Raw genomic sequence first — 72089 nt, 5'->3', positions numbered from 1 at the left:
CCCCTTAAAAATGTATCCCCTACTTGTCATTGTTATTTATTGTAAATACATTAGATTTAGTGGGAGATGAAGATTTGAAGACGGAGGTGGGCCCAGCAGACAATAAAGACAGAAGAAATGTAAATTGGAAGCAAATGTAATAGGATTGCATTGCATACTGCATATTACCTAGGATTGGACTAAGACTCGTGATTGGCAACCACGGGTCGATTAGAAATGGAATCGATCATCCTATATAATATGTGATATTATTGTTGTATGCATGTTTTAGACAAAATTGTGTGAATCCGGCAAGCATACAAAATTTTAAAATGATGAGACAAATTTTCAAAATTAAAATCCCTCATTTTAAATATGATTTAAATTTGATATCAAGATAAATAAAGTAAATTTAAATTTGTTTAAATGTTCCTACCTTCCATCAACGATCAATGTATGAGATGCTACCCGCGGATACGGTCCGGCTCATATTATTGGGGGGGCCCGTTCGTCGGAAAGCTGTACATTGGATCGACACATGTTGTAAGTTGGGTGGAACTCCCATGGGATCGGCTCATATTATTGGGGGATCCACATGGCGACCGTCCATCACAACTTAATATTGATGGGTCATCTTTACATGTCACAATAAACGGCGTCATATTATTGGGCCTTTATTGGACATGAGGTAAAAACATGGAGGTTGCTTTATAAGCAATTGGGCTCTACCTTTTGAAAATTATGGTTGGCTGATATTATTCGGGACCATAGTTTGTCAATTGGACTCCATGTTCTCACTAAGGAAAACAGTTTCCCGTTTTCACTAGAGGGTAGTGAAATCGTTAAAATAGTGGGAGTGAGATTCATAAAATAAATTTCGCCTATTTTATGTCTTAGTAAATTACTTAAACAATCACCGATATTTGTCTGTTTCTTTTCAGTATTTCATAAAGATGAATTCGCGTAATCCACTTTTCTCGATCCTCGAACAAAATAAATTGACTGGCGCAAACTATACGGAATGGTTCCGTAAGTTGAAGATTGTCTTGACTTCGGAGAAGATGCTCTACGTGTTAGAAAAATCTCCTCCGAAGGAAGCACCAGCTGACATAAGTCCGGAAGAGTTAGCCAAACTTGATACATGGTGGGACCATGATATCAAGGCCAAATTCTATATGCAAGCCTCGATGTCTGATGAACTCCAGAGGCGATTTGAGGACACCGTGAATGCTGCTGACATTCACGTACAACTCAAGGAACTTTTTGGGGCTCAATCGAGGGCTGAAAGGTTCGCTACTGTAAAGGAGCTAATGACGTGTCGCATGCGTGAAGGGACTTCGGTCCGTGATCATGGGGTATGAGTGATTTGGCTCATACAGAAGTTGGTAACCCTTGATTTGGTGTTGGAGCATGAACTCAACGTGGACTTACTACTTCTATCTCTTCCTTCTTTGTTTGACGGATTTGTGGTGAATTTCAATATGAACAAGATAGAGGCCTCCCTTGAAGAGATGGTCAATATGCTTGTGACATATGAATCCACTTTAAAGAAGGATAAATCGGCTTTCTTAGTGGGCTCCTCTTCTTCTGCTAAGAAGGGGCCAAGTACAAAGGGTAAGAAACGTTCTGCCCCACCCAAGAAAATCGAACCCGAGAAGAAGTACAAGACAAAGGCTTCAAACATGGAAAAATCCAAGGATGTTTGCCATTACTGCAAGAAGCCCGGTCATTGGAAGCGTAACTGCAAGGAATATCTAGAGCAGTTGCGAACTGCGAAGGGTATGTTCTATATTGAAATAAATGTTTCACTTAATACTACTTCTTGGGTATTGGATACCGGATGTGGATCTCACATTTGCAATGATTTGCAGGTGATGACAAGAAGTCGCAGGCTTAGAATGGGTGAGACCCAGCTGAGGCTCGGAAATGGTTCCAGAGTTGAAGCTAAAGCTGTGGGAGATATTTATTTAATTTTGCAGAACGGTTTTAAGTTACTTTTGAGAGATGTTTTATTTGTTCCGGATTTGATTAAAAACATTATTTCTGTTTCTATGCTTGATAGAGATGGTTATTCTTGCAATTTTGTGAATGGGATTTGCAATATTTACAAGAATGAATGTTTGATTGGAAATGGACAACTTGAAAATGATCTATATAACTTAAAACTAAAATACGTTCCAATAAATTATGTTGATAAACCGGCAACAACAAACAAAAGGAAAATCGATAGCCAAAACCCGGCAAACCTTTGGCACGCTAGGCTAGGTCATATTTCCTCAAGGAGGATGAACAAGCTAGTGGGAGAGGGCATGTTTGATATGTCTGATATTAACTCTCTACCTACTTGTGAATCCTGCCTAAAAGGAAATATGACTAAATCTCCTTTTAAGGGGAAACCTGAGCGTAGTCAAAATCTGTTGGATTTGATCCATACAGATGTTTGTGGTCCATTTAGAGTTGGTACTCAATATGGCCACACCTACTTCATTACCTTTACTGATGATTATTCTAGGTATGGGTATTTATATTTAATGAAATATAAGTCTGAAGCATTTGAAAAGTTCAAAGAATTCATGGCTGAAGTAGAAAACAAGCTAGGTAAAAGTATTAAAGCACTTCGATCGGATCGAGGTGGAGAATACTTGAGTACCGAGTTTTTGGACTATCTGAAAGAGAATGGGATTCTCTCTCAGTGGACTCCTCCTATGACACCACAGCTGAATGGTGTATCGGAGCGTCGTAATCGAACTTTGTTGGACATGGTTCGATCCATGATGAGCTTCACTGAGCTTCCACCTTCGTTTTGGAGCTATGCGCTTGAAACGGCGGTATTGTTGTTGAATAACGTCCACACTAAAGCAGTGGACAAAACACCATACGAGTTATGGAATGGCAAAGCTCCTAAGTATTCGTACTTGAGGATTTGGGGATGTCCTGCTTACGTGAAGCAGACAGTGGGAGATAAGTTGGATAGTCGATCCACCTTATGTTATTTTGTAGGGTATCCGAAGAATTCAATCGGATATTATTTCTATTATCCTGCTGAAACAAAGGTGTTTGTTTCAAGGAATGCCACCTTCTTGGAGAAGGAGTTCTTATTGGATAAGAAAGGCGAGATGATGGAACTCGAAGAAATTCGAGAAGAACCCGAAATACAAAATAACGATCCTACACCTCAGGAACCATTGATAGACACGCCTGTACCTAGAAGATCCGAGAGGACTTCTAGACCTCCTATTCGATATGGTCTTCTTCTTGAAGGGGATCAAGATAAACCCGATGTTGGATGTGATCCAAGAAACTTCAAGGAAGCAATTTCTGATGCGGATTCAAATTTATGGCTTGAAGCTATGCAGTCGGAAATAGATTCGATGCATACAAACCAAGTTTGGTCTTTAGTAGATCCTCCCGATGGAATTGTTCCAATAGGGTGTAAATGGATCTACAAGAGAAAGCTTGGGCCTGATGGTAAGGTATTGACCTACAAGGCGCGATTGGTGGCGAAAGGTTATACTCAAAGACAAGGAGTTGACTATGATGAAACCTTTTCACCAGTTGCAATGTTCAAATCCATAAGAATCCTTATTGCCATAGCTGCTTGGTATGACTATGAGATATGGCAAATGGATGTGAAGACTGCTTTTCTTAATTGAGACATTAAGGAAGAAATCTATATGAAGCAGCCTGAGAGGTACACATCCATGGGAAGCGAGCATAAGGTATGCAAGCTTCAGAGATCAATTTATGGTCTAAAACAAGCATCAAGAAGTTGGAACCAGAAATTTGATGAAACAATAAAGGATTTTGGTTTCATCAAGAACCCGGAGGAACCATGCGTGTACAAGAAAGTAGTTAAGGATGCTGTGACATTCTTAGTACTTTATGTTGATGACATCCTACTCATTGGGAATGACGTAGGGATGTTGCAGTCAACAAAGATATGGTTATCAGGTAGATTCTCGATGAAGGATTTGGGTGATGCATCCTATATTCTAGGGATACAGATCTATAGAGATAGATCTAAGAGAATGATAGGACTCACTCAATCAACCTACATCGACACCATATTGAAATGGTTTTCAATGGATGGGTCCAAGAGAGGACATCTACCCATGTGTCATGGAGTTTCTCTATCCAAGTTCATGTGTCCCAAGACGGATGAAGAGATAGAGAAAATGACACATATACCATATGCGTCAGCCATAGGTAGTATCATGTATGGGATGATATCTACCAGACCGGATGTAGCATTTGCTCTGAGTGTCACGAGCAGATATCCAGCTAATCCTGGTCAAATTCATTGGAAAGCCGTGAAGGACATTCTTAAGTACTTACGAAGGACTAAGAATATGTTCATGGTATATGGAGGAAGAGAACTAAAATTGGAAGGCTATACCGACTCTAGCTTCCAAAGTGACGTGGATGACTCGAAGTCAACCTCTGGATTTGTGTTCATGCTCAATGGCGGTGCTGTCTCTTGGAAGAGTTCCAAGCAGGACACCACAGCGGATTCCACCACTGAGGCAGAATACATTGCAGCATCAGCTGCTGCTAAAGAGGCCGTTTGGATGAGGAATTTTGTCCAAGAGTTGGGCGTCATTCCTGAAGTTGTTGGTCCAGTCCCGGTGTACTGTGACAACACGGGTGCCGTTGCTCAGGCAAAGGAACCAAGGTCTCATCAAAGATCCAAACACGTACTGAGGAAATACCACATCATCCGGGAGATTGTGGAAAGAGGAGACATCACTGTCGAAAGAGTGGCCTCTGCAGACAATATCGCTGATCCACTTACTAAGCCCTTTCCAGGACCATTATTTGACAAACATCGCGAAGCAATGGGTCTACATAGTAGGACTAGTTGGCTTTAGGGCAAGTGGGAGATTGAAAGAGTAGGTGCCCGGTGAGCCAACTTGTGGCTAAGGGCTTTGATGACTCTTTGTATAAATAATCTTTTGTTTAATATAATTTACACTTTTATTAATGGCAATGACTTTATCTTTTTTCATATTGTTATATTGTGATATACTATTGTTGTTTTGATAAAGACCTTGAATATACTATAGTGTATGTAAGATGTGGTAGAACATGGAGATGTCTATCATGAAACACATCTTATAGTCACTGTGTATTCTAAACTGTTCCTAGTCGATTGAGCCGTCCGATAATAAGGATAAGGATCGCTCGAGTTTGAGACTAGCATTTGCGATGCAGAGTACCACGTTTCATTGGTAAGGAACATAGAGATGTTCGAAGCATGCAAATGGATATTCATACTATGAATGATCGAACTACCCTATCCGGACTTTACAAGTGGTTATCACTTATCGAGTGGATAAAGTCCGCGGTTTTGGTTGTACACCATTAGTCCTTACTACTTGAAACATCATTGAGACTCTATATGCTAGTACTGTGCTTTGACTCGTTTACCAACTCTATTGGGGTCATCAGTGTCGGGATTGGGTACAGTTACAACACATATAGGAGTAGATGCTTTGTTGTCAAGGATTCACCACATACTTGCGAGTGTGGATATCCTATGCGATCTGAGGAGATATTAGTGTGACGAATCTCTGGCCAGAGTACATGATGTGTTTTAAGAAATGGTTTCTTAGTAACACATGCGATGTCACTATTTGATCTTCAAGATGTATTGCATAGTTATCGAATCTCGAACGACTCTCGATTTACCAATGGTTGTTGATTTGATCGGGATATATGGATGAAGGGACCTTACTGTACGCTAACCAAAATCTATTGGTTCTTGCAGGCACTATCAGTGATACCTAGGGAATCATGGGGCGATGTTGCTAGGCGCTCTTACCATGATTCGATGGGCAAGTCGGAAATTGTTGTTCCGAGTCACAAGGAGTTGTGAGCCCACGGCTAGTTGTATCCCTGAACCATTGAGGGTCACACAGAGTAATGTATTTTTAATCTCCGTTGAGATAGTTAAATTTAAAGAGTTAAATTTAATGAACAAAGAAGTTGGACTTCTTATTTAAGAGTAGAGGAGTAAGATTTCCTAAAATGACATAGGGATGGGCATTTTTGGAAATCACTGAATTCGGATTCAGAAAAATTTATCTTGACTTTAAAAGGTGCAGAAATGGTTTCTGTGCACATTGGTGAAATCGGTTTATCAATCGGAGTCATGATGAATTTTATATTAATTTCTGAACATGCGGGCTTTGCTTGTCGGGCTTGAACTTATGACTAATGGGCCCTAAGCTGTTAGCGGCCTACATTATAAATAAGTTATTGCAGTACAGAAATTAGACACAACAGGTCACAAAATAATTTTCGAAAAACCCTAATTTTATTAAGTGTGGCCGCCGCCCCCCTCCCCTCTGCTCGAAAAAATCCAGTCTGCGAATTTTGAATTACAGTCTGGTTTAACGGATCAAATTCGTTAATTCTCTTCATAGAAACTTCTGATAGATTTTCTAGTGCAATCTATCAGAGGGATTAATTATCCGTTCGTGGACCTGATTGAAGAACAGTTCGTCCATCAGTTCCAGGGATATACAACAAGAGCAGAGCAATCTGTTGGTGTCCATAATCTCGCTTCGAGATTGGAGGTAAAAATTTATAATTGTTATTTAATTTTTACACACACAATTTAATCGTAAAGTTTTGATACCCATTATGGAATCGTTCCATATAAAATTTTTAAACATCCGCTGCACCGGGTATCAATCTTGATTGATCTGATCGCCGCATTCTCCAACATTTATATGCCCTGTTTAAACACTGAAATCATAGCATAACAAGCAAGGAATCATCAGCTAAAATTTCAGCAACTTCTAAATCCAAGAACAATAGCAAGTCACTTCAAATCATAAGTTCGACGGCATATCGGTATAACTCGGCGATTCCGAACATATCTATACCATTTCTAACATTCCTATCAGACGTATATCAACTCAAACCCAACATATCAGCAGGTATATGGATCAAATCATAGCTGGGAAATCATAAGATCATGATATAACAATCAATCCTCAACCCAACTTCAAGAGTACACAAGATAGAAGCTCAACAACATCAAATCAATACCAGCTTCTGATCCCTGTCATTTTCGAACTATCAAACATTAATGAACAAAGATGAAACTTACATCAAATCGAAGGTTTCATTGCAAGGATTCCAGAACATCTTTCGGAATCGAAAACGGATAACCGTAGCTCAAGATACGTGGATTGAAAGATGAAGAAAAAGCTTGGAAATCTCTGAATTTTGATCTCGGTTTCTTCCTCTGAAACTTTCTGAAAATTCTGATGAATAATGTGTTTCACACGTGAGCAGGTTGAGAAAATCACAAGTGTCCACTTCAAAATCAAGATTTTGCATTTTAGCCCCTCAAGACTTCAGTAATTGCAATTCAATCCCCAGATTCTCAATTTATTCAATTTCAATCCTAAATAATGTAAGAATATTAGAATTTAAATCAAAACTCCAAATATTCCCAAATTAAATATTCTCGGATTAAAATTAAATAATTCCGGGCGTTACAATTCTCCCCCACTAAGACACGATTTCGTCCTCGAAATCTCAAGTAATATCAACAGATCATATAACAAATATTAGATAACAGAAAACTAAAGGAGACTCACATAAATGAAACATCTCTGGAAATCGTTGCATCATATCTGATTCAGTCTCCCAAGTCGCTTCTTCAATACCATGACGACTCCACTGGACTTTCACAAGTGGAATAGTCTTCGTTCGTAGTTGCTTCTCTTTTCGATCAAGAATCTGAATTGGATTTTCAAAATAACTCAAGGTTTTGTCGAGTTCAGCCTCATCAGATTGAAGCACATGAGATTCATCAGCAAGATATTTTTGAAGCATCGATACATGAAAGACATCTATTCCAGATAATGATGGAGGAAGAGCTAATCGATAGGCGAGATTGCCTATTTTCTCCAGAATTTCATAAGGACCGATGTAACGTGGATACAACTTCCCTCGCTTGCCAAATCTGACAGTGCCTCTGAATGGAGAAATCTTCAAAAATACACGATCCCCCTGTTCAAAAGACAAAGGTCGACGTCGAATGTTGGCATATTTCTCTTGTCTATCTTGAGCTGTCTTCATTCTTTTCTGAATAATCTTCACCTGGTAATTCATATCACGTATCATATCAGGGCCAGTGTCAGGTACTTCAGAAATATCATCCCAGTACAAAGGAGATCGACACTTTCTTCCGTATAAAGCTTCAAAAGGAGTCATTCCAATACTCGATTGATAGCTGTTGTTGTACGAGAATTCACAAAGAGATAGTGATTCTTGCCAACTAGTGCCAAAATCAAGCACTACAGCTCTCAACATGTCCTCCAATGTCTGAATAGTACGCCCAGACTGTCCGTCAGTCTGTGGATGATAAGCTGTGCTCAAATGTAACTGAGTACCCAAAGCACTCTGCAAGCTGTGCAAAAAATGTGATGTAAATCGAGGATCACGATCTGATACAATAGATTTCGGCACTCCATGCAATCTGACAACGTCACGGACATAAATCTCTGCCATCTGGTCGTGTCTATACGTCATGCGATACGGAATAAAACACGCTGATTTCGTCAGTCTGTCAATAATCACCCAGATAGCATCGCAACCTATAGAAGATCGAGGTAATTTTGTCACAAAGTCCATGGAAATATGATCCCATTTCCATTCAGGTACGGATAAACTCTGTAACAAACCAGGAGGTCTCTTTCTTACAGCCTTCACCTGTTGGCAATTAAGACATTGAGACACAAAATCGGTGATATCTGTCTTCATTTGCTTCCACCAATAATGAGTCTTCAGATCATTGTACATCTTCCTACCACCAGGATGAATACTGTAACGACTACAATGCGCATCTTTCAGTAGTTGTTGACGCACATCAGAAATATCAGGCACTACTAGGCGATTATGAACGTAAAGAAGATCATCTCGAACCCGGTATTCAGATACATGCCCTGATCGAACTTTCTCAATCGAGTTTTGTACATTCTGATCAGGTTTGTGAGCATCTCGAATTCGCAATAATTCGTATAAAATACTAATCCAGATAGACAACAGTTTTCAATCAAATTCGATACACCAATCGTCGATAAAGATAAAGAACATACCTTTCGACTCAATGCATCAGCTGCTGCATTCGATTTCCCCAGATAGTACTTAATTTCACAATCAAAGTCCTTAAGCAAATCAAGCCACCTCCGCTGTCTCATATTCAATTCTGACTGTGAAAACAGATATTTTAGACTCTTGTGATCAGAATAATTCTCAAACTGTTCCCCGTACAGATAATGTCGCCAAATCTTCAAAGCAAATACAATGGCAGCCAATTCAAGATCATGAATCGGATATCTGGTCTTGTGAGGTTTCAGCTGTCTCGAGGCATAAGTAATCACATGTCCTCGCTGCATTAAAACACAACCTAAACCTCGATGAGATGCATCACAATAAACAGTGAAACAACCAGTACCTGAAGGAATCATCAATACTGGTGCACTGGTCAATCGTTTCTTCAACTCCAGAAAACTGGATTCACAAGCATCAGACCAGACAAATGGAGTATTCTTCTGAGTCAACTGAGTAATCGGCTTCGCAATACTGGAAAAATCTTTAATGAATCGACGATAATACCCAGCCAAACCCATAAAACTACGAATCTCAGGAACAGATGTCGGTCTCGACCAACTAATCACTGCCTCGACTTTTCTTGGATCAACAGAAATACCATTTCCAGATATGATATGTCCAAGAAAGACAACCTGTTTCAGCCAAAACTCACATTTCGACAGTTTAGCATACAGTTTCTCGGCTCTTAAAGTCTTCAATACTGTTCTCAGATGTTCAGAATGATCAATCAAATTCTTTGAATATATCAGAATATCATCAATAAAGATAATCACGAAATCATCGAGATACTTCTGAAATACATGGTTCATCAAAGCCATAAGCACAGCTGGAGCATTCGTCAAACCAAACGGCATAACTATAAACTCATAATGGCCATACCTGGTTCTGAACGCAGTCTTAGGAATATCAGAATCCCTAACTCTCAGCTGATGGTATCCAGATCTCAGATCGATCTTGGAATACACAGAAGAACCCTGCAACTGATCAAATAAATCATCAATATGAGGCAAAGGGTATTTGTTCTTTACCGTAGCCTTGTTCAGTTGCCGGTAGTCGATACACAATCTCATTGAACCATCTTTCTTCCTGACAAACAGTACTGGGGCTCCCCAAGGAGAAACACTGGGTCGAATGTATCCCTAGGCCAGTAAATCTTCCAACTGATCTTTCAACTCTTTCAATTCAACTGGTGCCATTCGATAAGGTGCTTTCGAAATCGGTGCAGTTCCTGGCATCAGTTCGATGTTGAAATCAATCTCACGATACGGAGGTAATCCTGGAATCTCATCAGGGAAAACGTTCGCAAATTCACTAACCACTGGCAAATCAGCCAGATTCGGGCTAGCTTTCAAAACATCCACTGCATAAACAATAAATCCCTCCGCTCCTTTATGCAAAAGTCGAGTTATAGCTAATACAGAAATAAGGCGAATCTTAGCACGTGAACCCTTACCATAGAATTTCCATTCTCCAGCCATCTTAGGTCTGAATCTCACTATCTTTTGGAAACAGTCTACGGTAGCTCTGTACTTGTTTAGCATATCAATCCCAATGATACAGTCGAAATCAGACATACCAAGTACAAAACAAGCTATCTCAATCTCATTACCCTCATATTTTAGCACACAATCCTTAACTGTCTGAATCGATATAAGACCCCTCCCCAAAGGAGAAGAAACAGATACTACAACAGGTAATGTTTCAACAGGCAAAGCATTTAATGAAACAAATCAAGCAGAGATAAACGTATGGGATGCACCTGTATCTATCAATACATATGCAGGATAACCAGAAAGAGAACATTTACCTGCAATCACGTCATCCGATGCTCCCTGTGCCTGCTCCTCCGTCAGTGCAAAGACATGAGCCTGTTGTTTCTGTGGCTGACTGTCTGCCTGACTTCCTCCTGGCCTTGACTGTTGCTGAGGAGATGATGGTTGAAAGGAATGGACAGAAGAGGCTTGTCTCATGGGTTGAGCCACTGATCATGATGACTCTGCACCTCGTGCCTGTCCAGCACCTCTCTGAGGACACACCCTCGCAAAATGGCCAGTCTGATGGCATATATGGCACCTCCCAGATACACCTCGACACTGATCGGTTGGATGTACTCCACCACAATTGTTACATAACACACCAGACTTCGGTTTCGACCACTGGAACTCGAAGAACTGCTTCCAGACTTCTTAAACTGTTTTCCTCGCGCTTGCAGTATCCCATCTTACCACTGCTAGTGCCACCACTTTCAAATCGAGAAGACTGTTGCGGAGTTGGAGCTGAAGGTTGAGACTGTCTTGGAGGCTGAGAAATATACGAAACTCCTCGCTGCTGTATCAAGCCAGCTTCCGCTCCTTTGGCACTGTTCAAGGCATCAGCAAAATTATTCGGTCGCCTTGTGTTTACCAGTGTAAAAACATCAGGATTCAGTCCATTAATGAACTGATCAGTCATAGCCTCGTCACTATCTGCAACATGTGGAGCAAAACGTAGCAATGTAGTGAATTTTGCAATATAGTCTTCAATATTCAAGTTTCCCTGCCTCAGGTTAGCAAATTCGGCACCCTTGTCTTTACGATAAGATACCGGAAAGAAACGTTGATAAAACTCTGTCTTGAAGACATTCCAGGTCAAAACAGTTCCTCTACGCTCCAGAGATTTCTTTGTTGTGAACCACCAGCTTTTAGCAACCTCATGCAACTGATGACCAACAAGTCTGACTCTTCGCTCATTATCGTAGTCCAGTGAATCAAATAACATCTCCATGTCATCAAGTCATCCTTCACATTCAACTGCATTCTTAGTACCTTTCAGGGTTGGCGGCTTGTAGGATTGAAAATGTTTCAACAATGTTTCCATTGGAGTAGCAGTCATATCAGTCATGTCTCGAGATGTACTTCCTTGTTCATTACTCGAGACTGCAACTGTAGGCACTATCGGTGTTACTACTATCGGTGGAGTATGAACTGTCTGTTCTGGTATAGAAATAGGAACCTAAGGTCTCAGAGGAGGTCGTCCTGGTCTTCGAGACATATCTGATTATCAAAATGGTTAGAATACCAAATCATCAAATTAATCTCAGTCCTCCTCTGATCAAGACTCGGTTCTGATTCAATCTTAAATAAATAATCACAATCTTCAAATAAAACATGCTTCCAATCAACTCAGATAATCATGTAGCATGTCATAATTCATCAGGATACATGCCTCTATCAGTTCAGATATTCCAAGAAGCATGCATCTTTAATCATCGTAATTATACTTTCAAATAAAATAAATACAACATCTTGTAATAAATACTTGAAAGTAAATTATGCTAGCATTTAAAACATGTAATTCAATCATGTAATTAATCGTAGCATAATCACATAAATAAGTAAGGCAGAAGACTCCATCTACCCCACTCACTATCTATCTAAGTCCAGAATTGTCTTGCTCTGATACCACCTGTTGTGACGACCCGAGTTCTAATCTCTCATAATCAATTAATCAACAATAATAGACAATAATCAATGTCTAAACAAAAGAATAAAATTTTTTTTTTTTTTTTAAATTGGAGCACCTCGCTCGATCGGTAAAAAGTTACCGATCGAGCGAGCACAAATGCTCAAACTCTCGGGTGCAGATAATAGTGGTCTCGCTCGATCTGCAAGAAATGACCGATCGAGCGAGCCACTTCATTCAAGTGTTCTGTTTCTGCTATAACATCCTCGCTCGATCGGTAGGAAATGCCCGATCGAGCGAGCACAATTCCAGGAGAAAACAGAACAGAAATTTTTGCTGTCAAATCGAGTTCTTTCATGCCATTTCACCTAGCATAAACTCCTAATAATTCCATACATTATCATAAACCAACAAGCATGCTAAACATGATAAAGTTGATAAGATGGAATCATCACAAAGCCTTAAAACATAATCATAAGGGCTCATAAACATGCAAGAAGCAATGTTATATCAACAAGAACAAGATACATCATGTTGTCTCAAGGATTTACATAACATTTCAAATCCTATAAACATCTATAAGACAACAACTAGATCATCTACAAGTTTTGAAACAAGTAGCTAGAACATAATCATGTTTGGAACTCAATACAAACATTGACAGCTCACACAACTCATCTAACTCGGATCATCACGCTATCTTCTCATTCCCTTGTTCTTCAAGTTCTCTTTTGCCCGGTTCCACTCCCTCCTATTGCAATGACACATACAACAAATGTGAGGACCTCGGGTTACTAATCTCATCTTAGGGCAATTAATGATTAATACAACAATTAATCAACAATAGAAAATAATACAAACCAAGAGCTACAAAAAAAAAAATTTTATATCGAAGCCTCGCTCGATCGGTGAAAAACACCCGATCGAGCGAGCAAGAAGACATTGCTCTCGGTCTGTAGCATAAATGGCCTCGCTCGATCTGGCAAAAATCGCCGATCGAGCAAGCATAAACTTTTCCCATTTCTGCCCATACATAACAAGCCTCGCTCGATCCGGCAAAGATCTCCGATCGAGCGAGCATGATTTCCAGAACAAGTTCAGAATACATTTTGCTGTCGAAACTTAGAACAATGGCCAGAATCTTCAATAAAAAATTGATCATAAGCATGTTATAATATCTCAGAACATGCATATATACATATATCCATGCTCAAGCATCAAATCTTAAGATTATTACATCAAATAGATAGCATAGAAGCATGAAACAATAAGCTACACTAAATCTTCACATGTGAGCTTCTAAGTCTCAAGTTTCATATCAAAATCAAGGCTATCAAACTACCATTCTTTCTCTTAAAACCCGAGTCCACACTTGCTACGTCTCGCTCCCGAGCTATCAATGTCATCTCAGACTAGCTCCTGCCTCACCTGTTGTGATGCACACATACAAAACAAAACAACAGCCGGATAAACTCCGGTGAGAAAACAATCTCAGTATAAGCAACATATATAAAGCGTTAAATAAATCATATCAACTCTATCTCAATTCGACTCAACATATAGAGTAACTAACACTTCTGTCAATAAAGAATTGATTCATAAAACATCGTTGCCATCAAGAATCGTATCCGATCTTGACATGGATATCCATTTATCAAAATCATTCCGGATTCGAAAATAAAGTCGACCTTCGACCTTGGCATAGGAAAATAAAGTCGTCCTCCGACCTTGGTATAGAATCAATTCGTATCATCATCATATCAAAATCATATCGATTCAAAATCAAAGATCCACTACCTGAGATGGATCGACAACATCAAAATCAAAACAAAGCAATAAATACGTATGTGATTTTGGCGGAACAACTCAAGAGGAATCGTTATTGAGTTTCAAAATTCCTGACTCTCAATGTCGTCATTATACCTTCGTATATCATCTGTCCTGAATACTTCAAATCTGAACATAATCATCAAAACAAATATATCAAACTTTGTTCAATTTCATCATATCAGAATCGAATCAAAATATCAATACATCTTCAATCAAGTCATTTCCAAACCTTCACTTCTTCCTTCGACAAAGTCCAGGTTCTCGAGTCAATAGACTTCAAAATAATCTGAAATTGAGGAATAAAGATGCTACAACATCAGCAACATCTCAAAGAACATCTCGGTTCAATTATCGGCTATCAAAACATCAATCTACTATGAAACAACTCATTCAACCCGCAAGCAAACTTCCTCGATTCACAATCCAACCTCTTGAGTTGATTGAGCTCGTAACATGTTTGACATGTAAAGAGTATCATCTAACAAAATCAATATATGATCTTCAGATCATTGGCTCAATCGTAGACTATCAAAAACAGTTTCAAAACATCAATCGACGGCATAACGACTGCAAATCGGTAACCGACGAAATATCGACTTCGAATATAAATTCATATCATTATATATCATCAACACCAGCTAATTACCAGCATAATCAGATGCTACACAAGTCGAAATCTATGCTGGTTATCATATGAATTTCATTCAATACTCAAGATTCAATTCGGTTTCGAATATACAACGCTAGAATATCGATAACATGATCAAACAAATCAACTTCTGATTTCTGCCCATATTCGAATTTCAAAACCTATTCAAGACATCATAAACCTTACATCAAATCTAAGGTCTCGTTTCAAGGATTCCAGAACATCTTTCGGAATTGAAATCGGACGAGCGGATCAAAAGTTACGGCGTTTTGAAACAATCGAATTCAAAGAAATGGAAATGGTTTCGAGCCCTGTTCTTCCTAATTCTGAATTGCCACTGAATTACACATATACAATCTGATTAATAGCTTATCAATCAGATATATATATGGACATATTTGCAATATAGTCCCTCAAGTCTTCAGTACTTGCAATTCAGTCCTCGACCTTCTTTTTAATTCAATTTCAATCCAAAATAATTTAAGAATATTAGAATTTAAATCAAAACTCTAAATATTCCCAAATTAAACATACTCGGATTAAAATTAAATAAATTTGGATTAATTAAATAATCCTGACCGTTTGCACTTTAGCCCTTGCAACTTTGATATTTGCAAATCAGTCCCTAATCGGGTTCTATCTTCCAAATTCATCTTCTTCAATTCCCGAAACATGGAATTTAATCTTAAATTCCATAAATATTCAAATCGAATATTTATTCTTTTAATTTAAGAATTCTCGAAATTTAATTCGCAAAATCCGTAAATTCTCAAATTAGATATTTTCGGCTCGGAAATTAAATATATCATTTCCATAATTTCTCAAATAAATATTAGCCCATAATATGGAATTTAATTCTCAAATCTCATAATTAATAATTTAATATTTTTGGGCCTTACAATTCCTCCTCTCTAAGAAATGATTTCGTCATCGAAATCGTAGTCAAGCCAAATATCAAGTCTGATAGACTGAATGATTATCTGAAGTTATTCTCACTTCAATCATTCATCTCGAATCTGTTCAGTTGTACTCTAAGTACTGAAAAAAAATTCTCTCTGAGTTATTTCTATTCTAAATCAAGAATCTGTCGAATATTCGACTAAACTCAGTATCTTTTCATTATTTCTCTTGTCTGATTCAAGGACACAGAAGGAATCTATCAATACTTCATTACTTTTGATACGTGGAACAATTCAGATTCATTATATCAAGCTAAAAAGAATAAATCTTTCCCATCGTCAATTCCATCTGACATCGTATTCAATGAAGTTCAGTATTTGTGTCGACTTGTTTCTTTCTGAATATCATTCAATGTTCTGTATAGAACATATCAAGTCCACGCTATCACTCATTTCATTGCTTCAAGATCAGTATTCAACTTCATATTCTGAATCTGTAGATTAAATTCTGCTTTTTCTCTACTCTGAATTGAATGATGTTTCACGAATAACTTTTCCGCTTAACTAATCAGTTTCAGCTTCAAAATTTATATCTATCATTCAATTACTAATTCTGGTTCTTATTTTCCGTTTTCATTTCATACAGATTCATCGTCAAAATCGTTATGTGTCTCAAATCAAATCTGATCTGATATCGACAAATCATGTCTGATCTGATGTCATATACTTCAGTAGTATCATTTCAACAAAACAAAATCAAATTTCTTTCCATCATAACATAATAGCATTATCTCAAAATTGGCTCAATAGCTATTACAGGAATTATAATCATCAAGTGGAAACACATCAAGTCAAGTAATACCGAATCAAGGATTAAAGTTCTGAGAATATTCTCAATATCTGGAAAATCGACTCAGATAATCCATCAATTGAAGAAAGTATAATGCAATCACATATAATCAACTCTCAGTACATTAATCAATCAATCGATGCCACCTTCTGTCGAGTAAATCTAAAGTCTTAATTCTGACAATAGATTTAATCATTCCTGTACTTTCATCATATTTTTATCTTCTTCTCAAATCTGAATAGATAGTTGTTCGTCACATCTCATACAGTGTATTCTACAAAATCTGATATTCAGAGCTGTTGATAATCGGTATCATGTCAGATAAAATTTCATTCTCGAAATTAAATTCGTCTTTTCTGACTATTCTTCCATTTCACGAATAACATATTGTACCTTTACCTCAAATAGTACTTAAAGTCTTCGGATCATCTGTATTACCATTTAATAGTAAACCCAATGTTTCAATCTGAAACATTATTTCTTAGCTTATTGTTCATCCTGCAACGAATCTAATAACAATTCAGTGACTTGATCATACAGACAGATCGTCGTATACAGTAACATCCATCATACTGTTCATAACTACCACCTGTTTACCTCATCAATACTGTTTCATCACGGTAGTTTTCGCAAACTAGTCTTTCAGCTTATAATCTTGTTTCAATGTTTGGAGTTTCCAAACTAACATTGAACTCATCTGATCAACGATTTTCAACTTCATCGAAAACTCTCTATACGTTTAACTTAAAAAAAACGTACTATTTCTGTTACTTCTATTTGCTTTATCTTACGATAAAACAGTTATCGAATGAATATTGAATTCATTGTTGTGCAATTCTTCAAATTCTGATATCTCTTTTTGGAAATATCAAGCACAATCATCTAATCAATCATAATAGAATTCATTCATTCGGATCTGAGGCTTCAATTCATATCTTAATCTGGCATTCTTTCCTGAATTCTCATCACTTCAATTTACTTTCTGTGTTGCTTTCATCTTCTGAACAATTCTGCCTTACTTCCAATAGAAAAATCATTCTGATTGGTGATATATTCATCTGAATATTCAAACCCGAATACACAGAAATCTAAAATCAATTCATCGGATGCCTATTTCATTCTTTATTCCTATCTCCAAATACCGACAAGTCATATCATCTAACCCAAAAATCATGGATCATATTCAAATTCTTCTATCAGTTACGAGCCACAATCTTAAAATACGCTGAAATATCATCAAAGGATCAATAATTCTCATAATCAAAAGAAATAAATCAAGATTGAGAAAATCCTTCAATCAAGGTCATCCAAAATCAAATTTTCTGGATAACAAACTCTGCAAAGTGAAAACAACTCACTTGCATCACATAACTCAGAATGAGTAAATCACTCAGGCTCTATGAACAAAACAAGGAGAGCCACTCGAAATCAAACATTTCAAGAATTATATGTCCAATTGATGTATTCGATTCAGCATAATCAAAGAAAAGACTCATCTGTAACTGATTGTCATATCATCATCTATCTTCTACACCTCAAGATTAATATCCAATTCATAATCTCAACAAGTCGTTAATTCATAAATTCTTCAATTCTTCAATTCAATATTGAATTCCAGTTCACAAATTAAACTAAAGTTAAAAATCTTACTGGAACGTATCTGTAATCTCTATGCATTGGCATATCTATCAATGCTGATTTAGATCTTGAACATATCTAGTGCATCGAATATACTGATTTCGGAATATGTCTGTAATCAAACATCAAATATCAAACCGAAATCACAGAATCTTAATTCGAGATTCTATATCATATCATCATATTCATATGCACACTATGTTCTTGTTGATCGAATTTTATCACTTCTTATCATCATACTGATTGGTTAAATCACAAAATCCAGTGACTCAATAATCTGAAACTATCACTAATCAGTACTTAGGTATATTCTCATAATCTATCATGCATCGCAACCACATAGTTCCCATATGAACAATATCATGTTCGGTTTCAGTTCATCAAAGCACTAGTTCTATTCTTCAGTTCAATTCACAAAATCTCTTTTCTGATACAGAGGGGATCATATAATAATCTTGCAGCTATTATGTATCTATTGCACCATTAATAAACAGGTCAAAACAAAATAAATCTGTTACCTGAAATTTCATTCTCAGGTGCAATTTCATTCTGATCCTCTGTATACTTCTGCTATTTGTTCTTCATTCAAATCTTCTTAGAATCTATGTTTCTTCTAACAGATTCTAACACACATACCTAAATTTTCTTTACACTGCTTGTTCGGATATCTTTCTCCATAATAAGTGTAATAATTTCTAATATACTCTGCATTCAGAATCAGACTAATCCATCTCGATTCGCTAGAGTTAGAGATTTAGTTTCTTATCATTCACTTCATATCTGTTCTGGAATACAAATTGTAGATAAAGTTGTGAATATCTCACATACTCTTGCATATCTACAATTTCATTCTCCTAACTCAACATTCAGCTTCAATTCTTTTAGACAAGGCTATGTCTTTAAACAAAATGTTTCAGTCGTCAACATTTATCAGACATAATCTGCGGATTCAAGCCATTAAATAATTTACTCAATCTTGAGCTTTTCATCAGTTACAATTCAAAGAATTGTAATAGGCTTGAAAATTCTAATAAGGCATTCCTCCAATTCAAAATATTCGGCTTCAAGAGGGTATATTTTTCTTTCTCATCATTTCTATCTGTTGTGGCAAAGAACTATAAACAAAATGCTGTTCTAAGAACTTACCAACAATCAACATACCTCTGCCTTCTTATCATTTCTTTATCAAAATCCACCAGCTGGTTGCTAGGTTTCGAAGTTGGTATTCAATCAATCTGATCCGATATTCATCTGAATTTTTCCGATATGTGAACAACTGATCAAGTTCTTCAAACCAACTATTACCTACAACATCATCTATTCATTTGTTGATATTCTGTTCTGTTCAATCAGAGATACTTCATTCAGCTGAGCAATACCGTTCTGTTCTGTTCAATATGACCATACCATTCTGTTCAGTCTGGCCATACTATTCTGTCAGTCTGGGGTGCTTACGTCACCCAAAGAACAGTGTTCTATTCAATTATGGGTGCTTACATCACCCGGTAAAAATCATATAACAAAACGGTAAAAATTTCAAAAATTTACAAATCAGTAAATTAGGCAATTGAATTTCAAAGATAGATCATGCTCCCATGCAATTTATCAAATCAGCGAATCATCAAATCAAGTAATGCATAATCATGCTATACTGTAATTGCATGTGACTCAATCTACCCCGCTCAGCTTCTATCTTAGTCCAAGAACTTACGCTCTGATACCACCTGTTGTGAGGACCTCGGGTTACTAATCTCATCTTAGGGCAATTAATGATTAATACAACAATTAATCAACAATAGAAAATAATACAAAACAAGAGCTACAAAAAAAAAATTTATATCGAAGCCTCTCTCGATCGGTGAAAAACACCCGATCGAGCGAGCAAGAAGACATTGCTCTCGGTCTGTAGCATAAATGGCCTCGCTCGATCCGGCAAAAATCGCCGATCGAGCGAGCATAAACTTTTCCCATTTCTGCCCATACATAACAAGCCTCGCTCGATCCGGCAAAGATCTCCGATCGAGCGAGCATGATTTCCAGAACAAGTTCAGAATACATTTTGCTGTCAAAACTTAGAACAATGGCCAGAATATTCAATAAAAAATTGATCATAAGCATGTTATAATATCTCAGAACATGCATATATACATATAGCCATGCTCAAGCATCAAATCTTAAGATTATTACATCAAATAGATAGCATAGAAGCATGAAACAATAAGCTACACTAAATCTTCACATGTGAGCTTCTAAGTCTCAAGTTTCATATCAAAATCAAGGCTATAAAACTACTATTCTTTCTCTTAAAACCCGAGTCCACACTTGTTATGTCTCGCTTCCGAGCTATCAATGTCATCTCAGACTAGCTCCTGCCCCACCTGTTGTAATGCACACATACAAAACAAAACAACAGCCGGATAAACTCCGGTGAGAAAACAATCTCAGTATAAGCAACATATATAAAGCGTTAAATAAATCATATCAACTCTATCTCAATTCGACTCAACATATAGAGTAACTAACGCTTCTGTCAATAAAGAATTGATTCATAAAACATCGTTGCCATCAAGAATCGTATCCGATCTTGACATGGATATCCATTTATCAAAATCATTCCGGATTCGAAAATAAAGTCGACCTCCAACCTTGGCATAGGAAAATAAAGTCGTCCTCCGACCTTGGTATAGAATCAATTCATATCATCATCATATCCAAATCATATCGATTCAAAATCAAATATCCACTACCTGAGATGGATTGACAACATCAAAATCAAAACAGAGCAATAAATACGTATGTGATTTTGGCGGAACAACTCAAGAGAAATCGTTCTTGAGTTTCAAAATTCCTGACTCTCAATGTCGTCATTATACCTTCGTATATCATCTGTCCTGAATACTTCAAATCTGAACATAATCATCAAAACAGATATATCAAACTTCGTTCAATTTCATCATATCAGAATCGCATCAAAATATCAATACATCTTCAATCAAGTCATTTCCAAACCTTCACTTCTTCCTTCGACAAAGTCCAGGTTCTCGAGTCAATAGACTTCAAAATAATCTGAAATTGAGGAATAAAGATGCTACAACATTAGCAACATCTCAAAGAACATCTCGGTTCAATTATCGGCTATCAAAACATCAATCTACTATGAAACAACTCATTCAACCCGCAAGCAAACTTCCTCGGTTCACAATCCGACCTCTTGAGTTGATTGAGCTTGTAACATGTTTGACATGTAAAGAGTATCATCTAACAAAATCAGTATATGATCTTCAGATCATTGGCTCAATCGTAGACTATCAAAAACAGTTTCAAAACATCAATCGACGGCATAACGACTGCAAATCAGTAACCGACAAAATATCGACTTCAAATATAACTTCATATCATTATATATCATCAACTGAGGGTTAGAGACGAAGATATTCCTAAGACTGCATTTAGAACCAGGTATGGCCATTATGAATTCATAGTCATGCCTTTTGGTCTAACGAATGCACCAGCAGTTTTTATGGGATTGATGAATAGGGTATTTCAAAGATATCTAGATGATTTCGTGATCATATTTATCGATGATATCTTGATTTATTCTAAGAATCTATGTGAACATGCTGATCATCTCCGAATTGTATTGAGAACATTACGGGAAGAAAAATTATATGTCAAGTTATCCAAATGTGAGTTTTGGTTGCAGCGAGTCGTGTTTCTTGGCCATATAATTTCAGGAGATGGTATATCAGTGGATCCAAGCAAAGTAGAAGCTGTGATCAGTTGGCAAAGACCGACGTCTGTGCCAGAAATTCGAATTTTTATGGGCTTAGCTGGTTATTATCGTCGATTCATTCGAGATTTTTCATCTATAGCGAAGCCTATTACACAGCTTACACAGAAGAATGCACCATTTGTTTGGTCTGAGGCATGTGAAAGGAGTTTTGTTGAACTGAAGAAGAGATTGACTACTGCGCCAGTGTTGACAATCCCTAAAGGTACTGGTGATTTTGTTGTTTATTGTTATGCTTCTCACCAGGGTTTGGGATGTATTTTAATGCAGAAAGGACATGTTGTTGCTTATGCTTCTCGACAACTGAAACCACATGAGGTTAGGTATCCGATTCATGATCTTGAATTGGCTGCTATCATTTTTGCATTGAAGATTTGGAGACATTATTTATACGGCGAGAAGTTTGAAATCTTTTCTGATCATAAAATTCTGAAGTATCTATTCTCACAATCTGAATTGAACATGAGACAACGACGATGGCTTGATTTATTGAAGGATTTTGATTGTGAAATCAAATACTATCCGGGAAAATCTAATGCAGCAGCAGATGCCCTAAGTAGAAAAGTATGTGCTCTATCTTTATCTACTATAGGTGTATCTAGTTTGATTGAGAATTGTTGTGTTTCTGGGTATGTATTTGAGACAGATAGAAGGCCGATGAGAGTGTATGCAATCAGTGCTGAGCCAGCATTGTTAATGCATATCAAAGAAGCACAGAAAGCTGATCAGAATGTACAAAAATCGATTGAAATGATCAGATCAGGACATCAGTCTGAGTACAAGGTTAGTGATGACGATATCTTGTATGTGAATAACCGAATAGTTTTTCCTAATATTACAGATTTGAGACAGAATATACTGAAAGAAGCCCATTGTAGTCGCTTTAGTGTTCACCCTGGAGGCAGAAAGATGTACAACGACTTGAAGAGTCAGTACTGGTGGAAGCAAATGAAGTCTGATGTGACTGAATTTGTATCTAAATGTTTGAATTGCCAACAGGTGAAAGCTGAAAGAAAGAAACCGGGTGGCTTATTACAGAGTTTATCAATTCCTGAATGGAAATGGGATCACATTTCCATGGACTTTGTAACGAAGTTACCGCGATCATCTCGAGGGTGCGATGCTGTTTGGGTGATCATCGACAGGTTGACGAAATCTGTGTGCTTTATTCCTTATCGAATGACTTATCGTCATGATCAAATGGTGAATCTTTATATTTGAGAAGTGGTAAGACTTCATGGTGTACCAAAGTCGATTGTATCTGACCGAGATCCGAGGTTTACTTCGCACTTTTGGCATAGCCTACAGGAAGCTCTAGGTACGCGTTTACATTTGAGTACTGCTTACCATCCTCAAACCGACGGTCAATCTGAACGAACAATTCAGATGCTTGAGGATATGCTTAGAGCTGTAGTACTTGATTTTGGTGTTACATGGCAAAATTCTATACCACTCGTGGAATTTTCTTATAACAATAGTTATCAGACGAGTATAGAGATGGCACCATTCGAAGCATTATATGGGAAAAAATGTCGATCGTCGCTGTATTGGGATGATATTTCTGAGGTACCTGAGTTAGGACCTGATATGATCAGACAGATGACTGAGAAGGTGAAACTGATACAGCAGAGAATGAGAACAGCACAGCACAGACAGACCAGATATGCAAATGTACGACGACGGCCGTTATCTTTTGATCAGGGGGATAGAGTGTTTTTGAAGATTTCACCGTTCAGAGGCACCGTTCGATTTGGTAAACGAGGGAAATTATCTCCGAGGTATATTGGGCCGTATGAGATTCTCGAGAAGATAGGCAATCTAGCTTATCGACTCGCTCTTCCTATGTCTTTATCTGGAATACATGATGTCTTTCATGTATCGATGTTGAGGAAGTACATATCTGATGCATCTCATGTGATTCACTCCGATGAAGCTGAATTGGATGACACTCTTAGCTATTTCGAGCAACCTATTCAGGTTCTTGATAGAAAGACGAAGCAACTCCGAACAAAGACCATTCTATTGGTGAAGATTCAATGGAGTCGACACGGAGTTGAAGAAGCGACTTGGGAAGTCGAAGAAGATATGAAGCAACGATTTCCTTATTTATTTCATTGATGTGAGTTCTTATTCAGTTTTCAGTTATTTTTATTCTTATGAGCATGCGGACTGATATCTATACTGTTTATAAATTCGAGGACGAACTCATGTCTTAGTGGGGGAGAAATATAAGGCCCGGGATTAATTAGAAATTAATCCGAATTTATTTAATTTTAATCCGAGTATATTTAATTTGGGAATATTTGGAGTTTTGATTTAAATTCTAATATTCTTAAATTATTTAGGATTGAAATTGAATTAAAATAGGGGCTGAGGAACGTCCCGGGCGGCCCGCGGGAAAAATTATTTTTAATTTTTTAAATTAAATTTTAATATGTTAAAATTCTATTTTTGGTCCGATCGAAAATTGTTTTGATTGGTCCACGAGGCGTCGGATCGAATTGTTCGAGTCCGAAAATTTTAAAATTGATTTTTGGATAAATTTGAATTTTTGGAAAATTTTAATATTTTATCCTTTAATTGAATTTTGAAATTAATTAATTTTTGGTACAATTGATGATAAGATATGATCTTATGGATATATTGAGTAAAATATGATTTTATGTATAAAATTGGATTTTATAGATAAAATATGATTTTATTTGATAAAAAGATAAAATATGATTTTATATGTAAAATAAGATTTTATGTATGAGATATGATTTTATCTTTTTAAATTTAAATTGTCATTGCATGTTATCCAATAAATTAATTTTGAATTAAATGTTATTGGATAAGGATGATCGATTGCCATGACCAATTTTGTAGGTGTATGTTAGGAATTTACATTTGTTTTTATTGTTGTTGGTTTTATTAATGGGTCTGGTTTATGGCCCAATATGAATGTCATATGTAATAAAAGTGGGCTTGGTTTATGGCCCGTTCCCACCCCTTAAAATGTATCTCCTACTTGTCATTGTTATTTATTGTAAATACATTAGATTTAGTGGGAGATCAAGATTTGAAGATGGAGGTGGGCCCAACAGACAATAAAGACAGAAGAAATGTAAATTGGAAGCAAATGTAATAGGATTGCATTGCATACTGCATATTACCTAGGATTGGACTAAGACTCGTGATTGGCAACCACGGGTCGATTAGAAATGGAATCGATCATCCTATATAATATGTGATATTATAGTTGTATGCATGTTTTAGACATAATTGTGTGAATCCGACAAGCATACAAAATTTTAAAAAATGATGAGACAAATTTTATAATTAAAAATCCCTCATTTTAAATATGATTTAAAATTTGATATCAAGATAAATAAAGGAAATTTAAATTTGTTTAAATGTTCCTACCTTCCATCAACGATCAATGTATGAGATGCTACCCGCGGATACGGTCCGGCTCATATTATTGGGGGGGCCCGTTCCTCGGAAAGCTGTACATTGGATCGACACATGTTGTAAGTTGGGTGGAACTCCCATGGGATCGGCTCATATTATTGGGGGATCCACATGGCGACCGTCCATCACAACTTAATATTGATGGGTCATCTTGACATGTCACTATAATCGGCGTCATATTATTGGGCCCTTATTGGACATGAGGTAAAAACATGGAGGTTTCTTTGGAAGCAATTGGGCTCTACCTTTTGAAATTATGATTGGCTGATATTATTCGGGACCATAGATTGTCAATTGGACTCCATGTTCTCACTAAGGAAAACAGTTTCCCGTTTTCACTAGAGGGTAGTGAAATCGTTAAAATAGTGGGAGTGAGATTCATAAAATAAATTTCGCCTATTTTATGTCTTAGTAAATTGCTTAAACAATCACTGATATTTGTCTGTTTCTTTTCAGTATTTCATACGATGAATTCGCGTAATCCACTTTTCTCGATCCTCGAACAAAATAAGTTGACTGGCGCAAACTATACGGAATGGTTCCGTAAGTTGAAGATTGTCTTGACTTCGGAAAAGATACTCTACGTGTTAGAGAAATCTCCTCCGAAGGAAGCACCAGCTGACGTAAGTCCGGAGGAGTTAGCCAAGCTTGATACATGGTGGGACCATGATATCAAGACCAAATGCTATATGCAAGCCTCGATGTCTGATGAACTCCAGAGGCGATTTGAGGACACCGTGAATGCTGCTGACATTCACGTTCAACTCAAGGAACTTTTTGGGGCTCAATCGAGGGCTGAAAGGTTCGCTACTGTAAAGGAGCTAATGACGTGTCGCATGCGTGAAGGGACTTCGGTCCGTGATCATGGGGTACGAGTGATTTGGCTCATACAGAAGTTGGTAACCCTTGATTTGGTGTTGGAGCATGAACTCAACGTGGACTTACTACTTCTGTCTCTTCCTTCTTCGTTTGACGGATTTGTGGTAAATTTCAATATGAACAAGATAGAGGCCTCCCTTGAAGAGATGGTCAATATGCTTGTGACATATGAATCCACATTAAAGAAGGATAAACCGGCTTTCTTGGTGGGCTCCTCTTCTTCTGCTAAGAAGGGGCCAAGTACGAAGGGTAAGAAACGTTCTGCCCCACCCAAGAAAATCGAACCCGAGAAGAAGTACAAGACAAAGGCTTCAAACATGGAAAAATCCAAGGATGTTTGCCATTACTATAAGAAGCCCGGTCATTGGAAGCGTAACTGCAAGGAATATCTAGAGCAGTTGCGAACTGCAAAGGGTATGTTCTATATTGAAATAAATGTTTCACTTAATACTACTTCTTGGGTATTGGATACCGGATGTGGATCTCACATTTGCAATGATTTGCAGGTGATGACAAGAAGTCGCAGGCTTAGGATGGGTGAGACCCAGCTGAGGCTCGGAAATGGTTCCAGAGTTGAAGCAAAAGCCGAGGGAGATGTTTATTTAATTTTGCAGAACGGTTTTAAGTTACTTTTAAGAGATGTTTTATTTGTTCCGGATTTGATTAAAAACATTATTTCTGTTTCTATGCTTGATAGAGATGGTTATTCTTGCAATTTTGTAAATGGGATTTGCAATATTTACAAGAATGAATGTTTGATTGGAAATGGACAACTTGAAAACGATCTATACAACTTAAAACTAAAAGACGTTCCAATAAATTATGTTGATAAACCGGCAACAACAAACAAAAGGAAAATCGATAGCCAAAACCCGGCAAACCTTTGGCACGCTAGGCTAGGTCATATTTCCTCAAGGAGGATGAACAAGCTAGTGGGAGAGGGCATGTTTGATATGTCTGATATTAACTCTCTACCTACTTGTGAATCCTGCCTAAAAGGAAAAATGACTAAATCTCCTTTTAAGGGGAAACCTGAGCGTAGTCAAAATCTGTTGGATTTGATCCATACAGATGTTTGTGGTCCATTTAGAGTTGGGACTCAATATGGCCACACCTACTTCATTACCTTTACTAATGATTATTCAAGGTATGGGTATTTATATTTAATGAAATATAAGTCTGAAGCATTTGAAAAGTTCAAAGAATTCAAGGCTGAAGTAGAAAACAAGCTAGGTAAAAGTATTAAAGCACTTCGATCGGATCGAGGTGGAGAATACTTGAGTACCGAGTTTTTGGACTATCTAAAAGAGAATGGGATTCTCTCTCAGTGGACTCCTCCTATGACACCACAGCTTAATGGTGTATCGGAGCGTCGTAATCGAACTTTGTTGGACATGGTTCGATCCATGATGAGCTTCACTGAGCTTCCACCTTTGTTTTGGTGCTATGCGCTTGAAACGGCGGTATTGTTGTTGAACAACGTCCACACTAAAGCAGTGGACAAAACACCATACGAGTTATGGAATGGCAAAGCTCCTAAAAAATTCGTACTTGAGGATTTGGGGATGTCCTGCTTACGTGAAGCGGACAGTGGGAGATAAGTTGGATAGTCGATCCAGCTTATGTTATTTTGTAGGGTATCCGAAGAATTCAATCGGATATTATTTATATTATCCTGCTGAAACAAAGGTGTTTGTTTCAAGGAATGCCACCTTCTTGGAGAAGGAGTTTTTATTGGATAAGAAAGGCGAGATGATGGAACTCGAAGAAATTCGAGAAGAACCCGAAATACAAAATAACGATCCTACACCTCAGGAACCATTGCTGGACACGCCTATACCTAGAAGATCCGAGAGGACTTCTAAACCTCCTATTCGATATGGTCTTCTTCTTGAAGGGGATCAAGATGAACCCGATGTTGGATGTGATCCAAGAAACTTCAAGGAAGCAATTTCTGATGCGGATTCAAATTTATGGCTTGAAGCTATGCAATCGGAAATAGATTCGATGCATACAAACCAAGTTTGGTCTTTAGTAGATCCTCCCGATGGAATTGTTCCAATAGGGTGTAAATGGATCTACAAGAGAAAGCTTGGGCCTGATGGTAAGGTATTGACCTACAAGGCGCGATTGGTGGCAAAAGGTTATACTCAAAGACAAGGAGTTGACTATGATGAAACCTTTTCACCAGTCGCAATGTTCAAGTCCATAAGAATCCTTATTGCCATAGCTGCATGGTATGACTATGAGATATGGCAAATGGATGTGAAGACTGCTTTTCTTAATGGAGACATTAAGGAAGAAATCTATATGAAGCAGCCTGAGGGGTTCACATCCATGGGAAGCGAGCATAAGGTATGCAAGCTTCAGAGATCAATTTATGGTCTAAAACAAGCATCAAGAAGTTGGAACCAAAAATTTGATGAAACAATAAAAGATTTTGGTTTCATCAAGAATCCGGATGAACCATGCGTGTACAAGAAAGTAGTTAAGGATGCTGTGACATTCTTAGTACTTTATGTTGATGACATCCTACTCATTGGGAATGACGTAGGAATGTTGCAGTCAACAAAGATATGGTTATCAGGTAGATTCTCGATGAAGGATTTGGGTGAGGCATCCTATATTCTTGGGATACAGATCTATAGAGATAGATCTAAGAGAATGATAGAACTCACTCAATCAACCTATATCGACACCATATTGAAATGGTTTTCAATGGATGGGTCCAAGAGAGGACATCTACCCATGTGTCATGGAGTTTCTCTATCCAAGTCTATGTGTCCCAAGACGGATGAAGAGATAGAGAAAATGACACATGTACCATATGCGTCAGCCATAGGTAGTATCATGTATGGGATGATATCTACCAGACCGGATGTAGCATTTGCTCTGAGTGTCACGAGCAGATATCAAGCTAATCCCGGTCAAATGCATTGGAAAGCCGTGAAGGACATTCTTAAGTACTTACGAAGGACTAAGAATATGTTCATGGTATATGGAGGAAGAGAACTAAAATTGGAAGGCTATACCGACTCTAGCTTCCAAAGTGACGTGGATGACTCGAAGTCAACCTCTGGATTTGTGTTCATGCTCAATGGCGGTGCTGTCTCTTGGAAGAGTTCCAAGCAGGACACCACAGCGGATTCCACCACTGAAGCTGAATACATTGCAGCATCAGCTGCTGCTAAAGAGGCCGTTTGGATGAGGAATTTCGTCCAAGAGTTGGGCGTCATTCCTGAAGTTGTTGGTCCAGTCCCGGTGTACTGTGACAACACGGGTGCCGTTGCTCAGGCAAAGGAACCAAGGTCTCATCAAAGATCCAAACACGTACTGAGAAAATACCACATCATCCGGGAAATTATGGAAAGAGGAGACATCACTGTCGAAAGAGTGGCCTCTGCAGACAATATCGCTGATCCACTTACTAAGCCCTTGCCAGGACCATTATTTGACAAACATCGCGAAGCAATGGGTCTACATAGTATGACTAGTTGGCTATAGGGCAAGTGGGAGATTGAAAGAGTGGGTGCCCGGTGAGCCAACTTGTGGCTAAGGGCTTTGATGACTCTTTGTATAAACAATCTTTTGTTTAATATAATTTACACTTTTATTAATGGCAATGACTTTGTCTTTCTTCATATTGTGATATACTATTGTTGCTTTGATAAAGACCTTGAATATACTATAGTGTATGTAAGATGTGGTAGAACATGGAGATGTCTATCATGAAACACATCTTATAGTCACTGTATATTCTAAACTGTTCCTAGTCGATTGAGCCGTCCGATAATAAGGATAAGGATCGCTCGAGCTTGAGACTAGCATTTGCGATGCAGAGTACCACGTTTCATTGGTAAGGAACATAGAGATGTTCGAAGTATGCAAATGGATATTCATATGATGAATGATCGAACTACCCTATCCGGACTTTCCAAGTGGTTATCACTTATCGAGTGGATATAGTCCGCGGTTTTGGTTGTACACCATTAGTCCTTACTACTTGAGACATCATTGAGACTCTATATGCTAGTACTGTGCTTTGACTCGTTTACCGACTCTATTGGGGTCATCAGGTGTCGGGATTGGGTACAGTTACAACACATATAGGAGTCGATGCTTTGTTGTCAAGGATTCACCACATACTTGCGAGTGTGGATATCCTATGCGATCTGAGGAGATATTAGTGTGACGAATCTCTGGCCAGAGTACATGATGTGATTTAAGAAATGGTTTCTTAGTAGCACATGCGATGTCACTATTTGATCTTCAAGATGCATTGCATAGTTATCGAATCTCGAGCGACTCTCGATATACCAATGGTTGTTGATTCGATCGGGATATATGGATGAAGGGACCGTACTGTACGCTAACCAAAATCTACTGGTTCGTGTAGGCACTATCAGTGATACCTAGGGAATCATGGGGCGATGTTGCTAGGCGCTCATACCATGATTCGATGGGCAAGTCGGAAATTGTTGTTCCGAGTCACAAGGAGTTGTGAGCCCACGGCTAGCTGTATCCCTGAACCATTGAGGGTCACACAGTGTAATGGATTTTTAATCCCCGTTGAGATAGTTAAATTTAAAGAGTTAAATTTAATGAACGAAGAAGTTGGACTTCTTATTTAAGAGTAGAGGAGTAAGATTTCCTAAAAATGACATAGGGATGGCCATTTTTGGAAATCACTGAATTCGGATTCAGAAAAATTTATCTTGACTTTAAAAGGTGCAGAAATGGTTTCTGTGCACATTGGTGAAATCGGTTTATCAATCGGAGTCACGATGAATTTTATATTAATTTCTGAACATGCGGGCTTTGCTTGTCGGGCTTGAACTTATGACTAATGGGCCCTAAGCTGTTAGTGGCCTGCATTATAAATAAGTTATTGCAGTACAGAAATTACACACAACAGGTCACAAGGATTTTTCGAAAACCCTAGTCTATTTTTTTAAAGGTGGCCGTCCCCCCCCCCCCCCCCTCTCCCTCTACTCGAGAAAAATCCAGCCTGTGATTTTGAATTACAGTCTGGTTTAACGGATCAAATTCGTTAATCTCTTCGTAGAAAACTTCTGATAGATTTTCTAGTGCAATCTATCAGAGGGATTAAATCTCTGTTCGTGGACCTGATTGAAGAACAGTTCGTCCATCAGTTCCAGGGATATACAACAAGAGCAGAGAAATCTGTTGGTGTCCAGAATCTCGATTCGAGATTAAAGGTAAAAATTTTATAATCGTTATTTAATTTTTACACACACAATTTAATCGTAAGGTTGATACCCATTATGGAATCATTCCATACAAAAATTTTAAACTTCCGCTGCACCGGGTATCAATCATAATTGATCTGAACGCCGTGTTCTCCAACAGCAGGGCGCGCCCGAGAGGCGCTTTTCAGCCGCTCAAGCGCAGCCTATTTAAAAAAAAAAAAATTTGTTTGTTACAGCTTCGGATGCTTGGTGATTGCTTATTCATTAATTGCCCTTAAGATTTGAGATTAGCAACCCGAGGCCCCACAGTTATTGTAGTGTAAATTTAGTTATACTATAGTGTAATCTTAGTGTTATTTTAGTTATGCTATAGTGTTATCGTAGTGTAAATTTAGTTACACTATAGTGTAAACTTAGTGTAATTTTAGTTATAGTGTAAATCTAGTGTTATTTTAGTTATGCTATAGTGTTATCGTAGTAGAAATTTAGTTACACTATAGTGTAAACCTAGTGTAATTTTAGTTATACTATAGTGTAATATTAGTGTTATTTTAGTTATACTATAATTTTATTGTAGTGTAAATTTAGTTATACTATAGTGTAATACTAGTGTAATTTTAGTTATACTATAGTGTAATTCTAGTGTTATTTTTGTTATACTATAGTGTTATTGTAGTGTAAATTTAGTTATAATATAGTGTAAATCTAGTGTAATTTTAGTTATACTATAGAGTAATGATAGTGTTATTTTAGTTATACTATAGTATTATTGTAGTTTAAATTTAGTTATACTATAGTGTAAACCTAGTGTAATTTTATTTATACTATAGTGTAATGCTAGTGTTATTTTAGTTATACTATAGTGTTATTGTAGTGTAAATTTAGTTATAATATAGTGTAATCCAAATGTAATTTTAGTAATACTATAGTGTAAATTTAGTGTTATTTTAGTTATACTATAGTGTTATCGTTGTGTAAATTTAGTTACACTACAGTGTAAACCTAGTGTAATTTTAGTTATACTATAGTGTAAATCTAGTGTTATTTTAGTTATACTATAGTGTTATTGTAGTGTAAATTTAGTTATACTATAGTGTAATTTTAGTTACACTATAGTGTAATTCTAGTGTTATTTTAGTTATACTATAGTATTATTGTAGTGTAAATTTAGTTACACTATAGTGTAATCCTAGTGTAATTTTAGTTATACTAAAAGGTAATCCTAGTGTTATTTTAGTTATACTATAGTGTAATGCTAGTGTTATTTTAGTTATACTATAGTGTTATTGTAGTGTAAATTTAGTTACACTATAGTGTAATCCTAGTGTAATTTTAGTTATATTATAAGGTAATGCTAGTGTTATTTTAGTTATACTATAGTGTTATTGTAGTGTAAATTTAGTTATACTATAGTGTAATCCTAGTGTAATTTTAGTTATACTATAGTGTAATTTTAGTGTTATTTTAGTTATACTATAGTGTTATTGTAGTGTAAATTTAGTTATACTGTAGTGTAAACCTAGTGTAATTTTAGTTATAATATAGTGTAAATATAGTGTTATTTTAGTTATGCTATAGTGTTATCGTAGTGTAAATTTAGTTACACTGTAGTGTAAACCTAGTGTAATTTTAGTTATACTATAGTGTAATGCTAGTGTTATTTTAGTTATCCTATAGTGTTATTGTAGTGTAAATTTAGTTATACTATAGTGTAATCCTAGTGTAATTTTAGTTATACTATAGTGTAATTCTAGTGTTATTTTTGTTATACTATAGTGTTATTGTAGTGTAAATTTTGTTATAATATAGCGTAAATCTAGTGTAATTTTAGTACTATAGTGTAATTCTAGTGTTATTTTAGTTATACTATAGTGTTATTGTAGTTTAAATTTAGTTATAATATAGTGTAAACCTAGTGTAATTTTAGTTATACTATAGTGTAATGCTAGTGTAATTTTAGTTATACTATAGTGTTATTGTAGTGTAATTTTAGTTATAATATAGTGTAATTCTAGTGTAATTTTAGTAATACTATAGTGTAAATTTAGTATTATTTTAGTTATATTATAGTGTTATCGTTGTGTAAATTTAGTTACACTACAGTGTAAACCGAGTGTAATTTTAGTTATACTATAGTGTAAATCTAGTGTTATTTTAGTTATACTATAATGTTATTGCAGTGAAATTTAGTTACAATATAGTGTAATCTTAGTGTAATTTTAGTTACACTATAGTGTAATTCTAGTGTTATTTTAGTTATACTATCGTGTTATTGTAGTGTAAATTTAGTTATACTATAGTGTAATCCTAGTGTAATTTTAGTTATACTAAAGTGTAATCCTAGTGTTATTTCAGTTATACTATAGTGTAATGCTAGTGTTATTTTAGTTATACAATAGTGTTATTGTAGTGTAAATTTAGTTACACTATAGTGTAATCCTAGTGTAATTTTAGTTATACTATAAAGTAATGCTAGTGTTATTTTAGTTATACTGTAGTGTTATTGTATTGTAAATTTAGTTATATTATAGTTTAAACCTAGTGTAATTTTAGTTATACTATAGTGTATTTCTAGTGTTATTTTAGCTATACTATAGTGTTATTGTAGTGTAAATTTAGTTATACTATAGTGTAAACCTAGTGTAATTTTAGTTATACTATAGTGTAATTGTAGTGTAAATTTAGTTACACTATAGTGTAATCCTAGTGTAATTTTAGGTATACTAAAGTGTAATCCTAGTGTTATTTTATTATACTATAGTGTAATGCTAGTGTTATTTTAGTTATACTATAGTGTTATTGTAGTGTAAATTTAGTTATACTATAGTGTAATCCTAGTGTAATTTTAGTTATACTATAGTGTAATGTTAGTGTTATTTTAGTTATACTATAGTGTTATTGTAGTGTAAATTTAGTTATACTATAGTGTAAACCTAGTGTAATTTTAGTTATAATATAGTGTAATTCTAGTGTTATTTTAGTTATACTAAAGTGTTATTGTAGTGTAAATTTAGTTATACTATAGTGTTGTTGTAGTGTAAATTTAGTTATACTATAGTGTAAACCTAGTGTAATTTTAGTTATACTATAGTGTAATTGTAGTGTAAATTTAGTTACACTATAGTGTAATCCTAGTGTAATTTTAGTTATACTAAAGTGTAATCCCAGTGTTATTTTAGTTATACTATAGTGTAATTCTAGTGTAATTTTAGTTATACTATAGTGTAATGCTAGTGTTATTTTAGTTATAATATAATGTTATTGTAGTGTAAATTTAGTTATACTATAGTGTAATTCTAGTGTAATTTTAGTTATATTATAGTGTAATTCTAGTGTTATTTTAGTTATACTATAGTGTTATTGTAGTGTAAATTTAGTTACACTATAGTGTAATCCTAGTGTAATTTTAGTTATATTATAGTGTAATTCTAGTGTTATTTTAGTTATACTATAGTGTTATGGTAATGTAAATTTAGTTACACTATAGTGTAATCCTAGGGTAATTTTAGTTATACTAAAGTATAATTCTAGTGTTATTTTAGTTATACTATAGTGTAATTCTAGAGTTATTTTAGTTATATTATAGTGTAATCCTAGTGTAATTTTAGTTATACTATAGTGTAATGCTAGTGTTATTTTAGTTATATTATAGTGTTATTGTAGTGTAAATTTAGTTATACTGTAGAGTAAACCTAGTGTAATTTTAATTATAATATAGTGTAAATCTAGTGTTATTTTAGTTATGCTATAGTGTTATCGTAGTGTAAATTTAGTTACAATATAGTGTAAACCTAGTTTAATTTTAGTTATAGTGTAAATCTAGTGTTATTTTAATTATGCTATAGTGTTATCGTAGTGTAAATTTAGTTATACTATAGTGTTATTGTAGTGTAAATTTAGTTATACTATAGTGTAATGTTAGTGTTATTTTAGTTATACTATAATGTTATTGTAGTGTAAATTTAGTTATACTATAGTGTAATACTAGTGTAATTTTAGTTATACTATAGTGTAATTCTAGTGTTATTTTTGTTATACTATAGTGTTATTGTAGTGTAAATTTAGTTATAATATAGTATAAATCTAGTGTAATTTTTGTTATACTATAGTGTAATGATAGTGTTATTTTAGTTATACTATAGTGTTATTGTAGTTTAAATTTCGTTATACTATAGTGTAAACCTAGTGTAATTTTAGTTATACTATAGTGTAATGCTAGTGTTATTTTAGTTATACTATAGTGTTATTGTAGTGTAAATTTAGTTATAATATAGTTTAATCCTAGTGTAATTTTAGTAATACTATAGTGTAAATTTATTGTTATTTTAGTTATACTATAGTGTTATCTTTGTGTAAATTTAGTCACACTACAGTGTAAACCTATTGTAATTTTAACTATACTATAGTGTAAATCTAGTGTTATTTTAGTTATACTATAGTGTTATTGTAGTATAAATTTAGTTACACTATAGTGTAATCCTAGTGTAATTTTAGGTATACTAAAAGGTAATCCTACTGTTATTTTAGTTATACTATAGTGTAATGCTAGTGTTATTTTAGTTATACTATAGTGTTATTGTAGTGTAAATTTAGTTACACTATTGTGTAATCCTAGTGTAATTTTAGTTATATTATAAGGCAATGCTAGTGTTATTTTAGTTATACTATAGTGTTATTGTAGTGTAAATTTAGTTATACTATAGTGTAATTCTAGTGTAATTTTAGTTATACTATAATGTAATTCTAGTGTTATTTTAGTTATACTATAGTGTTATTGTAGTGTAAATTTAGTTATACTGTAGTGTAAACCTAGTGTAATTTTAGTTATAATATAGTGTAAATCTAGTGTTATTTTAGTTATGCTATAGTGTTATCGTAGTGTAAATTTAGTTACACTGTAGTGTAAACCTAGTATAATTTTAGTTATACTATAGTGTAATGCTAGTGGTATTTTAGTTATACTATAGTGTTATTGTAGTGTAAATTTAGTTATACTATAGTGTAATCCTAGTGTAATTGTAGTGTAAATTTAGTTACACTATAGTGTAATCCTAGTGTAATTTTAGGTATACTAAAGTGTAATCCTAGTGTTATTTTAGTTATACTATAGTGTAATGCTAGTGTTATTTTAGTTATACTATAGTGTTATTGTAGTGTAAATTTAGTTATACTATAGTGTAATCCTAGTGTAATTTTAGTTATACTATAGTGTAATGCTAGTGTAATTTTAGTTATACTATAGTGTTATTATAGTGTAATTTTAGTTATAATATAGTTTAATCCTAGTGTAATTTTAGTAATACTATAGTGTAAATTTAGTATTATTTTAGTTATACTATAGTGTTATCGTTGTGTAAATTTAGTTACACTACAGTGTAAACCGAGTGTAATTTTAGTTATACTATAGTGTAAATCTAGTGTTATTTTAGTTATACTATAATGTTATTGCAGTGTAAATTTAGTTATAATATAGTATAATCTTAGTGTAATTTTAGTTACACTATAGTGTAATTCTAGTGTTATTTTAGTTATACTATAGTGTTATTGTAGTATAAATTTAGTTACACTATAGTGTAATCCTAGTGTAATTTTAGTTATACTAAAAGGTAATCCTAGTGTTATTTTAGTTATACTATAGTGTAATGCTAGTGTTATTTTAGTTATACTATAGTGTTATTGTAGTGTAAATTTAGTTACACTATTGTGTAATCCTAGTGTATCTTTAGTTATATTATAAGGTGATGCTAGTGTTATTTTAGTTATACTATAGTGTTATTGTAGTGTAAATTTAGTTATACTATAGTGTAATCCTAGTGTAATTTTAGTTATACTATAATGTAATTCTAGTGTTATTTTAGTTATACTATAGTGTTATTGTAGTGTAAATTTAGTTATACTGTAGTGTAAACCTAGTGTAATTTTAGTTATAATATAGTGTAAATCTAGTGTTATTTTAGTTATGCTATAGTGTTATCGTAGTGTAAATTTAATTACACTGTAGTGTAAACCTAGTATAATTTTAGTTATACTATAGTGTAATGCTAGTGTTATTTTAGTTATACTATAGTGTTATTGTAGTGTAAATTTAGTTATACTATATTGTAATCCTAGTGTAATTTTAGTTATACTATAGTGTAATTCTAGTGTTATTTTTGTTGTAGTATAGTGTTATTGTAGTGTAAATTTAGTTATACTATAGTGTAAACCTAGTGTAATTTTAGTTATACTATAGTGTAATTGTAGTTTAAGTTTAGTTACACTATAGTGTAATCCTAGTGTAATTTTAGGTATACTAAAGTGTAATCCTAGTGTTATTTTAGTTATACTATAGTGTAATGCTAGTGTTATTTTAGTTATACTATAGTGTTATTGTAGTGTAAATTTAGTTATACTATAGTGTAATCCTAGTGTAATTTTAGTTATACTATAGTGTAATTTTAGTTAAATTATAATGTTATTGTAGTGTAATTTTAGTTATAATATAGTGTAATCCTAGTGTAATTTTAGTAATACTATAGTGTAAATTTAGTATTATTTTAGTTATACTATAGTGTTATCGTTGTGTAAATTTAGTTACACTACAGTGTAAACCGAGTGTAATTTTAGTTATACTATAGTGTAAATCTAGTGTTATTTTAGTTATACTATAATGTTATTGCAGTGTAAATTTAGTTATAATATAGTGTAATTTTAGTTACACTATAGTGTAATTCTAATGTTATTTTAGTTATACTATAGTGTTATTGTAGTGTAAATTTAGTTATACTATAGTGTAATCCTAGTGTAATTTTAGTTATACTAAAGTGTAATCCTAGTGTTATTTTAGTTATACTATAGTGTAATGCTAGTGTTATTTTAGTTATACAATAGTGTTATTGTAGTGTAAATTTAGTTACACTATAGTGTAATCCTAGTGTAATTTTAGTTATACTATAAAGTAATGCTAGTGTTATTTTAGTTATACTATAGTGTTATTGTATTTTAAATTTAGTTATATTATAGTTTAAACCTAGTGTAATTTTAGTTATACTATAGTGTATTTCTAGTGTTATTTTAGGTATACTATAGTGTTATTGTAGTGTAAATTTAGTTATACTATAGTGTAAACCTAGTGTAATTTTAGTTATACTATAGTGTAATTGTAGTGTAAATTTAGTTATAATATAGTATAAATCTAGTGTAATTTTAGTTATACTATGGTGTAATGATAGTGTTATTTTAGTTATACTATAGTGTTATTGTAGTTTAAATTTCGTTATACTATAGTGTAAACCTAGTGTAATTTTAGTTATACTATAGTGTAATGCTAGTGTTATTTTAGTTATACTATAGTGTTATTGTAGTGTAAATTTAGTTATAATATAGTGTAATCCTAGTGTAATTTTAGTAATACTATAGGGTAAATTTATTGTTATTTTAGTTATATTATAGTGTTGTCGTTGTGTAAATTTAGTCACACTACAGTGTAAACCTATTGTAATTTTAACTATACTATAGTGTAAATCTAGTGTTATCTTGTGAATATTTGAAAAGATCCAAGCTTACTAGATATATATCAGAGTCCTACTTGAACTAGAAAAGGATACATGCGGCCCATTAGAAACAGCCCAGGTCTGCCCATAATGACCAGCCTTGATCAAAGTCCAACATAGCCCAAACTGGGCTGGACCTTGACATGTTGGGCCAAATCGGATAGACCTATTATAGATGGGCTCGGGTTGAAATATTTTCTCGGGGTAACAACTACAATGGCTCCAAAAATAAAATACATTGAATAACTAGTTTACAACTAGTAAGAGCTGATTCCCCAAGTAAGCAAAACAAGGAAAAAAAATATCACAAGAGAAAATTAGACTCTAGTCTACACTCGTCACTCGTTGTTGTCTATAACATTAGTATCGACGACAGGGTCATGCTGTCACATCATCTTCGACCTTCTCCTCGTTTAAAGCGAGCAACATATATATGCCTATCATAAAACAAAATTTGAGGAGTTTGGTAATATATTTACTCCCAATTTACCAAAATTAAAAAAAAAAGGATATTTGTCTTTCCAAGTGTAAGATCGGTAAAAAAAATTATGAGATGATAATTGATACAAAGCCACCAGCTATCCGCGCTAGGAGATCAAATTTTGCTCCCTTCGAGTCCAAGAGTATTATCAACAGTGAGCAGTCCATCTTCTGAGGCTATTACTACTGTGCACCTGCCATTTCACCAACACACAATATTGCTGATAGAAAAATTTTCAAATCTCCAAGGGTGTGGAGTCTTTTGTAACTTAGTTCGTTGGATCAGTATTCAATAGTCTGGGCCACGTCCCACAAAGAAACCTTGACCTAAAAAGTGATGAATTGGGAGAGACGAGTTTTATCTGACCAGTAAGGTGTATATAGCACCTTTCCTCACAAAGAACTGCTAATCACTCTATTTAATATAAAACTGCATCTAAAAAGGATACTATCGACTTAAATTGCAATTTCTGACAAGATGGCAAAGAAGCGTCAACAAACTTCTTATAAAACATAACCGATCAAAGATCACCATATCTACCTGCATGTATGTGTGTGTATTATGTAGTAAACGAGGTAATAAGAAACTCACGGGATCCTGGCAATGACACCATGCTCGACAACGCCATCAATTTGATCAAGACTGTCAGCTACATCAGCTGAAAGAATATCAATTGTGCCACAACAAAATTCTGATTCAAGTATAAAAGAGGGAAAGAAATTTGCACGGAAGGATGCAGGAACATTACCAAGATTTAGAATTGGAGATGTAAATATTACATCCAGAACATTATGCCCTTCTTTAGTGATGAGTGGAAAATCACCTCCTAATGGGTCCACAAGCCCAATGGATGATCTCCTCCATACCTTGACATAAAAAGGAATATAATGGTAGAGATTCAAAGGTCGAGTTTAACTAAAATAATACACCACTCACAACCGCTCAAGCTCCTATTATTACATGGGATGCTTCTAGATCTAATGGTAAAGGTGGATCCAAATTTACAGAGAATACCTCAGCATCACCGAGGAACAGGTCATCAATTTCTTCAGCAATATCCATCCAATTGATCTGAAATAATATTTAAAAATGTTACAGGCAACAAAAATATTATTACAGAGACGCACAATAAATAGCATTTGACCTTACAGCTTTAATCATGACCGGAATTGATCCATCCACACCACCTCTATACTGCTTGCCCGTAACAATGAGTACAAGTTTCCTGGCTGCTTCCAATATCGTCTGCAAAGCAGAAGTAACCAGTGTATCTGAACAAGAAAATCCACCATGAAATGGATACATGCAATAAAGAAGCTAAGACCAAACGTGGCATACGAAAAGCATGCAGAAATTGATCTCAGAATTAGATATCAATAAAGAATTACATTATAATTTGCAGTAGTAATGTCCAAGATCAAAATCTACATGCTATTTATCTCTGTTGCACTAAAAATGGCATTTAGAAGATGAGTTTTTCACTAACCTTTTGTTCGAGTATTGACTCACCACCCTGCATCTTTTGACGGCCAATGACTGCAGCAAGTGTTTCTTCTTCTATAACATCAGCATCATCAAATGCTAAATCAATCTAGATATGGAGGGAAATTTGGTTAATCACCCATCAAAAAAATTTTATGCTGACCTACTCGCACAGGATTACATCATGATGCAGTTCCATGTAACTAGAGATAATGCTTTCTAGCATCCGAAACATGATTGCACGCCAATTTTACTATGATCTGAAGGGAGAAGAGCAATGCCAATTTTACTACCACCAATTTGAATGAATAGAGAACTATTCTTCTCGCAGATCGAATGATATTAGTTCAAATTGTCTCCCAACAATATTTCAACCACATAATGACACAATTTGGGGGGAAAAAAAAGATTTGCGCACTTTAGAGCTATCTCTGTATTGATCTAAAGGGACTCCAGCTTTTGCTGCTTCACTTGCGCTGCTAATAGATCTGCATCACACTTTTGATGGTTATTCGTAACAGAAGTTGTATGATAAACTGATGACTAACAGCATATTGAGATGATATTATTGCTCACAACTAACAAAACTTTTTGATAAAATGACAAAGATAATGATTTCGACTAAAGAGAGATTAAATTCTTTTCGCAGTGGAAAACAAGTAATTAACACATTACACAAAATTCACTCATATTTCAAAATTCAATACTCGTTGAAATTTTTTGTTCTCAGTGCATAAAGATATCTACTTCCTATTCTAATTCATCAATGCTGACACAATGATCAAAAAGCCGTGTTTAGCCGGTTTTCATGACTATTAGTTATAGCTTTTTACACAACAATTCACTCTTGATTCTATAATTAACATTAGGCCCAACCTCGTGTGACCGATCACGTGAATTGCAAGTTAGTGCAATATTGGGTAGGATACTGTTACGATGCAACATTTGCCTTACGGGCATAGTGATCACACATGTATTCAGTTCTATAATGTAACTCAGAAAGAAATGAGTGAATGCACCAAACCTCCTTTTCAACACACACGCATCAATCTCTAATAAAAATATCACTTGTAAATGGACATTAAAATCGAAGTGCACATGTTCAAAAAAAAAGAAAAGAAAAGAAAAAAAAAAAAAGAGTAAGAAATGAGAATTCAATTCTTTTTGTTCAAGGGTATCCCTTGACCACATGCTCGATCTGGCCCCGGCATGTATCATGATGAATCTCACTCAGATGATTTAGTAATAAATTTAACAAGATACTGTCACATATAAGTGTATTAGCCAGACTTACGTAGGAACTCCAACTATATCTTTAAGGGCACCAGATACAATTTTTTGCCCCAAGTATTGAATGGCAAAACCAGAAGCGCGACCAGACCCCAGCGCTATGACCATTCCACTCTCCACATAGGAATCCACCTTATAACAAAACCAGTAGGCAGTAGCAAGCAAAATCAAATTTATAAGTCTTGAATCTTGAACAGGAAAAGATTGTGCATTAGAGGGGAATGTTATGCCTGGGTTATGAATTAGAAGCCTCATTCGTGTTAATTCTTGAACATATGAGTTGTACAATCAATAATAATAAAGCGGCAGTGAATTACGGTATGTTTGGCGGCGTGGAGGAGAGGAGTGGAGTCGTAGGAGCGAATGGCCATGGGAAGCGCATTGAATCCTTTTTTCTTTCGTAGTGGATGTGCGATTAAGTTCAAATTAGTGTAGTGAGAGATGGAAAACGATGATGTCATTGTTGAGTTGAGAAGATAAGAGACAGTGAGTGAGACGTTATCTATTTTATAGAAAAAATCCCACCTCCTCTAGTTTTTCCTTTTTAATTAAAAAATTGTCTTTCATTTAAAATTGTTAAATAAGAAACAATATAGCAAATACAAATTTTTTGGGAAAAAAGCCAAAACAAATGTCATACCTAACTTACAGAAAAAAGGTTCAAACTTTGAAGGACTTGACTTGATCAAAGGAAAAGGAAAGTGAGGAAAAAGAATTGGAACGTTACCACAGTCCACACTCTTGTTTTTATTACAACTCTCTCTCTGGAGTTGAATGAATGAGAGTATGAGACTAAAAAAAAAAAAAAATACAACCAAACCTTTGAACACGCCGCCCAAAAAAGTTGGGTATTATTCCCTCTCTCACATTAACAAATTTGTGCGAAAAAGGAATGAACTTTATTTATGGCAAGCAAGGTGGAAAGTTAATTGGGGGTGGGTTTGCAGTTTCTCTTTACAACTAAGTGTGGTTAGTGCGAAGGCTTTCTCACTTGCTGAGTTACCAGAAAATGGTTGTACCTAGTTCTAAGAGAACTTCTCAAAGAAAGCCTTATCCTTAATTTCTCCAAAATGGATGGGGGTGGGTTCTTACTAGTCATGCTATGTTTAGGAATATTTGCAAGCTGCAATTATGCTCAGGATAATGATGGAGGTGCAATTACTGCTGTATATATTGTCACTCTGAAACACGCGCCCACCTCTCATGACTACGGCCAGCTTCGAGTTAAGCAGCGTCACCAAAGTAAACACAATGATTCTGATGGAATTAGTAGATTTCATAAACCAAGGTGCAGTTTTTTCTATTTCTTTATAACCACCTCACCATATTAACCAGCAGTTAATTTCTTGTTTGAAACTTTTTTTACTTTTGTCTCGGCCTTGTATTTTTCCGTATTTGTTCCCATTTCCTGTACTTTATGAATTTCATTTTCTTGGCCTTTTTGATGGATGAAACAGATTAACAACTTTTTGTTCATTTTCGTGTGATTGTTGGAACATTTTAGTTAATTGATTATGTGGAAACTTATGAATAAAAGCAATATACGATTCAAGAAAACAAATAGAGACATACAATTGGGTGGCGAATTATGAACATTCCTTGGTTTGTCATGTCGATTAGTATCTGCATGTTGCCTCAGCCCGCTAAAGTTAGTCTGGCAGGAATCACATAGTTGCCATTTATCTTGGTGCTATTGCTGTTAACTGATACGAGATAATGTTGGTAAAATAATCTATATTTTGCTGAAATCAGCAATAAACCAAGAAAGGATTGGAACAATGGGTCATACATATCCGGTGCACACGATTCTCTACTGAGAAGGATACTAAAGGGTGAAAAGTATCTTAAGGTGTACAGCTATCACTATGTAATCAATGGATTTGCTGTTCTTGTCACGCCACAGCAGGTTAGTCATCATTGACATCAAACTAATACCGCTTCTATGGTCAAATGATTTCGGAAATAAATGCAACTAAGTGGTTTTGCATGTCAGAAGCACAATCAATTCTTTGAATTTTTTTCACATTTTCTTCTAATTTTCATGTGCATTTAAATACTGTTTTTCAAGGCTGACAAGCTTTCGAGGAGTCAAGAGGTATCAAACGTGGTTTTGGATTTCTCAGTCAGAACTGCCACTACACATACACCTCAATTTCTTGGTCTACCTCAAGGAGCATGGGCGCAAGAAGGTGGTTTTGAAATGGCGGGGGAAGGACTTGTGATTGGATTTATTGATACTGGAATCGATCCCACACACCCCAGCTTCTCTGATAATACGCCTATGAAGCCATATCCAGTTCCTAAACATTTTTCTGGAATTTGTGAAGTCACACAAGACTTTCCATCTGGATCCTGCAACAGAAAGCTCGTTGGTGCTCGTCATTTTGCAGCCTCTGCCATTACCAGAGGGATATTTAATGCCACACAGGACTATGCATCCCCATCTGATGGTGACGGCCATGGGACGTAAGTCTTGCCCTCTTGAAAGGAAATAGGCTTCAAAATATAATTTCAAATCATACAATTGATGTGGTTCTTCCTGAGAAGATGTCCGTAGATGTTTCTTGACTTTTAATTCTTTTCATTAGCATTTACATGATGTTGTTTCTTACAGACATACAGCTGCTATTGCAGCAGGAAACTATGGGATTGAAGTTGTAGTGGCTGGGCATCACTTTGGAAATGCCAGTGGCATGGCTCCTCGTTCACAGTAAGGAATCTTTGAAATGATTTTCTTTACATTTCTAGAGCTTTGACACTAAAAACCTACTATTGGCTTTTTGTGTTATTTAGCTGATTCTCAATTCCAAATTCTCTCTCTCTATATATTTGCTATGTTATGCTATCAACCATTAACAGTATTTTATAGCATTGCTGTTTATAAGGCACTATACAAGAGCTTTGGAGGCTTTGCTGCAGATGTGGTTGCTGCCATAGATCAGGTACCCGTGACAAGTTTGAGTAATGCTGATTAAGTTTTCACTTGGTCCCAATTGTTTCAGCTTCTTTCCGCATCCAGTACCTCTGGCCTCTACCTTGTTCTTAATTTGCAAGTCCTATATAGCGATCTATGTTGTAAAAAATTTAAAGTTTAAACCATTTTAATTTGAGAAAAGAGTACGGGCTTCCATGACAGGATAAAGTGTGAAGTTCTCTGTTTTCTTTTATTTTTGTTCTCTTCCTCTTTATCCATAGCATCTATCCACCTCCATGAAACGATGGGTATTTAGCTACTTGCATTGTGCTAAAGGTTCATACTTCTTGTGTTTAGGCGGCTGTGGATGGAGTGGATATAATAAGCTTGTCTATAACCCCTAACAGGCGTCCTCCTGGCCTTGCCACTTTCTTTAATCCTATAGACATGGCCTTATTGTCAGCTGTCAAGGCTGGTATCTTTGTAGTCCAGGCAGCAGGAAATACTGGACCATCTCCTAAGAGCGTTGCTTCTTTTAGCCCATGGATCTTCACTGTAGGTGCTGCAGCCCATGATAGGGTATACGGCAACTCTGTAGTTTTGGGAAACAACATCACGATTCCTGGAGTTGGACTTGCTCGTAAGTCGGATATGTTTACGTTTATTCTACTCCTTTTTGTGTGGCCAATTTATATCGTTAAAATTTAAAAAACGGAGCCAATTTGCGTCGGGGTACTTGTTTCATTTGTCGACGCCAAACTAATGCTGGATTAGCTGTAATTCTTTTGCAAAAAATTCTAACCCTGAAATTATGTTGCTCTGATATGTGGGTTCAACTTTTCAAATGAACAAGTATATGATTCATCTTTCAGTTATCTGCCTCGTATCATGTAACTAATTGTAGGCCTTATCTTTCTCGTTTTATCATCTTATAGTTTTTAGAAATATTATTAACAAGAACATCCAATACATTTACACTTTGAATTGTTTTATTTCCCAGCTGGAACCGTAAATGGTTCTATGTATACGCTGGTTTCTGCCATCCATGCTTTGAACGACACAGCAGCTGTTAATGATATGTATGTTACCGAATGCCAAGATTCCAGAAATTTTAAGCGAGGTGTTGTCCAAGGGAACATCTTGATATGTAGCTACTCTATTCGTTTTGTACTTGGGCTATCAACCATCAAACAGGCATTAGAAACTGCCAAAACCTTGGGTGCAGCTGGTGTTGTGTTCTACATGGATCCTTATGTGATCGGATTTCAGCTCAATCCAATTCCAATGAGCATTCCCGGCATTGTGATTCCATCTCCAGATGATTCCAAAGTGAGTACGCATTATTGTGAGTTTAAGCATTTTTTTGTACTAACATAGGAGCTCTCGTGATGAAAGAGGTTTCATGAAACGGTGACTCAAGGTCATTTCAATTTGGCAGGTCTTTCTACAGTACTATAATTCTTCTTTGGTGAAGGATGAAGCTACAAAAAAAATTATTAAATTTGGGGGAGTTGCAAGTATAGGTGGAATAGAAGCCAACTTTAGCCTTTCTGCTCCAAAGATTATGTATTACTCTGCTAGAGGACCGGACCCAGAAGACAGTCTCCTTGATAATGCTGACATACTAAAGCCAAACATTGTTGCGCCTGGAAATTCCATATGGGCTGCTTGGAGTTCCCTTGGGATTGATTCCATGGAATTTATGGGTACTTGTTTAAAGAGACGAGCAGTCTTTCAATCAAATATTAACCTCCTTTAAACAAGTGGATAGGAATTGACAATGAAAATTTCTAGGTGAGAGCTTTGCTATGATGTCTGGGACAAGCATGGCAGCTCCTCATGTCGCGGGACTTTCAGCCCTGATCAAGCAGCGGTTTCCCTTTTTCACGCCTTCAGCCATTGGATCTGCACTTTCAACCACAGCTTCTCTTTTAGATAGAAATGGTGGGCCTATAATGGCTCAGCATGCTTATGCTAACCCAGATTTGAACCTATTTCCTGCAACTCCCTTTGATATGGGGAGTGGTTTTGTTAATGCTACTGCTGCATTGGATCCTGGTCTTGTTTTTTATTCAAGTAAGTCTTCTTATTTATTCCTAAATCCTTTTCACCACCATTGGAAGTTTAGCTGTTATTATAATGAACATGTGAACACCACCAAAAAATGCATTTGTATCCAGCGTGCATGTGTATTGGTAATAACAATTGTCTCGTGTATCGGTAAAAACAATAACATGGCATTTGGAATTTGTAGAGTGTAAAAAATTTGCTAGAACTGTCAGTACAATTGTGACACACTGCCAGCATGTGTCCATGTCATCATCATTTGCTATGAGTGTACCTGAGAGCTTGCTTAATCTTGATTTTATTCATATATAGGCAAAGTTTTGCATCTTGTTACTGCAATACATTACATCAGTTTGGAATCTTACTAGCTGATTCTCTTAGGTTATGAAGATTACATATCTTTCCTGTGTGGCATAAACGGTTCATCTCCAGTAGTCCTGAACTACACAGGTGAAAGCTGTGGGGTTTCTACAATCACTGCCGCAAACTTAAACTTGCCTTCCATCACCATATCAAAGCTGAACAAATCTGCTGTCGTTCAACGAACCGTAACTAATGTTGATAGAAACGAAACGTACAGAGTTGGTTGGAGTGCACCTTATGGAGTTTCCGTTAAGGTGACGCCAACTCAGTTCTTTATTGCAACTGGAGAGAAACAGGTATTGAGTGTAGCATTTAACGCGACTATGAATAGCTCATTTGCAAGCTATGGAAGAATTGGACTATTTGGTGCTACTCAGGGTCGTGTACTAAACATTCCTCTGTCAGTTATTGTCAAGATTGAATACGATGCAGTTGGTGGCTGATAAAATGGTGGTTGATTGCTTTGTGATCTTCTCTAACATGTCTAATGTTTTGTACCAACAACTAACACGAGTTTGGGAAAATGCGCTGTGTAGAAGATCGAAAATGGATATGAATTTGATTTCAGTTCATAGCTTCCCGCTTTATCAAACGAATATTTTTGGATATCCTTCGAACAAATGAGAAGAGGACAGGAGATACATGTAACATATCAGCTGTATGGAGCAAAACGAAACATGAGGTTCATTTCTCATTAGTTTTCCTGGGAAAAGATGTAATTCACATTTATAATTGGTGCGCTTCCACGCATACAAGGCAGATGGATTAAGTCTAAACATTACTCTCGCTTGTGAAAATTATACAAACATGAACACGAACTTCGGACGACTTCATCACAGAAAAACCGAGCAAATATAGTTTAAGTTCAATCCATCTGATTTGTGGAATCGATGGAAGGGTTAAGTAAGATCATCTTCATCCAGTGGCTCATCCTGTTCGTCCGTCGTACTCCTCTTCAATCCATTAACATCACCTGTGGGCAGTTTCCTTGCAATCCGAACTATCTGCGGAAAAGTAAAATCTCAATTTAGTAAGACAAGCAAAACAAATTAACCACGATGGTTTCAATATAAACAATCTAAAACTAAGACTACGGGAAATAATACACGACACCCGATTTCCCAATGCTTCACCCAGTGTTGCCGCCCAGGCCACCTAGGCGGTTGAATATTTTTATTATTTTGTATACATAATTATATATAATCATGCAATTCAATCACAAACATACATGATTCTTTATGTAATATATGTAATTAAATGAAAACATGCATAAATAAGCTGGTTCGCAGTGGCAGCGCTGGGCGGTTCGAGGCGGGGGTTGTGGGCGACTGGGCTGGTGGGGATATTATGTTTTGGAAGAGAGTGCATAAGTGTGTTAAAAATTTGGGTTTTTTAAAATTTTGTCTAGATTAACCGCTTTGCCCGTCCCTGCTAATCTTCTACCTCCCACAGAACCTCCTAAAGCAAAGGAGGCGCGGTTGATAACCACCTCCCGCCCAGGGAGCCGCCATTTAGAAGACTTGTTTCACCAATAACATGTTTCATCGTACAAAAACATTTTTCTTAATAGCATTGTTGGACAGGATCAAACCATTACCACGTGGTCTAGGTTCGAAATAATGCTTGACTGAGCAGCAAGCTTGATCCCCTCAACATCGCCATCAGTGTAAGCAGATAGAAGTTTGGTAGCGGCACGGTTTTGATCGCTGTACAAGAAGGCTTCAACTCTACCAAAGAAGCAAGCAAAGAAATATTGGCATTTGACCAAAATAATACAAATATAAACTGTTTCACACTTCACAAGGTGTGGCCCTAACTTCACGTTTTTTTTTATTAGAAACAAGCCCTAAAACTTCACTTTGATTGTCCATCAATTATTTTTTACCATTTTTTCCCGAGAGTGAGTGAAGTGAACTCTTTTCATACAAGTTTCTAAAATCAACCATGAAATATTGCAGCAGACATTAAAAAAGTTTTGGCCCAACACAGCAACTTATCATTGAGTCACAGTATGCGAGCGCCGAATATGGTGGCACATTCGCTTGCTTCTTTTTGCTATTCTTCCCCGTCCTCATTCGTGTGGACGAAAGGGGAATTTCCTTTTTGGTTGGTAAATCTTGTAATTAAGGATATTATTCCCCAGTAATAAAATTACGAGTTTGCTTGTAAAAAAAACGATGCCTACTTATCCACGAGTAGGTTGCATGATCTTTAGCACACAAGTTGAAAATTAATCACGAGTAGGTGGCATGATCTTTAGGGACACAAGTTGAAAATTAATCACAAGGAAGCTAAAACTGTTAAATGAAAAAAAAAACCCAACTTACTGGCAACAATCGTTGTGACATTTCTCCGCCTGCTGGAAGTCATGAGCATACAGGTATACAATGATTGCACTAAGATAAGCCTACATCAGAACAGTTATATTAATATTTTGTTATATGATGAGGTTCAAAATTTAATCTGCAATTAAATTTGTGTTTTAATTTGATTAGACCACAATAAATTGGTTTCGGCGTACAAATGAACTGATACATCAGGCAGGCTTTTCGAATCAACTGGAATATAATTGAATTCCTATAAGAAATTATTGATTTCGAGACAAGCTTCAACCATGCATATTCAAATGCTTTCCAAGCCAAAGTCGAGTCTAGATTATTTTGTTTGATAGTAGTTAGTACTTTATAAATAATTAAAATTAGCATAACTAACTAACTCAAGCTTGAATTCTAGCATATGCTCTTGCTCAATAGAGCTGAATAATTTTATTCTAACCAAACAAATTTAGATCAAATTGAACAGGTTCAAATAGGTTTTTTTTTCTTTCATTTTGGTTGAGTCTGCCAACAAATTCGAGCTCAAACTTGGATACAAAAATGGCTAATTCTCAACTCAATTCGCTCCATTTGTGCCTCAAGTTGAGTTTGCATTGTGATAGAGATCCCAGAATATCATATGCTAATTATGCCATCATCCATCCAAGCTTTAGCAACAGAGGTAGTCAATTCTTAAGGCTGGTTTAGTAAAAGAAACTATGTTTCTATGTTCAACAAGGATCAAAATGAAAGAGTGGGTGCCCGGTTAGCCAACTTGTGGCTAAGGGCTTTTGTGACTCTGTGTATAAACAATCTTTGTTTAATATAATTTATATTCATTAATGGCATTATCTTTGTCTTTCTTCATATTGTTATATTGTGATATACTATTGTTGTTTTGATAAAGACCTTGAATATATTATAGTGTAAATAAGATGAGATAGTGAATAAAGAGAGATCACTATTATGAAACACATCTTATAGTCACTGTATATTCTAAACAGTTCCTAGTTAATTGAGCCGTCCGCTAATAAGGATAAGGATCGCTCGAGATTGAGACTAGCATTTGTGATGTCAAGTACCATGTTTCATTGGTAATGGACATGGAGATGTTCAAAGCATGCAAATGGATATTCATATGATGAATGATCGAACTACCCTATTCGGACTTTCCAAGTGGTTATCACTTATCGAGTGGATAAAGTCCGCGGTTTTGGTTGTACACCATTAGTCCTTACTACTTGAAACATCATTGAGACTCTATATGCTAGTACTGTACTTTGACTCGTTTACCGACTCTATTGGGGTCATCAGGTGTCGGGATTGGGTACAGTTACGACACATATAGGAGTCGATGCTTTGTTGTCAAGGATTCACCACATACTTGCGAGTATGGATATCCTATGCGATCTGAGGAGATATTAGTGTGACGAATCTCTGGCCAGAGTACATGATGTGTTTTAGGTTACTCGGTTTTCCTACTAACACATGCGATGTCACTATTTGATCTCCAAGATGTAATGCATAGTTATCGAATCTCGAACGACTCTCGATGCACCAATGGTTGTTGATTCGATCGGGATATATGGATGAAGGGACCGTACTGTACCCTAACCAAAATCTACTGGTTCTTGCAGGCACTATCAGTGATACCTAGGGAATCATGGGGCGATGTTGCTAGACGCTCTTACCATGATTCGTTGGGCGTCGGAAATTGTTGTTCCGAGTCACAAGGAGTTGTGAGCCCACGGCTAGCTGTATCCCTTAACCATTGAGGGTCACACAAGTAATGGATTACTAAACCCCGTTGAGATAGTTAAATTTAAAGAGTTAAATTTAATGAAAGAGAAGTTGGACTTCTTAACTAAAAGGGAGTGGAATTTCTTAAAATGACATAGGGATGGGCATTTTTGGAAATCACTGAATTCGAATTCAGAAAAATTATCTTGACTTTAAAAGGTGCAGAAATGGTTGCTGTGCACATTGGTGAAATCGATTTATCAATCGGAGTCAATTTTCGAAATTCACATAAAATAATTCAAGGGATTTTCAAAAATCCTCTGTCTCTTTTGAGAAAATTCGGTCTGTGATTTTTGTGAAAAATTACATTCCGAATTAACAGATCAAATCTGTTTATTCTTTACGATAAACTTCTGATTGATTTCTAGTGCAATCAATCAGAGGGTTTCTGTTTTCTGTTCGTGGACCTTATTCCGGAGATTATTCCGGAGATTGATCGTGAAGCCATCGGTTCCCGGGATATACAAGAAGAGCAGATTAAATTCTGTTGGTGTCCATAATCAAGCCGTTGCTTGAAGAGGTAAAATATTATTAATTGTGATTATTATTATTTTACTTGCAACATAATTTAATCACATAATTTAATCGTAAAGTTTTGATACCCATGATATGGAATCGTTCCATATAGAAAAATAAAATTTTTAAACTTCCGCTGCACCGGGTATCAATTCTTAATTGATCTGAACACATATTCCAACACAAAAGTCAAAGCACAAAATAAGAATAAAGTTCCGAGAGGGAGGTTGTTATTAACTGATATAATTTGGTTTGCCACTGACTAATTCTTTTTCGCCCAAGGCCATGAAAAAAAATGATTTCTTCTGCTAAGAATATCACCCTTGTTTTCTTATCTTATGAAAAAAATATATCAACCTTGTTTTCTTAAAAATAAAGCGAATTTCAATAGAATTTTTAACATTCTTACCTTGCATTGGCTATGTGTAGCATTGCTCTTGTCAGCTGCTAAGGCCCATCTCAAAAGAATTGTTGCAGCATCTGTATACCTATAGTAAGTGATACAAGAATGATATAAAATCAGCTTACACTTGCTGAAAAGAGAAAGAAATAAAATATCTTGTGGATCCATACACGAAACAGAAAATAATTAAAAGAGGAGCAGCATGAATAAGAGGATTGGCTTGATGCCATGAACTCAAATTACAAGTTAGATAGCAAGATGGATATTCTTTTTGGCAGCTTCCTCCCGTCAATCACCCAATTTACGAACTCGGAGATTTTTTACCACACTATTGAAGATAGGTTAACTTGTAATTCGAAAAGCCATCTTAAGTAAATGCAATTCAGCCAATACCAAGAAAATAACCAGGATTCAAAGAAATTGATTCAGTTTGGCAAGAACAGGTGCCTCACAACAGCATCCATGAAAGGCTAAAGGTAATTTTCTTACATCTAGATGTTCAATAACTACAGCAGTTTTAGACAGACAACCAGCCAAATTCTCTCTATTCCAGTACATGTGGGTCAGTATTAAAGAAGTGAGACAGCATGATTAATAACATCAAAAGTATCACCAATTCCTTTTATATGGAGTGAGCAAATCAGAAACTCCAAGTGATTTGTGTGTTTGTTCACTTAATTAATACATACAAGGAGGAGCAGGCTTACTTACTTCTCAAGCTTTATATAAACACTTGTAGCAGCACGGTACAAATCAAATGCCATTTGTTCCTTCCCATCCTCTTCCAGAATAGCACTAGAATCAGTGTACAGCTGAACAGCTACATCGGGCGACGAATCTTCTAAAGCACTTTAACCAAACACAACATTTGAAGCACCCGTCATAAGACACTGAACTCATTTTATGCATGCCATATGAAAACTGGACAGGGAATAGGGGAAAATAGTTTATATATAAAGTGCAAACTTCAGGTGTTTCACACAAAAGATCAGATATGCAAATGATGGATAGTTATCAAAAGAAAACGAAGATCAGATCATCAATCCTTGGATCCATTAATCTAACCTCCAACAACTGTAAAATAATAGCACCACAACCTCATAGCAAATCACAGAATCCAGAATTTGTCATCCTTAACTAAACAACAAAGATAATAAGATTGCTGAAAGACATTCAAAATAAAAGGAAGTTGGATAATTAGGATATACCGAGCACCCTTTGCAAGAGCATCTGATGCAGGCTGCGACCTTCCACATTCAATGTATAACTCGGATGCACGTCTGTAAAAGTCTGCCACTTCATTCCATTTGCCTACTTCCTTTGCAAGAGCTGCCGCAGATTCCATGTGTTTTGCAGCATCCCAAGGCCTACACGGGTTAAGGTAATGGTTGTTTTTCTAAAGGAATATTGACATATATTTCCTAAACATTTGACAGTCGCATGTAAGCACATTAACCACATCCAATCATTAAATGAGATTATGCTATTAACGAGAGGTAAATAAAAAAGGATACGAACTGATCATCTCTTGCCCTTTGGAAGCCTTCTCAAATGCATCTTTGGCTTCCTCAAATTTTTTCTTCAGCCTGTATGCGTTTGCTGCCATGTGACAATCAAATTCAATTTAAAAAAAAAAACATTTCAATTTAACATCCCCCACCCCCCCTAAAAAAATCTAGAGATCAGCTAAATGTAAAAATTACCTGCCTGTTCATACAAACCCGTTGCAGCCTTCCAATCAGCAGTCCACCTGGTTAAACTGAGTTTCGTCCTATATTTGTGCAAATTAAGATTTTTAGGCAGTGATTTGAGAATCAAACAGATAATAGAGGACGAAAAATCTCACAGCTTATCGGCCTTGGCGATCAATTTATCCGGGTCGGAGGTAGCCATGGCCGATCCAATATGGGTCAAACTCCTTCGGCTTCTCTCTCTCTATTGTCCTGTCATCACCAATTTTTCTATTTCGCCAACCCTCCATTTTATTCACAACATCCATATATATCATTTTTAGGGATAATTGCATTCGGACCCCTTGTGAAAGATCTAATTGTCTTAAACCCTCTGTGATAAATCAATTGGCTTATTGCTCCTCGTGATTTTAAAACTTTGGCACACTTGCCCCTTTCTCTATTTTAATTAAATTCAATTAGCAAATGTCTGTTATACCCTCATATATAAACAAATAATATGTTGTCGTATTCAACAAAAATCTTGAAGGAACATACAATGCGAAGAGTGGTGATGCTCGCGAACCCTAATTTTGAACCAGCGGAGGTTTGAAGAGAAATTGAGACATCGATAGGTGCAGGTACTTATGCTCTTCTTTCTAGTATCATGGATTTAGCAATCGATTTTGACGTTTGGTATGGAGGTGTGTTCAAGAAAAAATTCGAAGGTGTTCATCCGAAAATTTCTTATGTTGGGGGAATAAAACACCAGTTTAAGAGAGTGAACTTTGATAGGTTTAATATGAAGGATTTATTTGCTCTTTATAAGCTCTGTGGTGGCAACAAGTTGAATGTTCGATTTTATTATAGGATTCCTGGTTGGGTAATAGAACAGGGTCTGATAGAAATTATGGGGAATAAAGAGGTCAGTGATATGTATGACTGGTATAAGAAATTAGAATTGGTAACTATTTGGATTGAGGAGACAATGCCATTGCCTGAAATGGTTCTGGACCCAGATGGTAATGTTGTTGATGCAGTGGAGTTTATACACTCAAAACCAGTAGGTTATATTGAATATCACAAGGAATCTGTAGCTAGCCCTAAACCTACTGAGAATGCTACCTTAGATGATGAATTCCTTGCTGATAATACGCAAGTCCATGAGACTTTTTATTGCTCTGGTCCTAATTTGTCTGAATCTGAACCAAATCCTACTGAAAATGTTGGAGACAATGCTTCCAATCAACAGCCATGTAACTTTGATGATCACTACAATGACATTCATGAAGGGATTAGTGATGGCAGTGAATTTGATGATTCTTCAGATGAAAACTATTCAGTTGGAGTTGAGAAGTCAAGTTCCGATGATGATTCAACATATGAAATGTTGAAAGGTGTTCTTGGGAGTGATGAAGAGGATATTTTTGCTGAAGAAGGTGTTGTAGGAGAAGGGATGAGAGAGAGTATGATTAGGAAAGACAACAAAGGTAAGAGCAAAGTTTGTGAGAAGAGAAAGAGGAATGAAGATTCAAATAGTGCAGCTAACTGGGCAAGTGATGATGGTGAGGAAGATGACCTCATTAGTCTTGATGGATCTGATAATGATGGCCCTAAGCATCCAACTTATAAAGAGGGGCAGAATATGAAAGATTTCAAACTTGTGGTTGGTATGAAATTCAAGAATGCAACAGAGTTCAGGGAGGTTCTTAGAGATTGCATGGTTAGAATGGGTTATGAGTTGGTGTTGAAAAATAATGAGAAAAGTAGGATAACCGGTGTTTGTAAACACGGTTGTGATTGGAGGATTCATGCTTCACTGGTTCAAGGTGGTCCAACATTCCAAATCAAAACAATCAAAGGAGCTCACACTTGTGCAAGAACTCATACCAATAGATTTGCTAGCTACAAGTACTTGGGCAGAAGAATTGAAAATATTGTAAGAGATAATCCAGATATCATGATCGATCAACTACAGAATATAATATTGAGAAAATGTGCAGTGAAAGTTGGTTATTGGAAAGTTTTAAGGGCAAAGAAGGCTGCTCTTCAGAAGATAAGAGGGATTGATGGTGTCCAGTACCAGCTACTTAGAGATTATTGCGAGACAGTGTTGAAATATAATCCAGGCAGTAAGATTATAATTAGGAAGAAAGAAGACTTTGAGCCACCAACCTTTGATAAGTTGTATTACAGTTTGCAAGCAATGAAAGGATGTTTTTTGTCAGGGTGTAGGCCTATTATTGGACTTGATGGTTGCTTTCTGAAAACAGTACATGGTGGACAGATATTAGCTGCTGTTGGTAGGGATGGTAATGACAACATGGTTCCTATTGCATTGGCTATAGTACAAGTAGAGAACCGAGAAAACTGGACTTGGTTTCTAAGTGAGTTGCTAGAAGACATAGGAGGTTTGGGAGAGGATATATGGACTTTTATCTCAGATAGACAAAAGGGTCTTATTGAGGCTTTGAAGGATTTGGTGCCTAATTCTCATCATAGGTATTGCTTACGACACATGTATCAAAACTTCAAAAAAAAATACAGGGGAGTAGAATTGAAGAGTCTGTTTTGGAAAGCTGGTACTACCGCAAATAAAAATGAGTTTGATGTTCACATGAAGAAGATTTTTGAAATTGATCCAAAGATAAATTCTAGTTATGAGACAGCTTATGAGTGGCTCCAAAATATTCCACCGATTCATTGGGCTAGAAGTCATTTTCCCACTGTTTGTTTGTCAGATGTAGTAGTGAACAATTTGTGTGAATCATTCAATAGCTCGATCTTGGAGGCTAGGGACAAACCAATAATAACAATGTTGGAGTGCATAAGGAATAAAATGATGAAGAGGATTCAACAGAAGAAAATTGGAATAGAGAGATATATTGGTGAGATTTGTCCCAATATAATGAGAAGGATCAATAAGAATAAAAATTTCTCCAGAAATTTTTTTGCAATATACTGTGGGGAAAATGAATTCCAAATCCAGTGCTTGTCTTCTCAAGGTGTACTTAGTCAATATGTGGTTGATTTGAACAAGAAGACATGTACATGTGGTATGTTCCAGCTTTGTGGGTATCCTTGTGCTCATGCATGCACTGCCATCGGTGACAATAGACAGAAATTGGAGGATTTTGTTGATAAATGTTATAGCAAGAGTGAATATTTGAGGATTTATTCACACATGATTCATGCCGTGCCTGGACAAGCTGATTGGTGCAAAACACAAGGTGAACCATTGAATGCACCAATATATAAGAGAAAGAAAGGAAGACCTCAAAGAATGAGAAGAAGAGAAGCAGATGAGGGTGGCAGTAGCATGTCTACAAGAAAGGGACTCACTCATACTTGTTCAAAGTGCTTGGAGCTTGGACACAACAGAGCAACTTGTAAAAATCCAGTTCATCCAAAATCAAAAATGTGCAAGGTAACAATCGATTCAGATATTCCAATACAATGTTTCTCAAACATTTTGACCAAACTTTCAATTATAGGGAGCTGCTGGACAAAGAACTGAAGGCCCAGAAACACAGTCATCTACAGTACCAAGACAGGCACCAAGGAGGCTAGCAAGCCAAGTTCCAAATACAAATCCTCAGGTATCTATCAATAGAGCTTGTGTTCATGTATTTATGTATATAATTTTTAAAATTTATGGCAGGTAACACAGAAAGCTGAAAGCTTTCCTCAAGCATCTTCAACCAGAGCATCAAATTGTCATTCAAGGGTAAGAAGAGGACCCAATACTCAATACAGTGCAATGGACAATCTACATGGAAGTGTCAGTGCTAGTGCTAGTGTCAGTGCCAGTGCTAGTGCAAGTGCAAGTTCAAGAGCTAGAGCAAGAGCCGCTGCAACTGGAGAAGGTATCTCTAAAGCAGCTGCAACTGCCACTATCCATGGTTCAACACAAGAAAGAAGTGCAAGATCTAGTGCAACAGCTCATGTTGGAGGAAAAAATGCAAGCTCAAGTGCAAGTGCTTTAAGATGAAAAATTCAGATGTGGATATGCTCTTGTTTGTCTGGAATAATTGGTAGTAGAGTTTTTGGAATGAAAGAATTCTGGCTAGTTTTTTTATATATGTCTTGGATATGCTACTCTTTTAAGATGAGATGGAACAAACATGATGCAATTTTTTGTATTTTGAGTTTTTGGTGTATGTTTTGGTACTTTATGAATTGCAAACTACCATTTTGATCCATTATCCAGATTGTTATATTTGGTGTCATTTTCTGTTGTTACCATTTTATTATGATCATACAATGTTTATTGCAATCTTATTTCCAAATCCACATTAAGCTAACCTTAACAAAGGAAATACAAAATATTGATTACCACAATCAAACTTTCTTCATTCATAACAACAAAATATGGCAGAAATTAACTACATTACATTACATTCATCTGCCTAATTCAAGTTGACAGAAACTAAAAGAGTACAAACATCATTCAAATACAATACACGCTTCACTTGACCAAGAGAACGATGAGCACCAAGAGGAAGAAAATCGCAGCAACCCAACTAACATGCACATATCCAGTGGAAAGTGAAGCACTTGTAGTGGAAAGTGAATCGTTCTTGGTCTCTTGCACCTTGGACAGAACTTCTGCTTTTTCATCTTGCCTCTCAACACCATCGTAGCTACTATAACTTACACCTATGTCACCAAATGATTCACCTTCACCTCCATTTGGTAGCAAGCTATAGCTTTGGGGTTTACACCAACGAAAAAATTCACAATGATTCTTCGCACAACAGTAATACAACGTTTCTTTTGATTTTTTTTTTCAGAAACCACAACCCTGATATCGGCCAAAATCTTGCAGAAACAAGTTGGTGTGTTCGAATACCTTAAATCCAAGTTGGGCTTCGTGGATTTTCTGCATCGGCTTTGAGATTGAGATTCCATTGATGCTGCCTTCAATTATTATTCCTACTCAGCCAAACAAACCCAACGACTTGTGAAAGAAGGAGAAAACAATAAAAAAAGAGAATAATAAAGGGCAATTAAGTCAGACCATGTACAAAAAGTACCAAAAATCAATAAAAATTCGCATGTACAACGCGTGTACTCACACCACCAGTTGAAGGGGGCCGTGTGCCAAAGTTTTAAAATCACGAGGAGCAATAAGCCAATTGATTTATCATAGGGGGTTTTACGACAATTAGAACTTTCACAGGGGGTCCGAATGCAAAAAACCCATCATTTTTAATTTAATTTTTGTAATATAAAATATTGAGAAAAAAATAATTATTTGTTTGAAATAGAATAGAATTACAAGTTTAATTACAACAAATATATCTTTTATCTTCCATAATAACACACAAAAACACTTTTGATTAAGAAAGATGTTGAGCCGATTTTCGAGTTATATGGAACGAGTTCAAAATCGGTCAAACAGATTACGAGTTGGGACGAATCCGAGCCAACAGATCCAAAGAGTGGTACAAGTTGATAACGGATTTGAGTGGAATATATATATATATACTAGCCGTCGTGACATTCACAATGAGTGTGTAAATCATCAAAATGATAAAAATTAAACATTTAAAAGTATCTATATATATTTATAATTATGTATGTATGAGATAAAATGTAATTAAGTGAATAAGAGATGTATCGCTACTTAAAAAATGAATGTATTAAGAGGTTGAAACTTATAATTATACAAAACAAAAATAAAAATAAATTCAGAAAAATATATTGTAAAAAAATATAGTGGAGAGCAAGTTCGGAGGATGGAGGTTGTTGGAAGACTTGAGAAGTGAGAAGGAAGTTTAGAGAGAGAGAGAGTGTGTGTGTGTATGTAGGAGTAACACTCCTGTGCAACGGTCTCATTCGTGAGACGGGTCAACCCTATCCATATTTATAATAATAAGTAATACTTTTGACATAAAATGTAATACTTTTTAATGGATAACCCATATAAGAGACCCGTCACACGAATATGACCCGTGCAACGGTTGCATACAAGTGTTTGTCGTGTATGTAGGGGCATAAAAGAAATAAATAAGTGAAATTCACTATGACACCATAAACAGTTTGTATAGGGTGCTTAGACTTAATAATATAGTAATATATATATATATATATATATATATATATATATATATATATATATATATATATATTTATACAATACAAGAGTGCCCAAAATAACTAATTTGGGGTTATGATACTATTTATTATAAACCAAAAAAATATCCTTAGAAAATTATAAAAACAGTTCATCCAAATTTTAATTAAAAAACCTCATAAAAACCTATTTTGGTCAAAAAAAATTATTTTATCTATGACTATCACATCTAACAAAATATTATTTCATTTTAGGAAAAATTGATAAATTAGTCCTATAAGTTTATCATATTTGGATTTTGGTCCAATATCTTTGTCATTTTTTATTTAAGACCATTATCTTTAACTTATTTAGGAATTTGATCCTTTTTCTACCAATTTGCTGAAGTGGAATGTTTTTCCGATTACAATGAAAATTTGGATTGTTGTTTTGGCCACATCACATATACATGTGGATTTAAATATACACCTCATATTAATTATTGCAGGAAAAAACAAAACACTTTCTTCTCTCTCATACCGTCATACACATCCACCTCTGTAGCAAATCCTCTTTCTTTCTTTTTTTTTTTTTTGAAAAAGACAAATCCTCTTTCTTTCTCTCTCGACAAATCCCTAATTTTCTTTGAACAATTTTGTGCTTGCTTTTCAAGATAATGGTTTCTCATGAAGCGTGACTCTTTTGTATATATTTTCACGAGTGCCCAGGAATCCTCCCTCGAAAATCCATATGAATTTGTCAAAAATCGATAGGCATTGCTCGGATGTCAAAGAAATTCCCGGCAAGTTGGTTGTTGATCGCATATTTGTTCATTTTGAATGCGATTCATTCGAGCCTTCGTCTGTTGCTTTCTTTACTATCACAAAGTTTTGTGGCACAACAAGAAGCTGTCTTTTGTTTAATCCTCATCAAACACCTGTTTCCCATTGTTTCCAACCACTCGAATCCTCGCGCTTCCTTTGGTAAGTGGGCTTTCATGAGTGTGGGGTCATTATAGCGTTCTGCCAATTTTTGAAAAAAAAAAATCACATCGGCCCTGGAAGGATGATCTCTGCCACTTGGTTTATTCTGTTTTATTTCTGCTATTGGAAGAGCTCAGGTTGTTGCAATGATATCAAGTTGTGTTGAGTTATTAGATTGATTTGTATTGGTGTTTTGTTGAATATATGAGAATTATGTATTAGCTCTTACCTATCACAAAAATACTAGGAGCTGGGAACAAAAATACCAAGAGATGCACTTCTTGTTGGACCTCCTGGAACTGGAAAGACGCTTCTTGCCAAAGAAACAACAATTCCAAGTCTTTCTTTTGTATTGGTGCATGAATGTCAAAGAATTTGATTTGCAAATGGTCCATGAGAATTTGATATTGGAAGCAGTCTAAGAATTTGGATTTCATGATATTGTCATTTGTAGAGGGGAAGGAAGATGCATGTCAAATTCAACTCCAACTTGATGGAGCTCACTCTGAATATTCCATGAGAATGGTCAAGAACTCAGTTCAAGTACTTTCCAGAGTTGAAGAACTGAGCTTTTATCTAAGGCTCAAGAAATATTACAAATTTTTTAGCATTGTATTGGTCAAAAACTCGATGTCAAAGTAGTGAATCAAATGATGTATAAACTTGTTTATCATTATATCAATTATTGGTGGTGGTGAATCAAATGAGAATGAGTATTGATATTTATTGTTTCATTTTATATCTCATTTACATTACAATTCTACTTTTAAATAAGATCAAATTTTTAGTCATAAAGTCGATCAAACAAACAAATAAAATAAATAATCTAAAGCACAATAGCTAACTGTATGTATATTAAACTAAAACCAAATAAATGATGCAAAATGGCAACCCAAACCTGAGACCAAATAACAAATCTAGTTCAAAACTGGTATCAAATCTTGATGCAAAACTGAGCAAGTAGATGGACACGCCTAAATAGCAAGCTTTGGCAGAATAGTTGAAAGAAATTATGACAGCTCAAACTAAAACTGAGACCATGTTCCTAAAACCTCTAAATAATACATAAGAAGATCGGGAACCTATTAATAACTGAAACTTTCAAAAAAGTAGCTGGCAGGCATTAGAGCTTTTATGCCAATGTAGATGGATCATGAGCTGAAAAAACTAAATAATGAAACAGGTAGTTGTTAAACTGATTCAGTCAATTAAGTGCTCTGAGTTAACATCACTACATATGCATGTTGAAGAATCAATTACGATCTTCAGGATACAGAGCATGAGTGCAATACCTAGTCATTTGACTAAAACTTAATAAATCTGGCACATACGGCAGCTCAACAACACAAATGGCAGCAAACAATGCCAAAAGCAAACTGAAAACTACATGATTTCGTTCAAATAAAGTGGCTTCAAAATATTAGATTCATAAGTAAAAAGGATCAAACCATTACACGAGATTGTTCACCCATTACCATATATTGGTCAAACAAAATTTTGATCCAATTCTCAAAATATCAAATTCAAAACAGAATACTAAATGTCCATAAACAATAATCTATTCAAAGCATCTTCTTCTTCCCTTTATCTTTTCTAAGTGCAGATGCATTTTTGTATCTTGGCATTGGACCTCCAATAAAATGTGCAGGTGCTCTTATATTATTATTCTTTGCTGAATTCTGGCATTCCTGGAACTGAGCATACATGGAAGGTGGAGAGACAATATCATTAGTGAAACTTGGTCTTCGTCTTGAAGCTAAATTTGGTTGGAATGTGCTAACATTGTTTTCCACCTACCAATAACAGATAGAAATAGAGTGAAAATACAGTTAACATAAAGATATATTAATGACTACTAGATTACTAATTATTTACAGTATTCATGATTCCAGTTTCAATTTGAGATGATATGTTTGTTTTATTTGTAGTCACAACCGTGGCCGCATCCTCAAACACCTGCAACTGTCAATAAGATAAGATTTTAATTAAAAACACCATCACAGTAAAATTTTAATTACTATTAAATTGAAAACTTAAACACATTTATAACATATTTACTCACATTTGACATATCAAAAGAATTTGAGGACTGTCCAATAAGTACATCCTTTTGAAAAGACATTTTCCTCCTCACCTAGGACATTAAGTTCGTGTGTCACACTTAGGAAACACAAGTGGCTGTTAATCATGATAATATAAGTAATAATACATTAAAATTCATACCTGCAATTTTTTTGGCACATCTGGTGATATCTCCTGTGTTAATTGACTTTGAATATGTTCATCTTCATCAAGTCTTGTTTGCCCACATGTTGGATTTTCTACTGCACTAGTGGGAGAACAAGTTCTCTTGTTATGACCTTCAGCTCCACACCTACTACACTTCAGTGTATGCTGCTGTCGTTTCATCTTATTAGCATTGACAATCAACTGTGGTTTACCCTTAGTTCTCTTTCTTCTCTTTTGCGGTTGTTCATCACTTTCCCTTCTTCTTGCTTTCTTAGGCCTACCAACACTCCTTTCAAAGATTGGTGGCAGTGGAGAAACATAGGTAGAAGCTTGCCACTCGTTTCTGCCATTTATAGGAATAACAACAGGAGCATAGACTTTCATATAAGCCTCAACACTGTAATATGCATGTGTGAACTCATGGTATTCCAGCCTTTGTGTGTAGATGGCACATAAAGCATGATTGCATGGAATTACAGACAAATCCCATTTCCTACATCCACAAGTATGATTTTTCAAATCTACACTGTATATGGTTCCAGGTGCATCAAAGCATGAAATCTGATAATGGAATGCATCAGCTTTAATAGGAAGACAATCTCCAACTTTTTTACTTGTTTTTTCTATGATTTTTTCAATCTTGGGACAAAGTATCCCTTTCCACTTCTCTTCTGCTCTATCTCTATTGGTTTGCATTCTTTGCATCAAATACTCCAAAATCCATTCCAACATAGAAATTAAAGGTTTCTCCCTTGCTTCCAAGATGACACTGTTGAAAGACTCACATCCATTATTAAGAAGCATGTCACACTTAGAAAATTCTTGAAAGTGTGATCTACTCCACTGAGTAGGTGCCTTATCATTGAACCATTTGTAGGCATTTTCATCTAGTTCTCTTAGCTCTTTCATTTTTCTATCAAATTCATTAACAGTTGATGCCCTAGCACACTCCCACACAGCATGTTTGAATGCTTGTCCCCTAAAACCAGCATTTCTAAAGTTGGCATGCATATGCCTAACACAAAACCTATGTTGAGCATTGGGAAAAACTTCTTGCATTGCTTGAATGAGGCCTTTCTGCTTATCAGACATAAAAGTCCACTCATAATCCTTCTCAATTTTAAATTCCAGCTTTAGCAATGTCAAAAACCAACCCCAAGTTTCTCCGGTCTCTTTCATAACTACAGCATATGCTATGGGGAAAATGTTGTTGTTCGGGTCAACACCTACAGCTGTCAAAAGAACTCCAACACTCGGCCCTCTCAAATGACATCCATCTATCCCTACAAAAGGTCTACATCCTGCCATAAATCCTTCTCTTAGGGCATTTAAGCACAAATATAATCTATCAAATCTATTTTTTCCCGTGGATTCATTTGTGCCAACAATAACAGTACTACCAGGGTTCGCTCTTTTTACCTCATCTGCAAAATCCCATACAAGAGAATATTGTTCATCAGTCGGGCCTTGAACTTGTTCAATAGCTTTTCTTTTGGCAGCATAAGCTTGATAGTAAGAAACACTGCATCTCAAATCTGAAATTGCATCAAATCTGAATCCGTTGACATTTCGTTTTGGATCAGAGCTGAATTTGTTTGCATATTTTTTAGACAACCAACTAGATTTCAAATTTTTCACATGGAAACTCAACCCACAAGTATGCCTAGATACATACTTTTTAATCTGAAAAGTACATTCACCTTGAATTTTCAATGCATAGAGCTTCCAACCACACTCTTTGTCTGCACACTTTGCGTGAACTCTAGTCTTATCATTTTTCGTAATATTTATGTTCCTTTTTTCTTTAATAGCTTGCGAGTGTATTGCACTTCTCAACTCTTTTTTTGTGCTAAACATCATCCCAAGTTCAAAAGTAGGATCATATGGGGCCAGCTGGTTGAAGACTGGAAATATCTGTGCATCTGTTTCACTATCTGAATCATTGTTACTTTTCAAATCATCCTCACTGATATTCAGATTCTCATCACCAGACTCATCAATCATGGAATCGTCTAACATCTCTATTGAAAGGGCCCGTGTCCTGATTTAATATTTAATGAGCAAACAACCAGGATTAATTAATGTAAACAGCGAAAACGAGTTAAAAATTTGCGTTTGGGCCTACAGAAAATTCGGCATGACCTATTCGTAAATAGGACATCCCAAAAACCTGTACAACACAACCAGCAATATATACTCGAAAATAGAGTCACAACTCCAATTTACAAACCTATAGCCGCACTGGCCAGGACTAAACACATGCAGAGCCGGCAAGGCTCGATCACACAAATAACAATTCAAAACAAGGTCCAAAACTATTTATACAGATACACAGGGCATCACCCCGGCAAATATAAAACTCGCTAAACTGATATATATACATATATCTGGGAACTCGACTCCACGCTCACCTCACTGGGTACCACTAGATGACGCTCCACCAGATGCGTCAAATCCCCCTGGATAACCTGCTATGGAATCACAAACAACCACAGCATAAAAAGAAAACAGGGGTCGGACCCTAGTACGACGAACTATAAAAATTACGACAAATATAACTGACATGAATAAAATCAAGTACAATGCAATGAAATGCAATGTAATGCGTGACAGGTATCAATGAAATAAGGGATACCAAAAAGAGTCCAAATAATCGTATCACAATAAACTCAGTGGCCACCCGTGCCAGGAACACAGCAGACCTCGAATCATCACTGCTAATCAATACACGTAGCATCGGAGGGTGACAGGAGCGACCCGTCCAACCTCATGTTGTCATCAGGAGTATCGTACGTAGCATCAGAGGGCGACATGAGCTACCTGTCCGTGCCTCATGCTATCTCAGGAGTGCACTAAAACAATGTCACTCGCTCCATGATGACTCAATACATCTCAAGAGATCAATATCAATAGCAATCAAAGGAGTCAAGGCTCAACGTGCCATGTAAACTTGTAAATGAGTGAATGCAATCATATAATCCACGTAAGCACATAAAACACGTTATCACTCATTACAAAATACTTAATATCATTACATGCCATTATAGGCGTCGTAATATAAACAGCTCATACGTACCTCAACCAACACTTAATTACCACAGAAATATCTCATGTAATATTCGAATACTCCAATCCTGTGAAAAACCATGTATCTCATATTAATTCCTATTCATGACCAACTATCAAATAAACGACTTTAAAATGTCGAAATATCCAAAGTAGAACAATCTGAATTTTCCGAAAATTCCTACAAATTTCGAAAATTTGCATTTATATTTTCTAGAGCATCTAAACACTCAAGTCATGAATACTCAACAATAAAATTCGAAAATTCCCAATATTCAAAATATGGAAATTCGAAATTAATCCCAAATAAATTCTGAAAAATAGCCAATACCTTCAATCGACTTCGATATAATCCCTACAACCAATAATAAATCAAATATCAATTATCGGAAGTCAATCGAATCGAAATACCCAAAATTCGAAACCCTAAATTCGAAATATACCTCAAGACTTCGAATTAAAGGTCTAAAAAACCGGAAAAACACTCCTCCTAGCTCAGGCGGCGATCGGACGGCGGCTAGGGGCGGCGAAGACGGCGGCTGGTCGGAGTCGGGTTTCGACCAACGCGAGGAAATCTTACAATATTGGTATCAAAAGAAAGCTCTCGTCGCGAGGATTTCGGAACTATATTTATTTTCAAAAATCGATAACCGACGGAAAAGATACGGCAATTTGAAGAAATGAGAAAACTTGGAAACGAAAAGAAAAGAAAATGCAGGGTGATGGCGGTGGAAAGGTTGAGGAAAGAGAAGATATATATCTTATCATAATCTAATAATATACTTAATGTGTGTACTCGTTTTATTTATTCGGGGTTAAAACTTGACCCGGTTTGAGTTATTTCAACTTCTGTGTGATTTATAAATCAAATATGCAATTTAATATCGTCTATAAACCGATATTTATAAATACATATTTTAACACACAAATTAATTAATAGAGTAAAATCGGGTCCTTACATTTCTCCCCCTCTAAAAAGAAGATTTCGTCCTCGAAATCAAACACACATCAAACTTATATACAAAGGGATCAAACATCTATTACTGATAGTACATAGGGAAATCAGAGTACAAGGCATAATTCATAACATTGTCAAACAAATGAGGCCATTCTTGACGCATTCTAGACTCTAATTCCCATGTAGCTTCTTCTCTCCCATGTCTACTCCATTCCACCATAACCAAAGGAATCGTCTTGTTCCTCAGTTGCTTTTCTTTACGATCAAGGATCTGCATTGGATACTCAACATAGCTAAGGGAACTATCCAACTCCACATCATCAGCCCTCAAGATATGAGAAGGATCTGGTTCATACTTTCGCAGCATAGATACGTGAAATACATCATGTATCGCAGACAAACTCTGCGGCAAGTTCAAACGATATGCCAAAATACCAATCTTCTCAACAATCTCGTATGGACCGATATAACGAGGAGCTAATTTCCCTTTACGCTCAAATCTCATAGTACCACGAAATGGTGATACTTTCAAGAAAACAAAATCGTCAACCTGAAATTCTAAAGGTCTACGTCTATTATTAGCATAGCTGGCTTGACGATCCTGAGCTGCTTTCATTCTTTTCCTGATCAGTTCAACTTTTTCTTTCATCTCTTGAATAAACTCTGGTCCTGACAACTGTCGTTCTCCTACTTCTTCCCAACATATCGGAGATCTACATTTTCTGCCATACAAGGCTTCAAATGGTGCCATTCCGATAGATACTTGATAACTATTATTGTAAGAGAATTCCACCAAAGCTAACGATTCTTGCCAACCACCACTGAAATCCATCACAACAGCTCGTAATAAATCTTCAAGCGTCTGAATAGTCCTTTCAGATTGACCATCTGTCTGTGGATGATAGGCAGTACTCATGGCCAATTTAGAACCCAAAGCTGATTGCAAACTAGACCAAAACTTAGAAGTAAATCTGGGATCACGGTCTGATACTATAGTAACTGGCACACCATGCAATCGCACTATCTGATCAATGTACATTTTTGCCATTTTCGTATATGTCCACGTACGATCATATGGAATAAAATGGGCAGATTTAGACAATCTATCGACAATAACCCAAATGGCATCACAACCACGATTAGATCGAGGTAGGTGTGTCACGAAATCCATAGCAATGTGTTCCCAATTCCACTGTGGTACTTCAAGACTAAGTAACATACCACCTGGTCTCATTCTTTCAACCTTAACTTGTTGACACGTCAAACACTTAGCTACAAAATCAGAAATATCATTCTTCATACCTTCCCACCAGTAATGGGCTTTCAAGATATGATACATCTTTCTAATTCCAGGATGTACACTATGTCGACTACAATGAGCTTCTCGTAGTATATCGTCTTTCAAATCTATCAAATTCGGAACCACAAGTCTACCATTATAACGCAAACATCCATCAGAAGCAATAAGAAATTTCCCTGACTGACCAGCTGGCGTTAATTCTTTCAAGTGATGAATGTATGGATCAGTCTTTTGTGCTGCTTTGATTTTCGAAATTATTCGTGGTTCAACTTGAATAGATGAAACTATGAAATGATTACCTTTAGCTCGATAAGTCCATCCTGAAGTTCTCAAATGCTCATGAACTTTAGAAATAGTTAACGATGCCAACATCTTAGTATGAACTTTTCTGCTCAAAGCATCTGCAACTTGATTCACGTTTCCTGGCTGGTATTGAATATCACAGTCAAAATCCTTAAGCAATTCCAACCATCGACGTTGTCTCATATTCAAATCAGACTGTGTGAATAAATATTTCAGACTCTTATGATCGGAATAAATCACAAACTGCTCACCGTACAGATAATGACGCCATATTTTCAATGCATGCACAATGGCAGCCAATTCTAAATCATGAACTGGATAACGAGTCTCATGTGGTTTCAATTGACGAGATGCATACGCAATCACGCGTCCATTTTGCATCAAAACACAACCCAGTCCATTCAAAGAAGCATCTGTACAGACAACAAATCCACCTGAGCCTGAAGGTAATGCTAGTACTGGAGCCGTAGTCAATTTCTCTTTCAAAGTCTGAAAACTAGCTTCACATTCCTCAGTCCACACAAAACGTCGATCTTTTTGCGTTAATATAGTCATAGGCCTTGCTATTTCGGAAAATCCCTTGATGAAACGCCTGTAATATCCAGCCAAACCCAAAAAGCTACGAATCTCAGAGACATTGGTTGGTCGAGACCAATTAAGAACAGCTTCAATTTTACTAGGATCAACAGATACCCCTTGTGCTGATATCACATGTCCTAGAAATAATACTCTATCCAACCAAAATTCACACTTAGAAAACTTCGCATATAATTGTGATGTTCTGAGTGTCTGAAGTACTAAGGTCAAATGTTCTTTATGCTCCTTCCTTGACTTAGAATAAATCAAAATGTCATCAATGAAAATGATAACAAATCGATCTATAAACTCCCGAAACACACGATTCATTAAATCCATAAAAACCGCTGGAGCATTAGTCAACCCGAAAGGCACAACTAAGAATTCATAATGTCCGTAACGCGTTCGAAATGCTGTCTTGGAAACATCTTCTTCTCGAACTCGAAGTTGATGATATCCGGAACGAAGATCAATTTTAGAATATACAGATGTACCCTGTAACTGATCAAACAAGTCATCAATTCGTGGCAAAGGATACTTATTCTTCACAGTAGCCTGATTCAATTGCCGATAATCGATGCACATTCTCATCGTTCCGTCTTTTTTCTTCACAAACAAGACTGGAGCACCCCAAGGTGATACACTTGGTCTAATATAACCTTTTTCCAGCAAATCTTGCAATTGCATCTTAAGTTCTTTCAATTCTGCTGGAGCTAATCGATATGGAGCTCGAAAAATAGGACTTGTCCCTGGCATTAATTCAATGCTAAGATCTATTTCCCTTTGAGGCGGAAAACCCGGAATCTCATCAGGAAATACATCAGGAAAATCCTTAACGACAGGAATATCTGAAACTTTCAATTTCTCTTCCTTCGTCGCATCAAGAGCATAAATTATAAATCCTTCATTTCCTATCGACAATAATCTAAACATTTCCATTGCCGATACTAATGGAATGCGAGATTGTGAATCACTACCATAAAAATTCCACTTATTGCCATAATACGGTCTAAATCTCACAATGCCATGAAAACAATCAACCGTAGCTCTATAATTCATCAGTGTATCCATACCCAAGATACAGTCAAAATCAGACATAGCTAGTTTGATTAGATTGGTTATCATGATCTTATCCTCAAATCTAATCACACAATTCAAAACTATCTCATTAGACATCAAGAAAACACCAGCAGGAGTAGCAACAGACACAGTATCCAATAACGGAGTAAAATCAATCTCATGCTCATCAGCAAATGTAACAGATAAAAATAAATGAGATGCTCCTGTATCTATCAAGATACGTGCAGGATACTCAAAAATATAACAAATACCTGCAATAACTCCCCCAGGTGCATCTTGTGCCTGATCCTGAGTCATAGCATGGACTTGAGCCTGCTGTGGACCTAAAAAACGTTGCTGACTCTGAGAAGATGGATACCTAGGCTGCTGAGTGGACTGTACTGGCATATAAGGCTGTGTAGGAGCAAACTGTGGTACATGAGCAGATGGTCTGAATGATGGTCGTCCAGAAAACTGGCCAAACTGTTGTGGCTGAAATTGCTGTCTTTCAGCATTTGGACATACTCGAGACGAATGTCCAACCTGCCCACAAGTATAACAAGTTCCTGGAAATCCTGTACAATGTGCACTCAAATGATTACCACCACATCTGTCACAGTACACTCTCCCAGACGATCCAACTGAACTTCCACCACGACTACCACTGGAACTGGAGGAACTAGACTGTGGTTTCTTTTTAAATGGCTTCCCTCTAGCTTTAAACCAAGGCCTTTTCGCTTGCTGAGAAAATTGCGTAGGCTGATATGAAGGTAAACTCATTGGTGTCTGTGAACTGCTTCCAGCTCCTTGAGGACTAGCTGCTGGGATTGATTGTGGTTCACCCCTGAGTAGACTTGCTTCAATCTTCTTTGCCTTTTCTACCGCTTTTATATAAGTAGATGGAGTTCCAGTAGTTACCAACGTGTGGATCGTTCGTGTAAGCCCCTTCAGAAAATGTGAAAGCTTTGACCGAT

The 72089-nt window shown here is 35.9% G+C and overlaps 4 protein-coding genes across 6 annotated transcripts; 1 reads left to right on the top strand and 3 right to left on the bottom strand.

Moving 5' to 3' along the window:
* Positions 1–39454: 39454 nt before the first annotated feature.
* On the bottom strand, positions 39455–42990 carry LOC140870784 (probable ribose-5-phosphate isomerase 4, chloroplastic). 3 transcript variants are annotated; one of them, XM_073273184.1, is made up of 9 exons: positions 42853–42990; positions 42540–42667; positions 41664–41733; positions 41250–41354; positions 40913–41008; positions 40778–40834; positions 40512–40629; positions 40355–40412; positions 39455–39956 (listed from the first exon to the last, which is right to left on the bottom strand). In XM_073273184.1, the coding sequence occupies exons 1-9, from the start codon at positions 42904–42906 to the stop codon at positions 39878–39880; spliced, it is 765 nt and encodes a 254-aa protein (XP_073129285.1). In that variant the 5' UTR covers positions 42907–42990; the 3' UTR covers positions 39455–39877. The 3 variants fall into 3 exon arrangements, with proteins under 3 accessions (XP_073129285.1, XP_073129283.1, XP_073129284.1); XM_073273183.1 differs by having other exon boundaries at positions 39457–39956; positions 40355–40421; XM_073273182.1 differs by having other exon boundaries at positions 40355–40629.
* A 322-nt stretch (positions 42991–43312) lies between these two features.
* LOC140870779 (subtilisin-like protease SBT2.2) lies at positions 43313–48401 on the top strand. The gene is made up of 10 exons (XM_073273177.1): positions 43313–43823; positions 44288–44441; positions 44604–45001; positions 45150–45245; positions 45405–45477; positions 45807–46089; positions 46450–46778; positions 46888–47155; positions 47244–47525; positions 47898–48401. Exons 1-10 carry the CDS (start codon positions 43606–43608, stop codon positions 48320–48322), a joined length of 2526 nt encoding a protein of 841 aa, XP_073129278.1. The 5' UTR covers positions 43313–43605; the 3' UTR covers positions 48323–48401.
* A 135-nt stretch (positions 48402–48536) lies between these two features.
* On the bottom strand, positions 48537–54899 carry LOC140870780 (gamma-soluble NSF attachment protein). The gene is made up of 9 exons (XM_073273178.1): positions 54760–54899; positions 54617–54684; positions 54428–54512; positions 54122–54280; positions 53625–53762; positions 52920–52998; positions 50207–50286; positions 49477–49606; positions 48537–48883 (listed from the first exon to the last, which is right to left on the bottom strand). Exons 1-9 carry the CDS (start codon positions 54804–54806, stop codon positions 48779–48781), a joined length of 891 nt encoding a protein of 296 aa, XP_073129279.1. The 5' UTR covers positions 54807–54899; the 3' UTR covers positions 48537–48778.
* Positions 54900–63186: 8287 nt separating this feature from the next.
* Positions 63187–65872, bottom strand: LOC140870807 (uncharacterized). Its single transcript, XM_073273208.1, has 4 exons — positions 63848–65872; positions 63687–63758; positions 63500–63586; positions 63187–63417 (listed from the first exon to the last, which is right to left on the bottom strand). Exons 1-4 carry the CDS (start codon positions 65870–65872, stop codon positions 63187–63189), a joined length of 2415 nt encoding a protein of 804 aa, XP_073129309.1.
* Positions 65873–72089: the final 6217 nt, after the last annotated feature.

This window comes from Henckelia pumila, unplaced genomic scaffold (genome assembly GCF_033568475.1).
Source record: "Henckelia pumila isolate YLH828 unplaced genomic scaffold, ASM3356847v2 CTG_254, whole genome shotgun sequence".
Classification (NCBI taxonomy): domain Eukaryota; kingdom Viridiplantae; phylum Streptophyta; class Magnoliopsida; order Lamiales; family Gesneriaceae; genus Henckelia; species Henckelia pumila.
Note: the sequence above shows the minus strand (reverse complement) of the source record. Positions and strands in the feature narration are given on the sequence as shown.

Excerpts from the sequence above, each read along its gene's own strand:
- LOC140870784 (XM_073273182.1), bottom strand. The coding sequence starts at position 42,906 with ATGGCCATTCGCTCCTACGACTCCACTCCTCTCCTCCACGCCGCCAAA. Across the intron at positions 40,630-40,777 it reads TGTTCCTCGGTGATGCTGAG|GTATGGAGGAGATCATCCAT; the intron begins GTATTCTCTGTA and ends TTTTATGTCAAG. Across the intron at positions 39,957-40,354 it reads GGTGTCATTGCCAGGATCCC|GTGCACAGTAGTAATAGCCT; the intron begins GTGAGTTTCTTA and ends GTGAAATGGCAG.
- LOC140870779 (XM_073273177.1), top strand. The coding sequence starts at position 43,606 with ATGGATGGGGGTGGGTTCTTACTAGTCATGCTATGTTTAGGAATATTT. Across the intron at positions 43,824-44,287 it reads AGTAGATTTCATAAACCAAG|CAATAAACCAAGAAAGGATT; the intron begins GTGCAGTTTTTT and ends TGCTGAAATCAG. Across the intron at positions 46,779-46,887 it reads CATCTCCAGATGATTCCAAA|GTCTTTCTACAGTACTATAA; the intron begins GTGAGTACGCAT and ends TCAATTTGGCAG.
- LOC140870780 (XM_073273178.1), bottom strand. The coding sequence starts at position 54,806 with ATGGCTACCTCCGACCCGGATAAATTGATCGCCAAGGCCGATAAGCT. Across the intron at positions 52,999-53,624 it reads GTTTATATAAAGCTTGAGAA|GTATACAGATGCTGCAACAA; the intron begins GTAAGTAAGCCT and ends CACTTACTATAG. Across the intron at positions 48,884-49,476 it reads TTTCGAACCTAGACCACGTG|ATAGTTCGGATTGCAAGGAA; the intron begins GTAATGGTTTGA and ends ACTTTTCCGCAG.
- LOC140870807 (XM_073273208.1), bottom strand. The coding sequence starts at position 65,872 with ATGTTAGACGATTCCATGATTGATGAGTCTGGTGATGAGAATCTGAAT. Across the intron at positions 63,587-63,686 it reads ATTCTTTTGATATGTCAAAT|TTGCAGGTGTTTGAGGATGC; the intron begins GTGAGTAAATAT and ends TCTTATTGACAG. Across the intron at positions 63,418-63,499 it reads AAACTGGAATCATGAATACT|GTGGAAAACAATGTTAGCAC; the intron begins GTAAATAATTAG and ends TGTTATTGGTAG.